Raw genomic sequence first — 72089 nt, 5'->3', positions numbered from 1 at the left:
AGAAGGGACAAGACCAGCAACATCCCGTCCATCGTCCCCGATGATGACTGGAGGCACATGCAGCAGGTGTGCTTAGTGCTGGCTCCCTTTCTGCAGGCCACTAACATGGTGAGCAGGGACCATGCTATGGTCTGCGAGTGGGTGCCCCTGGTTTGTCTGCTGAACAGGGCCCTCGATGCTTTGCTGGAACAGGGAGTGGCAGCCTTGGACCAGCAGGAGTGGCAAGCAGCTGCACAGTCCACCTCTGAGGGGGAGGAGGAGGAGGACTTGGTGGAGGTCCCTGACCTTGCTGCTGATGAGGGGGATCAGCACAGCGCAGCTGAGCTGGTGCGGGGGTGGAGAGAGGATGAGGCTGAGGAGGCAGAGGAGGAGGATGAGGACAGCACTGCCGTCGATGTGCCAGCACACGTGGCCCGCCTCTTCCCAATGGCAGCGCACATGCTGACGTGCCTGCGCAAGGACCCCAGGGTGATCCAGATGAAGCAGAGGGAGGACATCTGGATCAGCATGATGTTGGACCCACGCCTCAAGGGGAAGTTGAGCCAGTTCCTGCCGCCTGCAGGAGGAGACCCAGCGCAACAAATAAGGAGCTTGCAGCAGGCCCTTGTTGAGCGCTTGGAGGAAGCCTTCCCCCAGCCTTCCACCCCCACTGTCCAGCCAGCACAGAGGCAGCAGCAGGTGCCTGCATCCAGCAGCAAGCGCCCCACAGACCTGCTGTCTCTCAGCAACGAGCTCTACAGGACTGTAGAGGCTCCGGCAGCAGTGACTAAAGAGGAGGTGCATGCAGCAGCATCCTCCTCCGGTCACAGCCAGCGCCTGACCCGAATGGTGGCTGACTACATGGGGTCCTACAGCGGGCTTGACAGCGATGCCCCTGTTGATCCCATGGAGTATTGGGTCAAGCGCCTGGAGATCTGGAGCGAGCTGGCGCAGTACGCCCTGGAAGTGCTGTCCTGCCCCCCTTCCAGCGTGCTGTTCGAGCGCTGCTTCAGTGCAGCTGGTGGCGTGGTCACCGAGAAACGCTCACGTCTGTCTCACAAGTCTGTGGACAGACTGACGTTTCTCAAGATGAACCAGGCGTGGGTGGAAGGCGAGTTCCTGGCCCCTGTTGTCGGCGAGAGGGGGACATGAACTGGCTGCCGGAAGAACCATCGTTAATGTGCCTTACCACCCTTTACCACCTCCTGGCTCCTGCTCACTAAGCCAGCCTGGTTCACTTTGACTATTACGTCGCCCGCAGCCACACATTTTACATCTACAGTGGGCTGCTGTGTACTGCCCTTCTGCTGTCTGTCTGTGTGTGTTTCCCACTGCCAAGGGTACACAGATTTACCTTCTGCTGCCGCTCTGCCACCAGCTATTACGTCCAACAATAGCTATATCTGTGTAATTTGCTGTAAAAAAAAAAAGTAAACCATTAAAAAAAAAAAAAAAAAGGTTTAATTTTTCTGAGGTGCCCGGGTTGAAAACTGTGTTGTCCCAGTTGTGTATTGGACACGATGTGGGCTGCACGACCGCTGTCTGGGACCTCCTGTTGTGTTTATTTACAGCCCTGGTATCAACGCTAGGTACCAGGGCTATTATGTCACGCTGCCTACCTACCTGCTGCCACACTCACACTACAGTCTCCTCCATTCCTCCTGCTGCTGCCTGTCTGTGTTTCCCACTGCCAAGGGTACACAGATTTTACCTTCTGCTGCTGCCACTCTGCCACCAGCTATTATTACGTCCAACAATAGCTACTCTCATTACTCCTCCATTCCTCCTGCTGCTGCTGCTGTCTGTCTGTGTTTCCCACTGCCAGGGTTAGTGTTGGGCGAACAGTGTTCGCCACTGTTCGGGTTCTGCAGAACATCACCCTGTTCGGGTGATGTTCGAGTTCGGCCGAACACCTGGGGGTGCTCGGCCAAACCGTTCGGCCACATGGCCGAACTAAGAGCGCATGGCCGAACGTTCCCCGAACGTTCGGCTAGCGCTGTGATTGGCCGAACGGGTCCCGTGGTTCGGGCCCGAACGCGCTCTGATTGGCCGAACGGTCACGTGGTTCGGGTAAATAAATACCCGAACCACGTCATATCTCCGCCATTTCTCTGTGGGTTTAGCTTTGGGTAGGCAGGCAGGGTAGTTCGCTCTCCAGCCACGCTAGCCAGGGTCCCCCCCAGTCATTGTGTGTCGCTGCTGGGAACAGTAGTACATCGCTCGCTCAGCCACACTATATATAGCATTGTTTACTGCCACTGTGTACCTCGCTCAGCCACGCTATATATAGCATTGTGTTTTCTGACACTCTGTGTACACGGCTTAGCCTGACTAATATAGCATTGTGTGTACTGCCACTGTGCACCTCGCTCAGCCACGCTATATATAGCATTGTGTTTTCTGACACTCTGTGTACACGGCTTAGCCTGACTAATATAGCATTGTGTGTACTGCCACTGTGCACCTCGCTCAGCCACGCTATATATAGCATTGTGTTTTCTGACACTCTGTGTACACGGCTTAGCCTGACTAATATAGCATTGTGTGTACTGCCACTGTGCACCTCGCTCAGCCACGCTATATATAGCATTGTGTTTTCTGACACTCTGTGTACACGGCTTAGCCTGACTAATATAGCATTGTGTGTACTGCCACTGTGCACCTCGCTCAGCCACGCTATATATAGCATTGTGTTTTCTGACACTCTGTGTACACGGCTTAGCATGGCTATATAGCATTGTGTGTACTGCCACTGTGCACCTCTCTCAGCCACGCTATATACAGCATTGTGTTTTCTGACACTCTGTGTACACGGCTTAGCCTGACTAGATAGCATTGTGTGTACTGCCACTGTGCACCTCGCTCAGCCACGCTATATATAGCATTGTGTTTTCTGACACTCTGTGTACACGGCTTAGCCTGACTAATATAGCATTGTGTGTACTGCCACTGTGCACCTCGCTCAGCCACGCTATATATAGCATTGTGTTTTCTGACACTCTGTGTACATGGCTTAGCCTGACTATATAGCATTGTGTGTACTGCCACTGTGCACCTCGCTCAGCCACGCTATATATAGCATTGTGTTTTCTGACACTCTGTGTACACGTCTTAGCCTGACTATATAGCATTGTGTGTACTGCCACTGTGCACCTCGCTCAGCCACGCTATATATAGCATTGTGTTTACTGCCACTCTGTGTACACCGCTCAGCCAGACTATATACCGTTGTTTACTGACACTCTGTGTACACCGCTCAGCCAGACTATATACCATTGTTTACTGACACTCTGTGTACACCGCTCAGCCAGACTTTATACCATTGTTTACTGACACTCTGTGTACACCGCTCAGCCAGACTATATACCATTGTTTACTGACACTCTGTGTACACCGCTCAGCCAGACTATATACCATTGTTTACTGACACCCTGTGTACACCGCTCAGCCAGACTATATTGCATTGTTTACTGACACTCTGTGTACACGGCTCAGCCAGACTATATACCGTTGTTTACTGACACTCTGTGTACGCCGCTCAGCCAGACTATATACCATTGTTTACTGACACTCTGTGTACACCGCTCAGCCAGACTATATACCATTGTTTACTGACACCCTGTGTACACCGCTCAGCCAGACTATATACCATTGTTTACTGACACTCTGTGTACACCGCTCAGCCAGACTATATTGCATTGTTTACTGACACTCTGTGTACACGGCTCAGCCAGACTATATAGCATTGTTTACTGACACTCTGTGTACACTGCTCAGCCAGACTATATACCATTGTTTACTGCCACTCTGATTCTGCTGGGAACAGTAGTACACCGCTCGCTCAGCCAGACTATATAGCATTGTGTTTACTGCCACTCTGTGTACACCGCTCAGCCACACTATATAGCATTGCGTACTCTGCCAGTCAGTGTGTATATTGCTGGGATCAGTAATTCTCCACTCACCGTCAACCACTATATGAGCTCAACATGAGTTCCCCAGAGACCTCCGCTGTGAGCAGCACTCCCAACAACAGCAACAGCCAACGCCCCACGCAAGCTATAACATCCACCCCAGCAGCCAGTGGTCAGCAGCAGCCCTCCCCGGAGGAGAACGTTGTGTCCATCGGTCCGTCGCCAGAGCGATTAATGAGGGCTGCCATTGAGGAGATGATGGGGCCTGATGTGGAGGAGGAGGTCTGGCTCAGGCCAGCATCCCAAGTTAATGTTGAGGACGATGAGGGGTCTGTGTCTGGGGATGTTGGGGTGGCAGAGGTGGTGGGTGGGTCAGACTCAGGAGAAGAGTTGTATGATGAGGATGATGATCGGGACCATCTGTATGTGCCTCAGAGTCCGACCCCGGAAAACATGTTGTATCGTGTGTTTAGGTACTAAAATCTGCGTTCCCAGTAGTGTTGGGCGAACAGTGTTTGCCACTGTTCGGGTTCTGCAGAACATCACCCTGTTCGGGGTGACTATATAGCAGACTATATAGCATTGTGTTTAATGCCACTCTGTGTACACGGCTCAGCCACACTATATAGCATTGTGTTTACTTCCACTCTGTGTCTGCTGGGAACAGTAGTACACCGCTCACCCGCCACTGTATAACATTGTGCTCTGTGTCGCTGCTGGCAATAGTGGTACACCGCTCACCCACCACTGTATAGCATTTCTGTACTGCCACTGTACTGCTGCCAGTCAGCGTGTACTTTAAGGATAAGTGAAATGAGGAAGAAATCCGGTGAAAGAGGGAGGGGCAAGGGAAGAGGTGTTTCCCCTGACGGTTCACGTACAGGCCACAGGGGAGCACCCAAGAAAACCCACTCAATACCGCCCATGTTGTCCAGGACAACAACCCTCACAGATCCAAAAGAACAGGACCAGATAATTACTTGGATGACCTCTCAAGCGTCCAGCAGTGGGTTAAGCAGCACCAGCACATCACGCACGAGGTCCGAGTCCTCAGCCAGTTACAAGGAGCCAGTGGGCACAAAGCTGACACAACCGGCAGCGACACCACGCACACAATTGCCAGATAACCAGACGACGTTGGAGTGAGCTGCGCAGAGGTTGTTCTGGGGAGCTCTACTCCACGGCGGCGGCCCCCCGCAATGACATATGACGAGTTTGAGGAGATGGAAGAGGAGGGTATGGACAATGTGGACATAGACCCAGATTTTGTTTGTGAACGAGAACATCGCCGTCGTAGCAGCAGCACAGATGAGTCTGTTGAGGAACCCACTGCTGCACGAGTTCGCCTTGTGCCACAAGGTAGGCGGCGCGCAATTTCAGGCACCGCAAGCATGGAAGTTCAAGTGAGAGGCAAAAGAGGCGCAAACAGAAATCGCCAGCAAGGCAGGTGCTCCAAAGTCTGGGCTTTCTTTGAAGACTGCACTGAGGATGTTACCATGGCGATTTGCAAGGTGTGCAAGACCCGCCTGAGCAGGGGGAAAAGTATTAACAACCTCTCCACCACCAGCATGAGCCGCCACATTCTATCCAAACATCCCACTCTGTGGGCAAACGCGGCAGGACAGGGTACCACCAGCAACACTGCCTCCCTTGGGTTCACCAGACTCACCACCAGACCCGCCTCAGCAGCAGCAGTAGCCCAGCCATTGCGTGGTTCACAACATTCACAAACATCAGACGATGCTGACACTGTCACTTTCCGGACTAGTGCTCTTGAGGTCTCCCAGTGTTCATCAAACACAACAACCAACAGCCCTTCGGTGTGCAGCCCTACGGTTGAGTTGTCTGTCTCTGAGATGTTTGAGCGCAAGAGGAAATTGCCAGCAAATGACCCCCGGGCCGTGGCAGTAACAGCCAGCCAGCATAGCCAAGCTTCTGGCCTGCGAAATGCTGCCATATCGAGTGGTGGAGACAAACAGCTTCAAGGGCATGATGTCAGTGGCCATCCCACGTTACGTGGTTCCCAGCAGTGCCTGAGTTGCATGAGCACGTGGTCAGCAAAATAACCCGAAGCTTGAAGAATGCCGTTGCCTGCAAGGTTCACCTCACCACTGACACCTGGACGAGTGCGTTCGGCCAGGGTCTATACATCTCCCTTACCGCGCACTGGGTGAACCTTGTGGAGCCTGGCAGCGATTCCTCACCTGCTACGGCGCGGGTGTTGCCCACGCCGCAAACAGCTGCACCGCCGTCACTCCCACTGGATAACAACAGCACCTACCTCTCTGACTCCTTCTCCTCCAACGCATCTCAAAGCTGTACCTCATCCGGAAACGCTAACCCAGCACCAGCAGCAGTAGGATCGTGGAAGCAGTGCAGCACAGCTGTTGGCATGCGTCAGCAAGCGTTGCTGAAGCTGATCTGCCTTGGGGATAAGCAGCACACAGGGGAGGAAATTTGGAGGGGAATAAAGGAACAGACGGATTTGTGGCTGGCACCGCTGGACCTGAAACCGGGCATGAAGCTAGACACCTGGCACGAACTGGCAATGTACGCAATAGAGGTGCTGGCTTGCCCGGCAGCCAGCGTTATGTCGGAACGCTGTTTCAGTGCTGCCGGAGGCATCGTCACAGATCGGCGTATCCGCCTCTCCACAGAAAATGCAGACCGTCTGACTCAAATTAAAATGAATCAATCCTGGATTGGAAATGACTACGCAACACTCCAGGACCCCAACCAAGTAACATGACCAATGAACATCTGGGATGGTGTAGCGTTTCCGGTCCCTGTTTATTGAACCTCTCATCTGTATTACATTTATGACTGCATGGCGGCAAAAAGCATTGCTGCTATATCCGCACGCTTTTTGTCCTCATGCAAGGCCTGGGTTGTTGTGTCTCAAAAAGCATGGCTTTCTCCTCCTGCGCCTGCTCCTGTTCCATCACGTCTGCTGCTGCTGGGTTAGCGTTGCCGCGTGGTCCCTGTTTATTGAACCACTTATTTTTATTACATTTATGACTGCATGGCGGTACAAAGCATGCTATCCGCACGCTTTTTGTCCTCATGCAAGGCCTGGGTTGTTGTGTCTCACAAAGCGTGGCCTTCTCCTCCTGCACCTCCTCCTGTTCCATCACGTCTGCTGCTGCTGGGTTAGCGTTGCCGCGTGGTCCCTGTTTATTGAACCACTTATCTTTATTAGATTTATGACTGCATGGCGGTACAAAGCATGCTATCCGCACGCTTTTTGTCCTCATGCAAGGCCTGGGTTGTTGTGTCTCACAAAGCGTGGCCTTCTCCTCCTGCGCCTCCTCCTGTTCCATCACGCCTGCTGCTGCTGGGTTAGCGTTGCCGCGTGGTCCCTGTTTATTGAACCACTTATCTTTATTACATTTATGACTGCATGGCGGTACAAAGCATGCTATCCGCACGCTTTTTGTCCTCATGCAAGGCCTGGGTTGTTGTGTCTCACAAAGCGTGGCCTTCTCCTCCTGCGCCTCCTCCTGTTCCATCACGTCTGCTGCTGCTGGGTTAGCGTTGCCGCGTGGTCCCTGTTTATTGAACCACTTATCTTTATTACATTTATGACTGCATGGCGGTACAAAGCATGCTATCCGCACGCTTCTTGTCCTCATGCAAGGCCTGGGTTGTTGTGTCTCACAAAGCGTGGCCTTCTCCTCCTGCGCCTCCTCCTGTTCCATCACGTCTGCTGCTGCTGGGTTAGCGTTGCCGCGTGGTCCCTGTTTATTGAACCACTTATCTTTATTACATTTATGACTGCATGGCGGTACAAAGCATGCTATCCGCATGCTTCTTGTCCTCATGCAAGGCCTGGGTTGTTGTGTCTCAAAGCGTGGCCTTCTCCTCCTGCGCCTCCTCCTGTTCCATCACGTGTGCTGCTGCTGGTGCTGGGTTAGCGTTACCGGTCCCTTTTCGTGGAACCTCTTCTCTGTATTACATTTATGACTGCATGGCGAAAAAAAGCATGTTACCTGTGCAAAGATGACATTTTCCACATTTAAAAGACAGTTTTTCCTTTGAAACTTTACAATCAATTTTCTCAAAAACTATAAGCTCTTTTTGCAAATTTTTTTTTCCTCTTGTACCCACTCCCAAGGAGCACATGCCTGTAAATTTGGGGTATGTAGCATGTAAGGAGGCTTTACAAAGCACAAAGTTCGGGTCCCCATTGACTTCCATTATGTTCGGAGTTCGGCTCGAACACCCGAACATCGCGGCCATGTTCGGCCTGTTCGGCCCGAACCCGAACATCTAGATGTTCGCCCAACACTAGCCAGGGTACACAGAATTACCTTCTGCTGCCACTCTGCCACCAGCTATTACGTCCAACAATAGCTACTCTCATTACTCCTCCATTCCTCCTGCTGCTGCTGCTGTCTGTCTGTGTTTCCCACTGCCAGGGTACACAGAATTACCTTCTGCTGCCACTCTGCCACCAGCTATTACGTCCAACCATAGCTACTCTCATTACTCCTCCATTCCTCCTGCTGCTGCTGCTGTCTGTCTGTGTTTCCCACTGCCAGGGTACACAGAATTACTTTCTGCTGCCACTCTGCCACCAGCTATTACGTCCAACAATAGCTATATCTGTGTAATTTGCTGTAAAAAAAAAAAGTAAACCATTAAAAAAAAAAAAAAAAAAAGGTTTAATTTTTCTGAGGTGCCCAGGTTGAAAACTGTGTTGTCCCAGTTGTGTATTGGACACGATGTGGGCTGCACGACCGCTGTCTGGGACCTCCTGCCTGCTGTGTTTATTTACAGCCCTGGTATCAACGCTAGGTACCAGGGCTATTATGTCACGCTGCCTACCTACCTGACTGCCTGCTGCCACACACTTATCCTCCTCCTCCTGCTGCTGAATTTACCTCCTGCTGTCTGTGTGTTTCCACTGCCAGGGAGCACATACAATGGCGCTTCCAACATGCGTGCGCCACCAGCTATTTATTACGCTAAAAAATAGCTGCATTTCTTTCTAAAAAAATATATATAAAAGAGAAATAAGTGAAGAAGAAGAAGACGATATAGAAGAAGAAGTAGATATAGAAAAAGAAGAAGACGAAATAGAAAAATAATAATAGGAAGAGGATATAGAAAAAGAAGATATAGAAAAAGAAGATATAGAAGAAGAAGATGAAGAAGATGAAGAAGAAGATGAAGAAGATGAAGATGAAGAAGAAGAAGAAGAAGACGATGAAGAAGAAGATGATGAAGAAGATGAAGATGAAGAAGATGAAAAAGAAGAAGATGAAGAAGATGAAGAAGAAGAAGAAGAAGACGATGAAGAAGAAGATGATGATGAAGATGAAGAAGATGAAGAAGATGAAGATGAAGAAGATGAAGAAGAAGAAGATGAAGAAGAAGATGAAGAAGAAGATGAAGAAGAAGAAGATGAAGAAGAAGAAGATGAAGAAGAAGAAGATGATGAAGAAGAAGAAGAAGAAGAAGAAGAAGAAGAAGAAGAAGAAGAAGAAGAAGAAGATATAGAAGAAGAAGAAGATATAGAAGAAGAAGATATAGAAGAAGAAGAAGAAAATGAAGAAGAAGAAGATATAGAAGAAGAAGAAGAAAATGAAGAAGAAGAAGATATAGAAGAAGAAGAAGAAGATATAGAAGAAGAAGAAGATATAGAAGATAAAGAAGAAGAAGAAGAAGAAGAAGTATATACACTACTGAACAGAATTTTGGACACAACTTCTCTTCTCTTTCCACCTTTTTTTTTAAAGGAACATCCCCACATAATCACTTGCTGTTGTTACTTGGGAAAAAAGATGTTTCTTGCATCATTCACCCTCAAAACAAGTGTTGGAAGCTATTTAAGGCCAATTCGAATAGTCAGCTCGAATAATGAGCTCGAATACCGACTCGAATAGTGAGCTCGAAGTCCGAGGTCGAATCGAATAGTAAAAAATATTCGACTCGAATATTCGACCGAATTCGAATAATTTACTATTCGAATTCGACCAAACTCGAATAATAAAAAGGGGTATCCGAGCATCACTAACACGTAGTAAGATGCAGTGAGCTAGGTTCACTGAAAAGTAAAGGTACTTAGATGCAGCGAGGTGGGTTCACTCAACACAACAGGTAGTTAGATGCAGTGAGCTGGGTTCACTGAACAGTAAAGGCACTTAGATGCAGTGAGGTGGGTTCACTCAACACAACAGGTAGTTGGATGCAGTGAGCTGGGTTCACTGAACAATAAAGGTACTTAGATGCAGTGAGCTGGGTTCACTGAACACAACAGGTAGTAAGATGCAGTGAACTGGGTTCACTGAACAATAAAGGTACTTAGATGCAGTGAGCTGGGTTCACTGAACAATAAAGGTACTTAGATGCAGTGAGCTGGGTTCTCTGAACACAACAGGTAGTAAGATGCAGTGAGCTGGGTTCACTGAACAGTAAAGGTACTTAGATGCAGTGAGGTGGGTTCACTGAACACAACAGGTAGTTAGATGCAGTGAGCCGGGTTCACTGAACAGTAAAGGTATTTAGATGCAGTGAGCTGGGTTCACTCAACACAAAGCTAGGTATATGCAGTGATGAGGTGGGTTAAGTAAACACAACAGGTACTGGGTATATGCAGTACTGGGCAGTACAATGTTCAGCTCCCTGTCACACACACAGGTAGTCACTGAATGTGCTGGGCTGCTGGCAGTGGCACAAACACTATCAATTAGCAAGGCTGTGCATGCAACAAAAGTGTCAGTTTGATACACAGAAAAAAAAAAAGTACAGGATGAGCTCTGAAAAGAGCTATTGAGGGGTGCTATAAAAGCAATAACAATCAGCCAGGAGCAAGCTAAGCAGCCAAGAACCTAACTAATCTGTCCCTAGAAGAACAAGTCTGCAGCAGCTGTCCCTAGTCTGTCTCTACTCTTTAGCAGGCACACGAGTAAGTGTAATGGCCGCCGCAGCCTGCCTTATATAAGGGGGGGTTGGGCTACAGGGCTTAGTGTAGCCTGAATGGCTACAATGTGCCTGATGGTTGTGATGCAGAGGGTCAAAGTTGACCCTCATAGTGCATTATGGGGCGAATCGAACGTCCGCAAAAGTTCGCCTGGTGCAGGCGAACGCGAACCCCCAAAGTTCGCCTGGAACCGTTCGCCGGCGAACCGTTCGGTACATCTCTAGCTAGGTTGTAAATAACCATTTCTTCCTTCTAGGATTAGGTAGTACCCAGTTTCCTGTTTGAAATCGATAACTTTAGTTTCTCGATTGGACATACAATTGAGATCGCATCATATATGGACCCAGTAATCTTTCCTTAACGTCACATTGCTCACAGTCTTTAAGCCTTCGGAAGTGACTATTCCCCGAATGGTGACTGGAGCATGTTGAACGTGATTGGGCTGGCTACCATATTATGATAGCGTTGGGGTCTCTTAGCTCCTGGCAAAACAAAGAGTGGTGGCAGTGTATTTACCCGATTTCTAGCGCGAAATCGATATTTTTCTTTTACCGATTGTACGTACAATCGGGATTGTACATGTATGGGCACCTCCAACCAATCTTAACTGTTTACTAAGCACACAGTGAATTTGTCTCCAGCAGTTTCTAGTGCATGAGACCTGCATGGCAACAGTGGCCTAGTAATATGGGATTGGTGAATGATTGTCCCATTACATATTGTCTGCAGCTGCGCGATCAATCCTTATTGTCAGTCTGCTTACCATACTTCCTGCGTATGCTAACGGGAGAAGATTAGACGGGATTGGCATGCTTTAACCTTCTCCCTCTGACGATCCAGCAACCGGTCTTCGCTGCCCGTCTGCACCCGTACTTCCTGCGTACGCTAACGGGAGTAGATTGGACGGGATCGCGGGGCTGGATTGTCACACAGCTTAACTAAACTTTCCCTAATCTGTGCAGCAACCTCTCTCCCTTCTCTTACTACCTACTCAGCACACAGAGTGAGGAAATGCCCGCAAGGCTTCCTTTTGTACAAGGAGGGGAGAGTGTAGGCTGATTTGCTTCCATGTGTCTGCTGACTGTGATGTAGAGGGTCAAAGTTTAGCCCAATGATGCTGTATAAGGGGCGGGTCGAACTCGTGTAAAGTTTGCGGTTCACCACAAACGTGAACCACCGGTGTTCGCGTGAACAGTTTGGGCCATCTCTAACTGCAGGGTCTTTTTTGAAAAAAATCTTTTTTTTTTCTTGCCTTATTCCTACCCTTCTTCTTAAGGGCTGGTGCACACCAAAAACCACTAGCAGATCCACAAATACTAGAGGTTTTTGAAGCATGTTTAGAGCGATTTTCTAAACAGTTGTCATATTTTGTTACAGTAAAGCTGTTGCTGAACAGCTTCTGTAACAAAAATGCTTGGAAAACCGCTCTGATCTAGCATTTTTCAGAGCAGTTTTCCACTTTCCTATACTTAACATTGAGACAGAAACGCCTAAGAAATCTTAAAAATGCTGCAGGACTTGATTTTGCGTTTGGGGGAAAAACGAGCTGCTCTGGTGTGCACCAGCCCATTGACTAACATTAGCCAACCGGTTTTCTATCCCCAAGCGTTTTAAAAAACGCTCAGAACCGCTCTTGGTGTGCACCAGCCCTAACATATGTTGGTAATGATAGCATATATAGGGGCTTTGCTATTGACCTCTAAAGTCGGCACAACATTACGTGAAATTACAAATGAATTACACAAAATCAGTTGAATGTCCAAATCGTAATTTATTTATTTATTGTATTTACAAAGCGCCAGAGAGCATTTATATCTTATTGGTCCATACAGTAAATTGAGACGCTAGCCAAAAAGGCTCCTGATCAGTATTACAGTAGAAATAAAAGAATAAAAGAAAAGACAACTAATGGAGCAGAAGCAGTAAGGGGAAAACAGAAATTTACAGATAAAATGCCGGAAAGAGAGAGATGATAATGCCATAGTTACCACATTGGTGTAATGGCTGCCTCTGTAGTGGAACTAGTTTATATCAAATCATATACAGTTTGTTTAGAGATACTGCACTCTAAGGGCTCGTCCACATCATGACGTGGAGATGGCCATGTGATCAGAATGCAATGCGTACAATTGCACACCATCTCCGCCGCTATGCGCTGAGCATCCCATTCATTACATTGAATGGGTCAGCGCTGCACAAGCAGACAGAAAGCATGCAGCAGTACGATAGCGTATCATAGGCTGTGCAGTGCATATGATGTGAACGGCAGAAGGGCTGTCTATGCCCTTCTGCCGTTGCGTGTCGCACATCATACGGGCTTCTAAATGTGCACCGAAGCGCGTCATGATGGGAATGAGCACTAAGAGACATTTACCACTTATAACCAAAAAATCTCCTAAGCCATGCCCAAATTCCCAATTTCTCTTCATTCTTTTTCTCCTCCTCCTTTTTCAATCGTTCTTGCTCGCTTTTCTCTTGGCCAGCTTTGTGGATGTAGTTTAACAGAAACTTCTTTCTTTCTCTCTGTTCCTTTTCCGGGTTTCTCGGCTGTTCCAGTCGGAATCTGACATTTTTCAGGGCGCTGTCTATGACCGTTAGAATGTCGGTGGTTTTCCCCAAAGTTTTCAACTCACGTCCCACAGTGTAATTCTCTATGGCAGTAACAATCTCTGCCCCCATCAGTTTGAACTGCTTCTCCAATGCAAAATAATCTCCACTGGTTTTATTGGTCAGGACAATGATGGGGAATACGCCTGCAAAATAAAACTCAAACTTAACAGGTCATTGTCATTCTTATGCCTGTGATACAGGATACAGAAATAACGTTATGTGTTAGTCTTAATTATTGTGCCACATTTGAAAAATATGCATTATAAGAACAGTCTACTGCTTTGACACTTGCTTGAAAATGTCAGACTGTGATATGTGAGATCTTAGGGATTAATCCTTAAAGTGTACCTGAAGGTAAAAGCACTTACCTTCGAGAGGGTTAGGCCTTTTGTCCCTAAAGAGGTGTCCCCCATCCTCCTCACCAGATGGGATCCATAGCTGGGGCCTCGAAAGATCTACTTGTCTCTGCTTGCCGAGAGCCTCGTACAGGCGCCGTATAAGCTTCCCACTCCCTCAGAAATAGCTGAGTCCGATCAGGTCCAATCTTCTGCGCAGGTGCAAGCCATCTGTTCCTGCTCAGTAGGGTGGGACCTGATTGGGCTCAGCTATTTCTAACAGAGCCCAAGTAGGAAGCTGATATGGCACCTGTGCAGGCAGGCAGGTGTAAATATTATGGTGGCTGTTTCTCCAGGGAAGCCAGCGCCGGACCAGGCCTGCAGAGGAGGAGAGGACAGGGAAAGCCTCATTAGGATCCAGAGGCTTCTCCCTCCTGAGGTAAGCATCTGATTTTTTTTTTCAATTAAAGTCACAGGTGTCCTTTAAATGTATTGATTAAGAGATAATGGGCCTGAAAAAAATCACAGTAATAATGTTGTGCACAGGCAATATTACAGCTAAACCTAACGCTACTGTCATATGAAATCCTCCCCCCTATGAATGCCTAACCCTAACCATCCCCCCTGGTGCCTAACCTTAACCACTTCCCGACCGCCGTATGTACAATTGGCGGCCGGGAAGTGGACCCCGCAAGGACCACCGCATGTACAAATGGCGGCGGTCCTTGTACGGGCATGGGCGGAACGATCGCGTCATTCGTGACGCGATCAGCCACCGGCGCCTGGCTCCGCCCCCCTCGCGCCGTAACCCGCCGGCCGTTCGGAAGCGCCGGCGGGTTACTAGCACCCGGATCGCCGCGTACAAAGTGTATAATACACTTTGTAATGTATACAAAGTGTATTATACAGGCTGCCTCCTGCCCTGGTGGTCCCAGTGTCTGAGGGACCACCAGGGCAGGCTGCAGCCACCCTATTCTGCACCCAAGCACACTGATCCCCCCCCCCCCTGCCCCCTGATCGCCCACAGCACCCCCCAGACCCCCCCCCCCCCGCCCACCCCCCAGACCCCTGTTTGCACCCAATCACCCCCCTAATCACCCATCAATCACTCCCTGTCACTATCTGTCAACGCTGTTTTTTTTTTATTCCCTAAACTGCCCCCTGGGGACTCCTGATCACCCCCCACCCCTCAGATTCTCCCCAGACCCCCCCCAGACCCCCCCCCCCCCTGTGTACTGTATGCATCTATCCCCCTGATCACCTGTCAATCACCTGTCAATCACCTGTCAATCACCCTTATCAATTCGCCAGTGCAATATTTACATCTGTTCTTCCCTGTAACAACCCACTGTTCACCTATCAATCACCTGTCAATCACCCATCAATCACCCCCTGTCACTGCCACCCATCAATCACCCCCTGTCACTGCCACCCATCAATCAGACCCTAACCTGCCCCTTGCGGGCAATCTGATCACCCACCCACATCAATAGATCGCCCGCAGATCCGACGTCAGATCACCTCCCAAGTGCAGTGTTTACATCTGTTCTCTACCCTAAACACCCACTAATTACCCATCAATCACCCCCTACCACCACCTGTCACTGTTACCCATCAGATCAGACCCTAATCTGCCCCTTGCGGGCACCCAATCACCCGCCTACACGCTCAGATTGCCCTCAGACCCCCCCTTATCAATTCGCCAGTGCAATATTTACATCTGTTCTTCCCTGTAATAACCCACTGATCACCTGTCAATCACCTGTCAATCACCCCCTGTCACTGCCACCCATCAATCACCCCCTGTCACTGCCACCCATCAATCAGCCCCTAACCTGCCCCTTGCGGGCAATCTGATCACCCACCCACACCAATAGATCTCCCGCAGATCCGACGTCAGATCACCTCCCAAGTGCAGTGTTTGCATCTGTTCTCTACCCTAAACACCCACTAATTACCCATCAATCACCCATCAATCACCCCCTATCACTGTTACCCATCAGATCAGTCCCTAATCTGCCCCTTGCGGGCACCCAATCACCCGCCTACATGCTCAGATTGCCCTCAGACCCCCCCTTTATCAATTCATCAGTGCAATATTTACATCTGTTCTTCCCTGTAATAACCCACTAATCACCTGTCAATCATCCCCTGTCACTGCCACCCATCAATCAACCCCTGTCACCCATCAATCAAGACAAATAACATTTATATTGCGCTTTTCTCCTGGTGGACTCAAAGCGTCAGAGCTGCAGCCACTAGGGCACGCTCTATAGGCAGTAACAGTGTTAGGGAGACTTGCCCAAGGTCTCCTACTGAATAGGTGCTGGCTTACTGAACAGGCAGAGCCGAGATTCGAACCCAGGTCGCCTGTGTCAGAGGCAGAGCCCTTAACCATTACACCATCCAGCCACCACATCCACACCACAATCAGCCCCTAACCTGCCCCTTGCGGGCAATCTGATCACCCACCCACACCAATAGATCGCCCGCAGATCCTACGTCAGATCACCTCCCAAGTGCAGTGTTTACATCTGTTCTCTACCCTAAACACCCACTAATTACCCATCAATCACCCCCTGTCACTGCTACCTATCAGATTAGACCCCTATCTGCCCCTAGGGCACTCAATCCTCCGCCCACACCCTCAGAACGCCCTCAGACCCCAGCCCTGATGACCTCGCCAATGCATTGCTTGCATCTATTCCCCCCTCTAATCACACCTTGAGACACCCATCAATCACCTCCTGTCACCCCCAGCACACCTACCCATCAGATCAGGCCCTAATTTGCCCCGTGTGGGCTCCTGATCACTCGGCCAAACCCTCAGATCCCCCTCAGACCCCCTTCCAATTACCTCCCCAGTGCATTGATTGCATCTATTTTCCCCTCTAACCACCCCCTGAGACACCCATCAATCACCTCCTGTCACCCCCCTAACACTCCTATCCATCAGATCAGGCCCAATACAACCTGTCATCTAAAAGGCCACCCTGCTTATGACCGGTTCCACAAAATTCGCCCCCTCATAGACCACCTGTCATCAAAATTTGCAGATGCTTATACCCCTGAACAGTCATTTTGAGACATTTGGTTTCCAGACTACTCACGGTTTTGGGCCCGTAAAATGCCAGGGCGGTATAGGAACCCCACAAGTGACCCCATTTTAGAAAAAAGACACCCCAAGGTATTCTGTTAGGTGTATGACGAGTTCATAGAAGATTTTATTTTTTGTCAAAAGTTAGTGGAAATTGATTTTTATGTTTTTTTTTTTTTACATAGTGTCATTTTTCACTAACTTGTGACAAAAAATAAAATCTTCTATGAACTCGCCATACACCTAACGGAATACCTTGGGGTGTCTTCTTTCTAAAATGGGGTCACTTGTGGGCTTCCTATACTGCCCTGGCATTTTAGGGGCCCTAAACCGTGAGGAGTAGTCTAGAAAACAAATGCCTCAAAATGACCTGTGAATAAGATGTTGGGCCCCTTAGCGCACCTAGGCTGCAAAAAAGTGTCACACATGTGGTACCGCCATAATCAGGAAAAGTAGTATAATGTGTTTTGTGGTGTATTTTTACACATACCCATGCTGGGTGGGAGAAATCTCTCTGTAAATGGACAATTGTGTGTAAAAAAAATAAAACAATTGTCATTTACAGAGATATTTCTCCCACCCAGCATGGGTATATGTAAAAATACACCCCAAAACACATTATACTACTTCTCCTGAGTACGGCAATACCACATGTGTGGCACTTTTTTGCAGCCTAACTGCGCTAAGGGGCCCAAAGTCCAATGAGCACCTTTAGGATTTCACAGGTCATTTTGCGACATTTGGTTTCAAGACTACTCCTCACGGTTTAGGGCCCCTAAAATGCCAGGGCAGTATAGGAACCCCACAAATGACCCCATTTTAGAAAGAAGACACCCCAAGGTATTCCGTTAGGAGTATGGTGAGTTCGTAGAAGATTTTATTTTTTGTCACAAGCAAGCAGAAATTGATTTTAATTGTTTTTTTTCACAAAGTGTCATTTTCCGCCAACTTGTGACAAAAATTAAATCTTCTATAACTCACCATACCCCTAACGGAATACCTTGGGGTGTCTTCTTGCTAAAATTGGGTCATTTGTGGGGTTCCTATACTGCCCTGGCATTTTAGGGGCCCTAAACCGTGAGGAGTAGTCTTGAAACCAAATGTCGCAAAATGACCTGTGAAATCCTAAAGGTACTCATTGGACTTTGGGCCCCTTAGCGTACTTAGGGTGTAAAAAAGTGCCACACATGTGGTACCGCCGTACTCAGGAGAAGTAGTATAATGTGTTTTGGGGTGTATTTTTACACATACCCATGCTGGGTGGGAGAAATATCTCTGTAAATGACAATTGTTTTATTTTTTTTACACACAATTGTCCATTTACAGAGAGATTTATCCCACCCAGCATGGGTATGTGTAAAAATACACCACAAAACACATTATACTACTTTTCCTGATTATGGCGGTACCACATGTGTGACACTTTTTTGCAGCCTAGGTGCGCTAAGGGGCCCAACATCTTATTCACAGGTCATTTTGAGGCATTTGTTTTCTAGACTACTCCTCACGGTTTAGGGCCCCTAAAATGCCAGGGCAGTATAGGAACCCCACAAATGACCCCATTTTAGAAAGAAGAAGTAGTATAATGTGTTTTGGGGTGTATTTTTACATATACCCATGCTGGGTGGGAGAAATATCTCTGTAAATGACAAATTTTTGATTTTTTTTTACACACAATTGTCCACTTACAGAGAGATTTCTCCCACCCAGCATGGGTATGTGTAAAAATACACCCCAAAACACATTATACTCCTTCTCCTGAGTACGGCTATACCACATGTGTGGCACTTTTTTGCAGCCTAACTGCGCTAAGGGGCCCAAAGTCCAATGAGCACCTTTAGGCTTTACAGGGGTGCTTACAATTAGGCACCCCCAAAATGCCGGGACAGTGAACACACCCCACAAATGACCCCATTTTGGAAAGTAGACACTTCAAGGTATTCAGAGAGGGGCATGGTGAGTCCGTGGCAGATTTCATTTTTTTTTTTTGTCACAAGTTAGCAGAAATGGAAACTTTTTTTATTTTTTTTTCCTGTCACAAACTGTCATTTTCCGCTAACTTGTGACAAAAAAATAATATATTCTATGAACTCACTATGCCTCTCAGTGAATACTTTGGGATGTCTTCTTTCCAAAATGGGGTCATTTGGGGGGTATTTATACTATCCTGGAATTCTAGCCCCTCATGAAACATGACAGGTGGTCAGAAAAGTCAGAGATGCTTGAAAATGGGAAAAAAAAATTTTGCACCATAATTTGTAAACGCTATAACTTTTACCCAAACCAATAAATATAGGCTGAATGTTTTTTTTTTAATCAATAACATGTTTGTCCACATTTTTCGTGCTGCATGTATACATAAATTTTACTTTATTTGAAAAATGTCAGCACAGAAAGTTAAAAAAATCATTTTTTTGACAAAATTCTTGTATTTTTTGATGAATATAATAAAAAGTAAAACTCGCAGCAGCAATCAAATAGCACCAAAAGAAAGCTTTATTAGTGACAAGAAAAGGAGCCAAAATTCATTTAGGTGGTAGGTTGTATGAGCGAGCAATAAACCGTGAAAGCTGCAGTGGTCTGAATGGAAAAAAGGGTCTGGTCCTTAAGGGGGGTAAAGCCCACGGTCCTCAAGTGGTTAAGACCCCCCTTAGTGACACCTAGTAATAACCGTCCTCCTCAGCACAAACCCCTTTCCTGATACCTAGCTGTAAAATAATGAAGGCGCCGTGTCCTAGGTGCAGCAATCTACTGCAGCGCTGTGTCACTCGGCTGTCCCCTGGAGAGCCTCGGAGAGTAAATAGCTCTCATACGCTGATGCCTGAGAGCAGATTGCTGTAACTGGCTGGTGGGGAGATGGAGGGATCGGTGGATAATTCTGGGAGACTTTAACGCATGGGTCGATACACACTCTTCCCAATTAGGAACTGAGCTACTTCTCTCCATGAATGAACTGGGCTTCTCTCAAGCCGTCAACCTCCGTACCCACAAAAAAGGACACACCTTGGACCTCATTTTCCATTCAGAACTCCTAATATCCAATGTGGAAATTGATCCAGTAGTTTGGTCAGACCACCCCACTGTCCACTTCTCCTTTACAGCACCGGCTACAAAACACCAAGTGAAAGAACTAATAAAATATTGTTCCTTGAAAGGTTGGACACCCCAACACCTTCAGTTCAGAACAGCCTCAATCTAGGCGGACTGACAGATCACAACTTAGGCCTTGAATCCATGGTCCTTAAATATAACCACAAGGTCTCAGCCACTTTTGACGCCATAGCTCCCTTAAAGAGTAAACGTTGCGCACCATTACATCAAGCTCGCTGGTTTAACAACTCTATAAAGGAACTAAAGAAACAGGGACGCAGACTGGAACGAAGGTGGCACAAACATCAGTCCCCTGATGACAAACTTTCCCTAATTGCTCACTTGAAAAAATATCAAACGATGATTAACAAAAAGAAGTCCTTATTCCTGTCTCACAAAATTGCAAATGCAGCCAAGAGACCTGCCCAACTCTTCCACACGGTTGACAGTCTCTGCAATCCATCTTGCAGGAAATCCAGCATCAGACCTTCACAGGAACTGTGCGAGAAATTTGCCCACTTCCTCTTAGACAAAGTCTCCTCCATACGATCTGCCATTCAATTCACAGCCCCAGAAACCCATGCAGAGCCATATAACAGGTGCAAAAATAGCCTACCACCATGGTCTGATATTAAGGCAATCACTGAAAAAGACATCTTGGATATCCTCTCAAACCTTCGCCAGACTACCTGCGATCTGGCCCCTGGCCCCACTAAGTTCATGTTGAAATGCCCTGAACTATTTACACCGGCATTCCACAAAATAGTCAACGGTTCCTAACAAGAAGGGTGGTTTCCCTCTACTCTGAAAGAAGCAATCGTCAGGCCACTACTCAAGAAACCATCCTTAGACCCAGATGCTCTAAACAGCTACTGACCTGTCTCAAACCTCCCCTTTCTGGGAAAAGTTATTGAAAAGGCTGTCTACCTCCAACTTGAAGCCAGGCTCTCCAGAAACAACATCCTTGACCCTCTTCAATCTGGCTTCAGGAAATATCACAGCTGTGAAACAGCCCTCACCCAGATTTGCAATGATCTGCTCCAGGGGTCTAGTCCTGGGAAAAGAAGTGAGTGGACTCACTTGGAAAATCCCTGCGCCGCGCCGAGCACGGCACGCCGAAAATTGGTCGTGGTCAAGCATAGCGTGGGCGTGGTCAAGCATAACATGGGCGTGGTCATGGGTGGGGCCAAATATACATAACCTTAGCAGTGATGTAAAAGGGCTGCCGAGGAAGTTTGAGCTCTGCCGTAGTGTATCCCCCAAATATAGATGTAATCTGACAGCATTTCACCAAAAACATACACAATCTGGCAGCAGTTCCCCAAAATACACGTAATCTGGTAGCAGCCGTTCCCCTAACATATACATAATCTGGCAGCTGTTCCCCAAAATAAATAACACATAAAGCACTACAAGCCCCAGACACATCACACAGAGCACTACAAGCCCCAAACACGTCACACACAGCACTACAAGCCCCAGACACACCACACACAGCACTGCAAGGCCCAGACACCCCACACACAGCACTGCAAGCCCCAGACACCCCACACACAGCACTGCAAGGCTCAGACACACCAAACACAGTACTACAAGGCCCAGACACGTCACACACAGTACTACAAGCCCCAGACACCCCACACACAGCACTACAAGCCCCAGACACACCACACACAGTACTACAAGGCCCAAACACACCACACACAGTACTACAAGGCCCAGACACCACACACAGTACTAAAAGGCCCAGACACCACACACAGTACTACAAGGCCCAGACACCACACACAGCACTACAAGGCCCAGACACGTCACACACAGTACTACAAGCCCCAGACACACCACACACAGCACTGCAAGGCCCAGACACACCACACACAGCACTGCAAGGTCCAGACACACCACACACAGCACTGCAAGGCCCAGACACACCACACACAGTACTACAAGGCCCAGACACCACACACAGCACTACAAGGCCCAGACACATCACACACAGCACTGCAAGGCCCAGACACACCACTCACAGCACTGCAAGGCCCAGACACACCACACACAGCACTGCAAGGCCCAGACACACCACACACAGCACTGCAAGGCCCAGACACACCACACACAGTACTGCAAGGCCCAGACACCACACACAGCACTACAAGGCCCAGACACGTCACACACAGCACTACAAGCCCCAGACACACCACACACAGCACTACAAGGCCCAGACACACCACACACAGCACTACAAGGCCCAGACACACCACACACAGCACTACAAGTCCCAGACACACCACACACAGCACTACAAGGCCCAGACACACCACACACAGCACTGCAAGGCCCAGACACACCACACACAGTACTGCAAGGCCCAGACACCACACACAGCACTACAAGGCCCAGACACGTCACACACAGCACTACAAGCCCCAGACACACCACACACAGCACTGCAAGGCCCAGACACACCACACACAGCACTGCAAGGCCCAGACACACCACACACAGCACTACAAGTCCCAGACACACCACACACAGCACTACAAGGCCCAGACACACCACACACAGCACTACAAGGCCCAGACACGTCACACACAGTACTACAAGCCCCAGACACACCACACACAGCACTACAAGGCCCAGACACACCACACACAGTACTACAAGGCCCAGACACCACACACAGCACTACAAGGCCCAGACACGTCACACACAGTACTACAAGCCCCAGACACACCACACACAGCACTACAAGCCCCAGACACACCACACACAGCACTGCAAGGCCCAGACACACCACACACAGCACTGCAAGGCCCAGACACACCACACACAGCACTGCAAGGCCCAGACACACCACACACAGCACTGCAAGGCCCAGACACACCACACACAGCACTGCAAGGCCCAGACACCACACACAGCACTACAAGGCCCAGACACGTCACACACAGCACTACAAGCCCCAGACACACCACACACAGCACTGCAAGGCCCAGACACACCACACACAGCACTGCAAGGCCCAGACAGACCACACACAGCACTGCAAGGCCCAGACAGACCACACACAGCACTACAAGCCCCAGACACACCACACACAGCACTACAAGGCCCAGACACACCACACACAGCACTACAAGGCCCAGACACGTCACACACAGTACTACAAGCCCCAGACAGACCACACACAGCACTACAAGGCCCAGACACACCACACACAGTACTACAAGGCCCAGACACCACACACAGCACTACAAGGCCCAGACACGTCACACACAGTACTACAAGCCCCAGACACCCCACACACAGCACTACAAGCCCCAGACACACCACACACAGCACTGCAAGGCCCAGACACCCCACACACAGCACTACAAGCCCCGGACACACCACACACAGTACTACAAGGCCCAGACACCACACACAGCACTACAAGGCCCAGACACAGCCAGGGCTGGGCTGAGTGACAAACAAGACGGACTGGCAGACAAGATAGAGGAGCCAGGAGCTAGAACGCAGGAGGTGACTGTGATAGGACTTGCAGAGCTTAATAGAGAGTCAAAAGTTTAGGATGAGAGACTGACAGAGACAGAGTAGTGAAAGAGAGAGAATGCCTATAGGTAACAGAACATGTTCATTGTCCCTTGTCCATTGTCCCTGACTCTCTCTCTGATGCTCTCTGACACTTTGCTGGGCTGGCTCTGCCATCTCTGGCCCTGTAATACATGCTGGCTGTGGCTGTCTCTCGCTGTCTATTCGCTTCTCCCCCCCCTCCTTAGGGTGTCTGTGCAGGGCTGAGTGTCACGCTCCAGTGATCACTGTTTGTCCTCTGGATTCCCTGACTTGAATTTTCGTGCTGGAGCTGTGACAGATGGGAGGAATCAACTTAGGAAGATGATTCCCGTATGTCTCCAGCAGCAGGGGGCGGGTCCATGAGGCAAGAAGAGCAGCACAGAAACCGCATTGGCTGAGCCTGGCACCAGGAAGTAGCTGAGGGAAGGCTGCGGGCAGGGGGGAGGAATCTGACAAACCTCTCTCTTGCTGACACTCGAGTGCTGCACTAATATAGGCCACTGGTTCCTACTGAGCCTGATGCGAAATCGGCCCTGACGGCATGCGTCCTGCTAGGGTGGACGATGTTCACCCTGTAGAAAAAGTAAGTGAACGTTGTTCACCTGCTTTCACGCAGGACTCGATCACTGATCTGCTCATTGCAAGAGACAAGGGTCAATGTTGCATCCTGATTTTGCTCGACCTCTCAGCGGCTTTTGACACAGTCGATCATGAAATCTTACTCAACAGGCTACAAGAGTACTGTGGCATAGATGGCATTGTTCTCCGGTGGTTCAACTCCTTCTGGCTGGCAGAACACAAAGGGTAGCCTTAGGGCCCTTCCTCTCCAACCCTGTACCACTAAAATACAGTGTACCTCAGGGCGCAATATTATCCCCTTTACTTTTCACCATATAAATGCTGCCACTTGGAGAAATCATACAAAAACATGGCCTGACATATCTGCTATGCTGATGACACCCAGCTATATTTGTCATTCAATCCTGGCGTCACAGACCCTACTCCACAAATAAACGCTTGCTTAGCTGAGCTTCAGGAGTGGATGAATAATAATTTGCTAAAACTTAATGCTGACAAAACTGAGGTTCTTGTTATCGAGGGTCAGGGCTAAACAGCAAAGCAGCCCCAGTCTCAACCAACACCATATAGGGAGCTCAGACCTGAACAACTCAGACTGTGTGCGCAGCCTGGGAGTACCGATTGATCAGAAATTAAGCTTCAGGAATCAAATCTCAGCTGTTGTGAAACATTCCTTCTTTCATCTAAGGAATATTGCAAGGATTAAACACCTAATTCCTTCAGAGGATCTTCCAACCCTAGTTCATGCCTTTGTCACATCAAGGTTAGACTACTGCAATGTCCTCTACACAGGCCTTCATAAGAAAGACCTACGCTGCCTGCAATTAGTACAGAATGCCGCCGCAAGGCTGTTAACGAGCCAACCCCACCATTGCCACATAACACCAACCCTGAGCTCACTCCACTGGCTACCGATAAAATGGAGAATTCTGTTTAAGATTGGCTTACTGACATTCAAATCCTTGCACAATCTGGGCCCTGGATACCTGAAGGTTGCAACTGCATCACACACCCCACAATCCTAGATCAAAAGGCTGTAACACCTTGGTCACCCCCAGAGTCCACCTCAAAACCTTTGGAGACAGAGCCTAAAGTCTGTGGTCCTTAAGTGCATAAATCCAAACAGCAGCTCTGGGAGGCTTTTCTGACATCTAAGGGTGCGTACACAAGCCGTACTTTAGTAAACAACGGGTCCGTAAGACCCTCCTGCTGGGCGTACTATTCTGCCGACAGTAGCACGTGTGTACAAACTGTCGGCAGACAGATAAGACTGTTTTTGACAGATCCACTGAGTCTTATCAGTCTGACGACAGCTTGTACACATGTGCTACTGTCGGCAAAACTTCAACCCAGCTGAAGGGTTTGACGAACCCGTCGTTTGCTAAAGTACAGCGTGTGTACATGCCTTCACAAAGAAATTCAAGCAGAAACTGTCAAAAAACTCAGAAGTTCAATGAATGCAATAACTGTGAAGCTGCTATTGAATAAGAGGCCCGATGTTAATATGCAACTTGACCTGTTAAGATGTTTTTGATTGAAATACATTTTAATAAATATGACCTCCTAATGCTGCAAATTTAACAAATGTCCATTTTCAGTTTTTTAAAACCTATTACTGTATATTTTGGAGTATAAGACTACTTTTTAACCCTTGAAAATCTTCTGAAAAGTCAGGGGTCGTCTTATACGCCAGGTATCATTGATGCCGGGTGATACGCCCTATCCTGTTACCGACTCTCAGATCTCGCTGCTGAGGACTGTAATGAAGCGGCGCAGGCGCACATGTGCGAGATCTGAGAGGCAGAGAAGGAGGTAAATAGGATACAAGGGTGGGCCAGAAGGGTGAAAGAGGCGTGTTGTATGGGCACAGCACAATCTATTCTTCCATACCGCTCTGATAAACAGGTAGACAAGGAAAGCTGACCAATCCACTTAGGGAAAGTTGACCAAGCCAACCAGTCAATCGCCTACTGTATATACTGTTATATACTGGGTACCACATACAGTACAGCACCAGTATCTGTTCATGCATAGCACCAGTATATGATGTTTTTTTTTATTTTTATTTGATGTGTGATAGAAGAGGGGTAGTCTTATAAGACGAGTATATCCCAAACTATATATTTTAATTGGAAAAGTTGGGGGGTGGTCTTATATGCCCAGTCGTCTTATAAGCCGGAATATATGGTAAATGTATTGAAACTCTGCTGTGCATAATTTGGAACAGTGTATATTAAGTGTTTTTTTTTTGTTTTTGTGTGTGTTTTTTTTTTTTTTTTTTTTTTTAAACATAACGTTATCATTGCGTTGACTAGTTAGGAAAAACAGAAAAATATAATATGCATTACAATTTGGAACGCAGTGTATATGCAGAGCATAGACCTTATTTCTGTCTTGCAATTATGATCAGACATACCCTGCCCCACTCCCCATTAAAACATCTGTCCCCCGTTCTTTGTACTTATTGGCTTGAGTCCCTCCTTATGTCTTTGAGTATAATGCCACTGCCTATCATCCACCCACTACAACATTTAATGCCAATTGTTTTGTGGGAGTTTGCTGTGACATAAATTGAGCTGGTACAGCTCCGTGGATTACATACAAGCCCACCACCCTGGCACAGTTAATAGAGTGATCAATAGTGTTTGTAGCACAGAGTATGGGCATCCAATAAGGGAATTTGCCTTCCAGAGTGTTTTCCACCAAGAACGCAGAAATAGTGTGGACCATAGCGGAATGACACACATTGGCAGATGGTGATGCAGCTGGAGGAGAGGGCTATGGAAGGTGTGGGGAGAGAGCACACAGGCATTTCAGCTCAGTCTGACTTTGCAGATGATTAACTCGGCATTGGATTATTCATGCAACATACCCTAATGCATCTATGTTTTGCACGCATGCACTTATTTGCTAGTTCCCTTAAAGAAAGCCCCTTCACCAGAGTGAAACATGTTGGCATAGAGGGTTGTAAGCCACAGTCGGGCTCCTCCATTGGCTCATGACACACAAATACTATCACCAGTGCAGTCAGTGTTAGTTTCTTATGTGGAGGATTCTCTGAGGGTGGAGCTACTGGGGGACACCCTTCTGTACACTTGCCAGTTTATGTTAAGAAGAGATAGAGGATATCAGGACAGAGAGATGTGTATGATAGATGGGTGAGTAAATGGATACATCAATCAATATGCTGACCAACAGAAAACTCCAGGAACACATTTTAAGAGACACTGAAGCGGAAAAAAAATATGATATAATGATTTGTATGTGTAGTACAGCTAAGAAATAAAACATTAGGAGCAGAGACATAAGTCTAATATTGTTTTCAGTACAGGAAGAGTTAAACTCCAGTTGTTATCTATGCAAAAAAGCCATTGAGCTCCACGACTTTCAAGGTCGCAGAGAGCTCTGTCTTCTGAAGCTTGTTACCTCAACTGTCTGTCACAGTATTTTCTTCTTCTCTCCAGAGGACAGGTCAATGATTCACAAGCCTGCTTTGTAAAAATCATTTAGAATGCTGACTAGTGTGTAAACTGCAAATATTAGAGAATGATACAATGTTATAAATACACTATATAACTGAAAATAAAAATATGATAATATTTTCTTTGCTACTAATCTTCTAGTAATTATACGTACTACACAACTAATTCATTATATCATAATTATTTTTTTTTGCTTCAGTGTCTCTTTAAAGGAAGTCAGATGTGAAATAACCATAGTAAACTGTGTACATACCTGGATCAGCACATTTGACATGGAAGCAGTACTGTCAGCGCATGTACAGTTGTAACCCACAGGACATGGTGGCCATGATTCACAAGTACTGTATGTACAGTTTACTTCATTTATTTCACCTTGGATTTCCTTTAAAATACAAATGTGGTGGGAAGAATATGGAGGCTGCCATATTTCATATATCAGTTGTTCTTTAGGGAAACTTTTGCCTTGGTGTTTATTAGTATGCAATAGTACAGTGTAGGAAGCCCCAGCAAGAAGCCATTTTAAATTTGCTGCCACAGCCTCTTGTTGGTCCTTTAATTGATCAGTGGGAATGATTCTCAGGGATGATTTTAATTGGTCCAATCTGACGGGATATTTAAAGATACTTTCGCTGGGGTTTCCTTCTTAGTATTGTGGCTTACTATTGAGACAGTGCAGCAGAGATGTGGACACTTGTGGTGGGTTGCGATGGTATCAGAGGTGCCCAACAGTGAAGCAGTGTAGTTGGTGGTTCCTCAGAGGTGTGGCGATGGTTTGATAGGAAGTTGCAGGTGGTCCTGTAATCAAATTTACAGAAAAAAAAAGGGCAGAAGAAAGACGAAATGAAGATAGAAAAAAAAGAAGAAAGAACCTAATGCCATAAGAAGATAAAAAAAAGAGGATTTTCCCCTCAAATAAAGATTACATTTTACTGCTTTCTTCTAAATAGGTAGGAGTTAAAAAATTAACCACTTTACCTTTTTTTACCTGTGGCTCAGAGATGGACATTTGGGGATCCCCTTATTACTACACAAGCTCCCAGAGTCTTTCTACAACCTATCTTCAGCTACATGGGAATAGTTACCCTTACCCTGAGTATGAGGTAAGAATACGCCCTTCTCCTTGACATGATTGGGGGCCTTGCAGGAGAGTAAAAAAAATCAGTTTCTCTCCTGCAGATTTTTATTTCCTCCAACTGCACAGGATAGAAAGATAGATAGATAGATAGATAGATAGATAGATAGATAGATAGATAGATAGATAGATGAGATTACCTGTCATGTCGCTGCAGTTGTTCATGAAATGTTTAAAATCTTCCACTAACTTTTCTGCGAGGATGTTTTCGGCACTAAAATAGAATACATTCTTTCAGTGTTATGTACTCAATTTTCTATGTTTCATGCATAAATAACATTAGACCAAAGAAATTATATGTAGTACTTTTATATTTTTTCCTTCATCTGGGTATTGGTCAGTGTAAACATTTTACAAACCATCTTACAAACCTAGGTGTGACTGGAGGTGTGATGAAAGGTGGAGAGGATCTGTCACTGGTGCAAGCAAAACAGGCTAGTGCTCAATACTGCAAAAACTGTTGAGTTGATCACTTCAGAAATAAAAACAAGGAACACCAAGAGCCCCAATAGTGTAATATGTACTGGTAAATGGTTACTAGATATTAGTAAATATTAATACTCACAAACCAGGGTTACCATTAGGCAACCACTGTAAAAGCAGGTGGGGAGATTTTCCTGACCCCTGTAATGATCCGCTCAGCTGTCTGCACAGGCAGACAGCTGTTTGACCATTCCTTAACCACTTGCCGACCGCCCACAGCCGATGGGCGGCGGCAAAGTGGATGCCTAAAGGACCGCAATACGCCCAAGGGCGTTGCGTCCTTTTGGCATGCCGGGGGAGCGATCGCGTCATTGATGACGCGCGCTTCCCTCGGCAACTGGCTCCGCCCACCCGCCGCTACATCCCGCCGGCCATACGTAAGCGCCGGCGGGATGTTAACCCCGCGATCGCCGCTACAAAGTGTATAATATACTTTGTAATGTATACAAAGTGTATTATACAAGCTGCCTCCTGCCCTGGTGGTCCCAGTGTCCGAGGGACCACCAGGGCAGGCTGCAGCCACCCTAGTCTGCACCCAAACACACTGATCTGCCCCCCCCCCCCGCCCCCTGATCGCCCACAGCACCCCTCAGACCCCCCCTGCCCAGCCCCCAGACCACTGTTTGCACCCAATCACCCCCCTAATAACCCATCAATCACTCCCTGTCACTATCTGTCAACTTTTTTTTTTTAAAGTCCCTAAACTGCCCCTGGGGACTCCTGATCACCCCCCCCCCCCCTCAGATTCTCCCCAGACACCCCCCCCCAGACACCCCCCCCCCCCCCCCTGTGTACTGTATGCATCTATCCCCCCTGATCACCTGTCAATCACCCATCAATCACCCATCAATTACCCCCTGTCACTGCCACCCAACAATCAGCTCCTAACCTGCCCCTTGCGGGCAATCTGATCACCCACCCACACCATTAGATCGCCCGCAAACCCGCCGTCAGATTACCTCCCAAATGTATTGTTTACATCTGTTATCTTCTCTAAACACCCACTAATTACCCATCAATCACCCATCAATCACCCCCTATCACCACCTGTCACTGTTACCTATCAGGTCAGACCCTAATCCTTGCGGGCACCCAATCACCCGCCCACACGCTCAGATTGCCCTCAGACCCCCCCTTATCAATTCGCCAGTGCATCTGTTCTTCCCAGTAATAACCCACTGATCACCTGCCAATCACCTATCACCCATCAATCACCCCCTGTCACTGCCACCCAACAATCAGCTCCTAACCTGCCCCTTGCGGGCAATCTGATCACCCACCCACACCATTAGATCGCCCGCAAACCCGCCGTCAGATTACCTCCCAAATGTATTGTTTACATCTGTTATCTTCTCTAAACACCCACTAATTACCCATCAATCACCCATCAATCACCCCCTATCACCACCTGTCACTGTTATCTATCAGGTCAGACCCTAATCTGCCCCTTGCGGGCACCCAATCACCCGCCCACACGCTCAGATTGCCCTCAGACCCCCCCTTATCAATTCACCAGTGCATCTGTTCTTCCTTGTAATAACCCACTGATCACCTGTCAATCACCTGCCAATCACCTATCACCCATCAATCACCCCCTGTCACCCCCTGTCACTGCCACCCATCAATCACCCCCTGTCACTGCCACCTATCAATCACCCCCTGTCACTGCCACCCATCAATCAGCCCCTAACCTGCCCCTTGCGGGCAATCTGATCACCCACCCACACCATCCGATCGCCTGCAGACCCGCAGTCAGATCACCTCCCAAGTGCATTGCATCTGTTCTCTCCTCTAAACACCCACTAATTACCCATCAATCACCCCCTGTCACCACCTGTCACTGCTACCCATCAGATTAGACCCCTATCTGCCCCTAGGGCACCCAATCACCCGCCCACACCCTCAGACCCCAGCCCTGATCACTTCGCCAGTGCATTACTTGCATCTATTCCCCCCACTAATCACACCTTGAGACACCCATCAATCACCTCCTGTTACCACCTGTCAGTCACCCCCTACCACACCTACCCATCATATCAGGCCCTAATTTGCCCCGTGTGGGCTCCTGATCACTCGGCCAAACCCTCAGACCCCCTTCCGATCACCTCCCCAGTGCATTGAGTGCATCTATTTTCCCCTCTAATCACCCCCTGAGACACCCATCAATCACCTCCTGTCACCTCCCTAGCACTCCTATCCATCAGATCAGGCCCAATACAACCTGCCTTCTAAAAGGCCACCCTGCTTATGACCGGTTCCACAAAATTCGCCCCCTCATAGACCGCCTGTCATCAAAATTTGCAGATGCTTATACCCCTTAACAGTCATTTTGAGACATTTGGTTTCCAGACTACTCACGGTTTTGGGCCCAGAAAATGCCAGGGTGGTATAGGAACCCCACAAGTGACCCCATTTTAGAAAAAAGACACCCCAAGGTATTCTGTTAGGTGTATGACGAGTTCATAGAAGATTTATTGTTTTTTTTTCACAAAGTGTCATTTTTCACTAACTTGTGACAAAAAATAAAATCTTCTATGAACTTGCCACACACCTAACGGAATACCTTGGGGTGTCTTCTTTCTGAAATGGGGTCACTTGTGGGGTTCCTTTACTGCCCTGGCATTTTAGGGGCCCTAAACCGAGAAATATCTCTGTAAATGGACAATTGTGTGTAAAAAAAATAAAAAAATTGTCATTTACAGAGATATTTCTCCCACCCAGCATGGGTATGTGTAAAAATACACCCCAAAACACATTATACTACTTCTCCTGAGTACGGCAATACCACATGTGTGGCACTTTTTTGCAGCCTAACTGCGCTAAGGGGCCCAAAGTCCAATGAGCACCTTTAGGCTTTACAGAGGTGCTTACAATTTAGCACCCCCAAAATGCCAGGACAGTAAACACACCCCACAAATGACCCCATTTTGGAAAGTAGACCCTTCAAGGTATTCAGAGAGGAGCATAGTGAGTCCGTGGCAGATTTCATTTTTTTTTTTGTCGCAAGTTAGAAGAAATGGAAACTTTTTTTTTTTTTTTTTTTTTGTCACAAAGTGTCATTTTCCGCTAACTGGTGACAAAAAATAAAATCTTCTATGAACTCACCATGCCTCTCAGTGAATACTTTGGGATGTCTTCTTTCCAAAATGGGGTCATTTGGGGGGTATTTATACTATCCTAGAATTTTAGCACCTCGTGAAACATGACAGGTGGGCAGAAAAGTCAGAGATGCTTGAAAATGGGAAAATTCACTTTTGGCACCATAGTTTGTAAACGCTATAACTTTTACCCAATCCAATAAATATACACTAAATGTTTTTTTTTTTTATCAAAGACATGTAGCAGAATAACTTTCGCGCTCAAATGTATAGTAAATTTTACTTTATTTGAAAAATGTCAGCACAGAAAGTTAAAAAAGTCATTTTTTTTACAAAATTCATGTCTTTTTTGATGAATATAATAAAAAGTAAAACTCACAGCAGCAATCAAATAGCACCAAAAGAAAGCTGTATTAGTGAGAAGAAAAGGAGGTAAAATTCATTTAGGTGGTAGGTTGTATGACCGAGCAATAAACTGTGAAAGCTGCAGTGGTCTGAATGGAGAAAAAGGCTCTGGTCCTTAAGGGGTAGAAAGACTGTGGTCCTCAAGTGGTTAAGTCTGAGGGCTGCAGGTCTCTGGAAAAGAGACCTGTCTTCGCTTTGCAAGTTTCAGACTTGCTCTGCTGAAGAATTTGCATACACTTGTCATGCAAATTGCCTAGCTGCCTCCTTTGATGGCTGGCAGTATAAAAGCCTTCTGATCCCAGAATACTTTGCTGGTCATGATGGTTTGTTACTGCTAAACACTCCTAGAGTGTCAGCCTTGCCTGTTTGTTAAAGATTATCTTAGAGTAATACCCGGGGACTGCACTAGGCATTCCTTCTAGTGCAGTCAGGTTGTATTATCTGTATTGCCTGTTCTATCTTGTCCTGTCCTTGCGATTGCACTGTCATCAGCGGTTGGCGATGGTGAATCGTTTGGTTCAGAACCTGGATCGCACTTGCCCTAGCGTTAGTGGCAGTGGATCTCTCTAGTCTATGTCTTGGAGTATTACCGTAGCTGCGGTTGCTACTGGTTACTCCTTCCATCTGTCTTGCCGTGTGGGATCGCACTCTCTCTGGCGGAAGAGCAGTGGATCTTGCTAGGCCTATTCCTGTACTCGGATCACACTTGCTCTGGTGTAAAAGAGCAGTGTATCCTGCTAGCTCTATTTCTGTACTCGGATCACACTTGCTCTGGTGGAAAAGAGCAGTAGGTCCGGCTAGCTTTGTTTCTGTACTTGGTTCACACTTGCTCTGGTGGAAAAGAGCAGTGGAACCTGCTTGCTCTGTTTCGGTACTTGGTTCGCACTCACTCTAGCGGTAGCAGCGGTGGTTCCTTCTGTACTCTGATTGGGAGTGTAGGCCAGAGCTACGGTTGCTGCTGGCCGCTCCTCCTCTCTGTCTTGTCTTGTACAAACGCTTGCTGTAGGCTCGGTGAGGTAACCGTTAGCAAGCGTTCGCGTCCTCTATTTTGTGTTTGTGTGTCATTGGTTAGTTAGGGTGGCACGCTTATCACTGGGCGCCTAACGCGCAGTGATCGTGCTTAAACGCGTTCGCTGTTGCGAATGAGTGCGGTGTTCGCGTTTAGTTAGCGTTTGTTATTTTCCTTATCTCCTGATTGTTGTTTGCTGTGCCTTTTGCTACTCTCGTGCTCTATACTGCTCGGCCTTGTGTCGCTGTTGGCAATCGCCAGTCTGGCGATTGCATTCATACTTTTGTTTCCGCTGATGTGTGTTCACCGTCGCTGGGTGGCGACTAGATTGGTGGACACACATTCACTCTGTCCCTGTGCTCCTTCTCTTTTAGGGCTGTCCAGCCCTGCCTTGCTTCAACTCGTACAATTCCCATCTGCCGTCTGTGGCAGTGCAGAGGCTGGGTTCGTCTGCACTCCATAGCTCCACCTGCCGGTGGGAATCACTCTCTACAGGTGCATAGCACCATAGCTGGGTTCCCTCCATTTACATGCTTGTGGAGGATTTCCATAGTGTCGGCGCTCGTCCTGTGCGCTGACCACGGAAATAAAATCCACAATCGTTACAGTATGACCAGCCAAACCGAAATTCCCAGTGTAGAGGGAATTTGCGATTTGTGCGATTTTGCCGAATTTGGTTATGGTTCCTTTAAGAGGTTTAAAAAACTAGCCTCTGAAAATAAGAAGGACTTCCTCTCTGAATGTGTAAGACTTTTTCTGGACCCTGTTTTTCAAAGTACTGATCCGTCCATATGGGCTCTTCTTCAGTTAGCCTATGTTCTCTTGCAGGGAGATCTGTTTTCATGGGCTTATGAGATTTTGAAAAGCAATTCCTGGAATGATAGTCCTTATCAGTTCCTTACACTAATATTTTCTCATTGGTTTAAATTGCCTTCCTTACCACCTATTCTGGATGAGTGTGTGCCTCTAACAACAAAGGAGCTCTAATAACAAAGGAGCAATAGCATATGTGGTCAGTAGAAGAGCCAGGCACCTCTGACAGAGGCACCTCTGACAGAGGTGACTGGCTCTTTTACTGACCACATATGCTATTGCTCCGTTGTTATTGCCTGATGAAGTGGGATCAAACCTGTGAAACGCGTTGCATATTTGGAGTTCATAAATAAAATATATTGACTGTCTTTACTACAGTTGTTGTGTGTCTACTTGGAGGAGGTAAGTCCACCACTACCTCCTCTATTTACCAAGAATTTGTTTTTTTAAGCTCATTTAGCTTCCTTTTATCCTTTTGGCGCCTTTGTTCTCCTGCATAATTGACTTCAGAAGTCTGCCTACACCCCACTTCCAATCAATATCGACAGCACTGAGGTGGCTAAAGTACCCTGCACCCTCCTCCTGGGCACTACCTTCTCCAGCGATCTCAGCTGGTGGCCACCCAGCGGAAAGCCCAGCAGAGGTTTTTTTCCACAGGCAACTGAGGAAGTTTGGCATGAGTCAAGAGATACTGACAAGTTTTTACTCCACCACCATTGAATCGATCCTCTGCACTTCCATCTTGGTCTGGAAAGCTGGTGTCAGTGCTGATTAGAGATGTCGCAAACCTCCGATTTTCGGTTTGCGAACCCCATTTGCGAACTTTCGTGGAAGGTTTGGTTCGCGCAAACTTTCGCGAACTGCAATAGACTTCAATGGGGAGGCGAACTTAAAAATTTTGAAAAATTTCTGCTGACTGGAAAAATGATAGAAAACTTGTTTTAAGGGGTCTAATACCTGGACAAAGACATGGTTGAGTGAAATACACATCAAAAGTCCCAGAAAAACAAGCAGTATTTTAAGGTCAGAAATCTCATTGAATGCTCAATTGCAGGCCTACACTACTTTACAATATCAGGCAGTGTACTCCCTCTCTCCCTCCCTCGGAGGGAGGAGGGTCTTGTCTTCCAGAGAATTGTAGTATGTCAAAAGCCAGCCTAGCATGTACCATTATGATATATCCAAGAGAAAAATTAGCTTGCTTAAAGTGGAATATAACCCTGCATTTCAACTTTGCTCTAAAACATTATTTACAGCATATTATATGCAACCAGCATTTTTTTTTTTACTAGACCAGCATTCGAAGGGTTACACACAGAGTTTTAAAGTTCTGTGGAGAGATATGCAGACGCATCCGAAGTTCAGATAGATACATTTAACTAAACAGAATGTAACAAGTGGTGAATGTTACACACTCTTTGGCTGTCCTCCAGCTCCTGCACAGTCAGAGAGAGTGAGTCACATTCCACACTTAGATACATTTAAGTAAACAAAATGTATCTATCTGAACTTCGGATGCATCTGCATTTCTCTCCAGGAACTTTAAAGCTCTGTGTGTAACCCTTCCAATGCTGGTGTAGTAAAAAAAAATGCTGGTTGCATATAATATACTGTAAATAATGTTTTAGAGCAAAGTTGAAATGCAGGGTTATATTCCCCTTTAAAGATTTGTAGTATGTCAAAAGCCAGCTTACATACCTTGGCCGGGAATTGAACCCAGGTCTGAGTGCATGGTAGGTAGCTACTTCTCCACTATACCACCACCAACACTAGATGCTGAAGCCAGCCTAGCATGTACCATTATGATATATCCAACAGAAAAATGAGCTTGCTTAAAGATTTGTAGTATGTCAAAAGCCAGCTTACATACCTTGGCCGGGAATTGAACCCAGGTCTGAGTGCGTAGAAGGTAGCTCACTTCCCCACTATACCACCACCAACACTACATGCTGAAGCCAGCCTAGCATGTACCATTATGATATATCCAAGAGAAAAATGAGCTTGCTTAATGATTTGTAGTATGTCAAAAGCCAACTCACATTGGCCAGGAATAGAACCCAGGCCTACCGCTCTGTAGGCTGCTATCCTAACCATTATACCACCAACACTACATGCTGAAACTTCTTGGAGCAGACTTACTTCCTTCCTCCAAAAGACACACATACATCCCCATAAAATCATTCAACAGCAACTGCGTGCACAGTCTTTGTGGTACACAATCTCTGTGGCACAATTGGTTAGCTTGTTTGGCTGTTAACTAAAAGGTTGGTGGTTCAAGCCCAGGCATGGCCTTTCCTTTTGTGTTCAATAGTTGTCCGAAGAGAACCCCAGATAGCCATGTAGATTCATCTCTCTCTCTCATAGGGATGGTCACCGCTTTCTGCGGAATTGTATTTTTCGCAATTTTGGGTAGAAATTGGTCATTCCATTCCGTTTGGTAGGAACGGAATTGCTTTTTCAATCCGGCAGAATTCCGAAATTGCCTGTGAAATTCTGCTGGTATCAGTTGATGGTTTTAAGCTGAAAATTCACTTCAATGGCATCAAGTCCTAGAGAGAGAGAGAGAGAGAGAGCTCATTTTTCTCTTGGGTATATAACAATGGTACATGCTAGGTTGGCTTCAGCATGTAGTGTTGGTGGTGGTATACTGGGGAAGTGAGCTACCTACCACGCATTCAGACCTGGGTTCAATTCCCAGCCAAGGTATGTAAGCTGGCTTTTGACATACTACAAATCTTTAAGCAAGCTCATTTTTCTCTTGGATATATCATAATGGTACATGCTAGGCTGCCTTCAGCATGTAGTGTTGGTGGTGGTATAGTGGGGTTGTGAGCTACCTACCACGCACTCAGACCTGGGTTCAATTCCCGGCTAAGGTATGTAAGCTGGCTTTTGATATACTACAATTCCCTGGAAGACAAGACCCTCCTCCCTCCGGGAGAGAGGGAGTAATATAAGGAACAACAATTAGCTAGAAACAAGCCTACAACAGCCTAACTAAACTCTCCCTAGCAGAGTCTGTCAGCAGCTGTCCCTTAACTAATTACTGTAGGCAGACGAGTGAGGAAAACCTTGCCTTTTATAAGGGGGGGGGGGGGGCTCCAGGAGTGAGTGCAGTCTGATTGGAGACAATGTGCCTGCTGACTGATGTAGAGGGTCAAAGTTCTGCTCAATGGAGCATCATGGGGGCGAATCGAACTTCCGGAAGGCGAACCACCCGAAGTTCGCCTGGAACCGTTCGCTGGCGAACCATTCGGGACATCTCTAGTGCTGATGACAGGCACAAACTGCAGAGGGTCATCAGGTCGGTGGAGTGGATCAACCCCTTGTGAGGAAACGCGGAAGAGCCGCCGCTAGTACTCAGAGTGAGGCGGCTGATTCCGCGTCCTCTATGGAGGCTGGCGTGTCAGAACGTGGAGAAACCGCCGCATGCTCTATGGACAAGGCGGTGGAGTCCGCGTCCGATGCGACGGTTTGTACGCATGGACCCGCCACTGACAAGGTGGCTAGACGCGGGGGGGCCGCCGCATGCTCGGATAGCGGTGCGGCTGACCCCGCGTGCAAGCCAGCAGAAACATTGCAACATTGTACTTATGTGGCTGGGACTGATAGTCCACACAGGTTCAGAAGGACGCGCGCGTGCTGAGAGGCAGAGCTTATATGACAGCCAGAAGAGAGTCAGCTGACCAAGCCGGTCAGCTGACATTTTCACCAGTTCTCATTGGTCCAGCACTTAGGGGAGGCGCTGGAGAGCGCTATAGTATATATACTGGGTGCTGGTCATTTCTCTGGTGTCTGGCGTTGCGATCACTACGTGGTAGCATTCAGACCCGTTGTCAGTTATCTGTGCGATTATCTGTCTTTGTCTCTAGATTAGTCCCGAGGTGTTGATGACCAAGGACCTCACACCTTAGTCTAGGAATCTGTTACCACCTGTGTTATTCTCTAGATTAGTTCCAGGGTGTTGATGATCAAGGAACTCACACCCCAGACTAGGAATCTGTTATCATCTGTGTTATTCTCTAGGCTAGTTCCAGGGTGTTGATGATCAAGGAGCTCGCACCCAAGACTAGGCATTGTTGATTATTTGTTATGACCTTCTGTTTTCCTGACTACTCCTCTGATCTCTGATTTTGTACTACGCTATTTTGATACCATGTTGCCGAACTCGGCTTGCCTTAGGATTCCGCATCTGTCTCCTGTCTTTGTACTTGATCTGTCTGTGTGTTGACGACCTGGCCTGCCCGACCTTGAGAGCTATCTCCACTGTTAGGAGATAGTTCACAGATCTGTTAGTGACACTCCCCCTTGGGTGTCACTCACGTTCTGTCCTTCCTACGCTCTGCCTGACTCCTCCCCCGGGAGGGTTTAGGCTAACGGAAGGAAAGTGCTTTTGTGCAGTACTCCTTACTGCGATGCACCTGCTCCTCAGGTGCAGTCCTCAAAGTAATACTGTTGCACCAAACACTCATCACTCAGGTGTCCAGAGGTTAGAGATATATCTGATTATCGGTGATACTGCAGGTCATCAATAATCGGGTATATATCTGTATTCTCGGTGATACTGCAGATCACCGGTAATAAGACCCTCTCTGTGTTACACCGATCGTTACAGAACGCCAGACCCAAAAAATGCTAATGGACGCACACACTGACCGTCTGGGGGCACTTACCACTTCGGTGGATAAAATCAATCAAGTGCTGGGTAGTCACCAGACATTAATTGATGCTTTGTCCGGGTCCTTACGAACCCTCCAGACGGTCGTGGATGAAGTGCGATCCCCTCCTAGCACAGACATACGTATGTCTGTACCTGAAAAATTTTCTGGTCACAGATCTGACTTCCGAAATTTTAGGAGCAGAGTGTTGTCTTACTTTGAGTTGAGACCTGGATCTTCTGTAACTATGGCCAAAGGGTCACATTTATTAAGACCTTGTTATCAGGCGATTCTCAGACCTGGGCGTACAGTCTACCTGCCGGTGATTTAGCCCTGACCTCGGTAGAGGAATTTTTTAAAGCCATGGCAATAATTTACGACGATCCGGACATTGCCTCGACCTCTGAGCGGAAGCTCAAGTTGTTGCGTCAAGGCAAGAGTCCGGTCGAGGAGTAAGCTGCTGAATTTAGGAGGTGGTCAGTGTCAGTGTCAGCCAGGTGGGGCACCTATGCCCTTTTGGATTGCTTTTTATCAGGGTTATCAGATGAAGTCTCTGATCTTATGTTAAGTCAGCCTAAACCTAAGACCATCGATGAGGCCATTACATCGGCCATTAGAATTGATCGTAGGCTACGCTATCAGAGGCAGACCCGGGGTAGAAACCAGGTAAAATTAGTGTCCTACGCAGCCCCTCCTGTGTCTCCACTTCCTCCCGTTTCACCTCCACCCGAGCCAATGCAGATTGGTCGGTCCAAGTTGTCTCAAGTGGAGCGGAGACGCAGGATTTCTGAGCAGCTGTGCCTTTATTGTGCAGAGGGGGGTCATAGAGTACGGAATTGCCCTAAGAAGTCGTGAAACGCTACTGCCTAGGAGTAGTTGGGGGTAATACCCTAGGCGCACAGCTCTCACCCCTTGAGGATAAACGGTTGCTTCTCCCTTGTACAATTACATGGGAGAATAAAGCTGAAGCCACTGAGGCCTTTGTTGATTCAGGCTCAGCGGCTAATTTTATGGATTACGAATTTGCTAAGAAATTAGGTATTCCGCTCACCCCGGTAAAACCACCCGTCCAGGTTACGGCAGTGGATGATTCCCCCCTGCAACGTAACCGTCCTCTGTCTGAGACACCAGAGGTGGAAGTCACTATAGGGGTGCTGCATGGAGAAAAGTTACAGTGTTTTGTATTACGCATGACTACCTCCACAATTATCCTGGGCATGCCGTGGTTACACCTTCACTCCCCTCAGATTAATTGGGCCACTGGTCAGCTAACGAGCTGGTCAGCCCATTGTTTCCATCATTGTTTAGTGAAGGTGACCTTGGGCCAGACCAGGATTCATTTGGAGGGGGTACCGGAACAGTATTCCGAGTTTTCAGATGTGTTTTGTCCGAAAGCCACTGATAAATTGCCTCCACATCGCCCTTTCGATTGCCCTATTGATCTCCAATCTGGTTGTATGCCCCCTAGAGGTCATCTCTACAATTTATCTGGGTCGGAAAAAGTGGCCATGCAGGAGTATATCCGTGAAAACTTAGCTAAGGGATTCATTCGCCCTTCCCGGTCACCTGCCGGAGCGGGTTTCTTTTTTGTTAAAAAAAAAGGACGGAGGCCTTCGGCCTTGCATTGATTACCGGGGTCTGAATAAGATCACAGTAAAAAATCGCTATCCATTACCTTTGATAGACGATTTATTCACTCAGGTCACTAATGCTAAGATTTTCTCGAAATTGGATTTGAGGGGTGCATACAACCTGGTGCGGATCAGAGAGGGCGATGAATGGAAAACGGCCTTTAACACACCCGATGGGCATTACGAGTACCTGGTGATGCCCTTCGGGTTGTGTAACGCCCCAGCCATTTTTCAGGAATTAATTAATGAGGTATTTAGGGAGGTGTTGGGAAGATTTGTCCTAGTATATCTCGATGATATACTGATTTTCTCTGACAATCTCTCTGAGCACAGGACTCACGTCAAGTTTGTGCTGAACAAGTTAAGACAAAACATGCTGTATGCCAAATTGGAGAAATGCATTTTTGAGGTGACTTCGGTCGCTTTTTTGGGGTACATAATTTCCACCTCGGGCCTGTCTATGGATCCTGCCAAAGTCTCTGCTGTTCTGGAATGGCCACAGCCAGTGGGACTGAAATCCCTCCAGAGATTTTTAGGCTTTGCTAATTACTATAGAAGGTTCATAAAGGGGTATTCCACAGTCATTGCACCCCTCACCAGTCTCACTAAGAAAGGGGCAGATACTAACCATTGGTCCCCCGAAGCTCTGGCTGCTTTCTCCAGTTTGAAAGAATTGTTTTGCTCGGCACCCATTTTGAGACACGTTGACACCTCCTATCCCTTTATTGTAGAGGTAGACGCCACAGAGGTCGGGGTAGGGGCTGTGCTGTCTCAGTGCTCTGGGTTGCAGGGTAGATTGCACCCCTGTGCCTATTTCTCTCGTAGGTTTTCACCAGCAGAGAAAAACTACGATATAGGCAACAGGGAGCTCCTAGCCATCAAATTGGCCTTTGAAGAGTGGCGTCATTGGCTAGAGGGAGCAGAACATACGATTACAGTTTATACTGATCACAAAAATTTGGAATACATTGAGGGGGCTAAAAGACTAAGCCCCCGTCAGGCTCGATGGTCTTTGTTTTTCTCGAGATTCAGGTTTATAATTACGTACACTCCGGGTAGTAGAAACATTAAAGCGGATGCCCTGTCCAGATGCTTTGAACCGGAGACAGCACAGCCCTCAGACCCAGTGACCATTGTTCCTCAGAGAGTAGTGTTGGCAGCCACAGAGACTTGGAGAGACTGGACGGAGACTTTAAGTCCGTTCCAGCAGGATGTCCCTGAAGGAAAGCCTCAGGGAGTTATGTTTGTACCATTGCCATTCCGCCTCCAGATATTGCAGATGTTCCACTCCCACAAAAATGCTGGACACCCTGGTGCCACCAGAACACAGGTTCTTGTTGCTAGGTGTGCATGGTGGCCTTCATTGGCAACTGACTGCAAGGAGTATGTGAGAGAATGTGCAGTGTGTGCAAGAAGTAAACCCTCCCGGCTGGCACCTGTGGGAACGTTGCAGCCTTTGCCCACCCCGAGTGAACCATGGACCTATTTGTCCATGGATTTTGTGGGCGAGCTTCCAAGATCTGAGGGCATGTCGGTCATTTGGGTGGTAGTCGACCGTTTCAGTAAAATGGCCCATTTTGTGCCCTTGAAAGGACTCCCCTCTCGGCCCAGGAGCTGGCCGATCTTTTCATCATCCACGTTTTCCGACTACATGGCATTCCGGAAAACATAGTGTCAGATCGGGGGGTCCAGTTTGTTTCTAGATTTTGGAGGGCATTTTGTCATCAAATGGGCATGGAACTGTCATTTTCATCGGGCTACCACCCACAGACCAATGGTCAGACTGAGAGAGTCAATCAGTCACTAGAACAGTTTTTGAGATGTTATGTTGCGGATGCGCAGAATGATTGGGTCAAATTCTTGCCGTTTGCAGAATTTGCACACAATAATTTGAAAAGCTCTTCCTCTGGATTTTCTCCGTTCCAGGTGGTAACTGGAAGGTTGCCTAAGTTTTCCCCTTTGCCGATAGCTTCCACTCCGTTTCCAGCTCTGGAGGCTTGGCAAAAATCATTTGAAGATATTTGGGGGATCGTGAAAAATAATTTAGAGAAGGCTTTTCAAAGTCAGAAAGGTCAAGCTAACAAAAGACGATCCTTAGAGTGGAAGTTTCAGCCAGGAGACTTGGTCTGGGTGTCCACACGTCATTTAACCCTGAAACAGCCCTCGCCCAAGTTAGGGCCCAGGTTTGTGGGTCCTTTCCCGGTAACCAGGAAGATCAACAATATTACTTATGCCATTGATCTTCCGGCCAGCATGCGGGGTGTAAGATCCTTTCATGTGTCCCTGCTTAAACCAGCAGTCCATATGGGTTCCACTCCTCCTCCTCCTGTGATGGTGGATGACCAACCTGAGTACGAAGTAGAAAAGATTTTAGACTCACGTGTGGTACAGAACTTAGTTCAGTATTTAGTTCACTGGAAAGGGTATGGTATCGAGGAGAGATCATGGGTACCTGAGTGTCGCATGCATGCGGACAAGTTAAGAAGGGAGTTCCACGCTTTATATCCTGAGAAACAGGAAAGAAGCTGTCCGGAGTCCACTCCTCAGGGAGGGGGGGGGGGGTACTGTGGACACGTGGAAGAGCCGCCGCTAGTACTCAGAGTGAGGCGGCTGATTCCGCGTCCTCTATGGAGGCTGGCGTGTCAGAATGCGGATAAACCGCCGCATGCTCTGTGGACAAGGCGGTGGAGTCCGCGTCCGATGCGGCGGTTTGTACGCATGGACCTGCCACTGACAAGGTGGCTAGACGCGGGGGGGCCGCTGCATACTCGGATAGCGGTGCGGCTGACCCCGCGTGCAAGCCAGCAGAAACATTGCAACATTGTACTGGTGTGGCTGGGACTGATAGTCCACACAGGTTCAGAAGGACGCGTGCGTGCGCTGAGAGGCAGAGCTTATATGACAGCCAGAAGAGAGCCAGCTGACCAAGCCGGTCAGCTGACATTTTCACCAGTTCTCATTGGTCCAGCACTTAGGGGAGGCGCTGGAGAGCGCTATAGTATATATACTGGGTGCTGGTCATTTCTCTGGTGTCTGGCGTTGCGATCACTACGTGGTAGCACTCAGACCCGTTGTCAGTTATCTGCGCGATTATCTGTCTTTGTCTCTAGATTAGTCCCGAGGTGTTGATGACCAAGGACCTCACCCCTTAGTCTAGGAATCTGTTACCACCTGTGTTATTCTCTAGGCTAGTTCCAGGGTGTTGATGATCAAGGAACTCACACCCCAGACTAGGAATCTGTTATCATCTGTGTTATTCTCTAGGCTAGTTCCAGGGTGTTGATGATCAAGGAGCTCACACCCAAGACTAGACATTGTTGATTATTTGTTATGACCTTCTGCTTTCCTGACTACTCTTCTGATCTCTGATTTTGTACTACGCTATTCTGATACCCTGTTGCCGAACTCGGCTTGCCTTAGGATTCCGCATCTGTCTCCTGTCTTTGTACTTGATCTGTCTGTGTGTTGACGACCTGGCCTGCCCGACCTCGAGAGCTATCTCCACTGTTAGGAGATAGTTCACAGATCTGTTAGTGACACTCCCCCTTGGATGTCACTCACGTTCTGTCCTTCCTACGCTCTGCCTGACTCCTCCCCTGGGAGGGTTTAGGCTAACGGAAGGAAAGTGCTTTTGTGCAGTACTCCTTACTGCTTTGCATCTGCATCTCAGGTGCAGTCCTCAAAGTAATACTGTTGCACCAAACACTCTCATCACTCAGGTGTCCAGAGGTTAGAGATATATCTGATTATCGGTGATACTGCAGATCATCAATAATCGGGTATATATCTGTATTCTCGGTGATACTGCAGATCACCGGTAATAAGACCCTCTCTGTGTTACACCGATCGTTACACCCCTCCTCTCACTGGCCCTCCTATACAGCTCCAGACGGCGCTTTAGGGCACTGAGGATTGCCAGTGACCCCTCTCACCCAAGACATTGCTTTTTCAGCCTACTTCCATTGGGCCGAAGGAAGGCTACGGACCATTCTCGCCCGTACCTCTAGACACAGGCTGGAGGTGGGATTAAAGTGAAACTTGAGGTGTAAGGAAGGTGTGACGGGAGGTGTGAGAAAGGTGTGATGAAAGTAGAACTGGAGGTGTGAGGAAAGTGTGACTGTAGGTGGGATAAAAGTGGAACTGGAGGTGTGAGGAAGGTGTAACTGGAGGTGGGATGAAAGTGCAACTGGAGGTGTGAGGAAGGTGTGACTGTAGATGGGATGAAAGTGGAACTGGAGGTGTGAGAAAGGTGTGACGGGAAGTGTGAGGAAAGTGTGACTGGAGGTGGGATGAAAGTGGAACTGGAGGTGTGAGGAAGGTGTAACTGGAGGTGGGATAGAAGTGGAACATGAGGTGTAAGGAAGATGTGACGGGAGGTGGGATGAAAGTGGAACTAGTGGTATAAGGAAGGTGTGACTGGAGGTGGGATGAAAGAGGAACTGGAGGTGTGGGGGGGTGTGACTGGAGGTGGGATGAAAGTGGAACAGGAGGTGTGAGTAAGGTGTGACTGAAGGTGGGATGAAAGTGGAACTGGAGGTGTGAGGAAGGTGTGACTGGAGGTGGGATAAAAGTGGAACAGGGTGTGTGAGTAAGGTGTGACTGAAGGTGGGATGAAAGTGGAACTGGAGGTGTGAGTAAGGTGTGACTGAAGGTGGGATGAAAGTGGAACTGGAGGTGTGAGGAAGGAGTGAGTGGAGGTGGGATGAAAGTGGAACAGGAGGTGTGAGTAAGGTGTGACAGAAGGTGGGATGAAAGTGGAGCTGGAGGTGTGAGGAAGGTGTGACTGAAGGTGGGATGAAAGTGGAACTGGAGGTGTGAGGAAGGTGTGACTGGAGGTGGTATGAAAGTGGAACTGGAGGTGTGAGTAAGGTGTGACTGAAGGTGGGATGAAAGTGGAACTAAAATTGTGAGGAAGGTGTGACTGGAGGTGGGATGAAAGTGGAACAGGAGGTGTGAGTAAGGTGTGACAGAAGGTGGGATGAAAGTGGAACTGGAGGTGTGAGTAAGGTGTGACTGAAGGTGGGATGAAAGTGGAACTGGAGGTGTGAGGAAGGTGTGACTGGAGGTGGGATGAAAGTGGAACTGGAGGTGTGAGTAAGGTGTGACTGAAGGTGGGATGAAAGTGGAACTGGAGGTGTGAGGAAGGTTTGACTGGAGGTTAAATGAAAATGGAACTGGAGGTGTGAGGAAGGCATGACTAGAGGTGTGAGGAAGGTGTGACTGGACGTAGGATGAAAGTGGAACTGGAGGTGTGAGAAAGGTGTGATGGGAGATGTGAGGAAGGTGTGACTGGAGGTGGGATGAAGGTGGAACCGGAGGTGTGAGAAAGGTGTGATGGGAGGTGTGAGGAAGGTGTGACTAGAGGTGGGATGAAAGTGGAACTGGAGATGTGAGGAAGGTGTGACTGGAGGTAGGATGAAAGTGGAACTGGAGGTGTGAGAAAGGTGTGAATGGAAGTGGGATGAAAGTAGAACTGGAGGTCTGAGAAAGGTGTGAGGGCCTTTTTCCACTAGCCTGCGATTTGCTTCTGACTGCAAATCGCAAGGTACATTAAACTAATGGAAACTGCAGCAGCAATTTCCATTAGTGCGATCCGATTGCGATGCGATTTTGGTCAAAGCGCAATCGTCGTCCTGCTGCGTTTTGTATGCGATTGAGCTGGACTATAATGAGTATAGTAGCTCAATCACAATCGCAATCGCATGGTGGAAATTGAAATGTGATTGCGATCGCGATCGTAATTGCGATCGCAATGGCGATCGCATTTCATAGTGGAAAAGAGCCCTGAATGGAAGTGGGATGAAAGTGGAACTGGAGGTGTGAGAAAGGTGTGATTGGAGGTGGGATGAAAGTGGAACTGGAGGTGTGAGAAAGGTGTGAATGGAAGTGGGATGAAAGTGGAACTAGAGGTGTGAGGAAGGTGTGACTGGAGGTAGGATGAAAGTGGAACTGGAGGTGTGAGAAAGGTGTGATTGGAGGTGGGATGAAAGTAGAACTAGAGGTGTGGGAAAGGTGTGATTGGAGGTAGGATGAAAGTAGAACTGGAGGTGTGAGAAAGGTGTGAATGGAAGTGGGAGAAAAGTAGAACTGGAGGTGTGAGGATGGTGTGACGAAGGCGGGATGAAAGTAAAACTGGAGGTGAGAGGAAAGTGTGACTGAAGGTGGGATGAAAGTGGAACTGGAGGTGTGAGAAAGGTGTGACTGGAGGTGGGATGAGAGTGGAACTGGAGGTGTGAGGAAGATGTAACTGGAGGTGGGATGAGAGTGGAACTGGAGGTGTGAGGAAAGTGGAACTGGAGGTGGGATGAAAATAGACCTTGAGATCTATTGAAGATGGGACTGGAGTACTAGCAGAGTGGTGGTGTAATTGGAACTGTGATGAATGTGATGAAGGCATGACTGGAGATCTGATAAAAGCATGACTGTAAGTGTGATGAAAGCATGATGAGTTTATGACTGGAGTTGAGATGACTCAAGAGTTGTGATGGTGGTGTAATTGGAGTTGTTAAGAAGGTGAGACTAAAGATTACTGTTGATTATAATGGACAATTGCATTAATGAAATTTTGCTTCATTTTCGGAATTACAATCTTGATCGTAATTACCGTTTTGTTTTTCCAAGTTACATGTGATTCTGCAAAGTTACACAGAATTACCTTAAAGGAGTACTATCAAACTTTACCAATTTCTGTCTGTAGCATAAATCAAAATTGCAACAACAGTCTGTGCGAAAACAGCATATCTTTCTGCTGTGCAGTGTAGCTTTTTTTAAAAAATATACCTTATAGACGGCATCTGACACACTGACGGCGACGGGTTATGGGGCAGCTCATTACGTGAGAGGGGATTCCTTTTTTACAGTGCGGCAGTGCATTATCCTAGTTTCATGTTCCCCCACATCAGAGCGCACTATACAGCAGTGACCCGCCGAAGCCTGCTATGAGGAGCGAGAGACAACCGCTCTCGCTCCTATTCTGCCCAGCCAATCCGCCCCAGAGGGAGACTTCCGTGTGTCGGGCTGCCTATGCTACGCAACGGCAAGCATAAGCTGGAGGAGGGCGTGTCATGATCCTTCCCTTCGGCTCCTGCTTCCGAAGCATTCAGGAGCAGTGACGCGCCCTCCTCCAGCTTATGTTTGCCACTGCATAGCAATGGCAGCCCGACACACGGAAGTCTCCCTCTGGGGCAGATTGGCTGGGCAGAATAGGAGCGAGAGCATTTCCTGAACAACAGTTGCAAAATTTAACTGACATAATAGTGTGCAAGTGATTAGGGAGGCCGGCTGGTATCTTGCTATTTTGGCAGTTAAACTGTTGTTCAGGAAATGCTGTTGAAAACAAAGAAAGCCCTGCGAATCCCCCTTAAAAAGATGGACTGGCCCAAAACCTGTCATCTGTCACATTTTTTAACTGCCTACTTTTTTCGCGAAATAACCCATTTAATAGCAAAGCCCCCTTATATGCTAGAAAAACCAAATTTGGAGGTTATGTTGGGGTGGGACATTTCCGAGGCTATTGGCATGGGAACTTTTTTTTAAAAAGATACATGTAAGTATTTCTGGTTAATTAAGATTAATAAAGGACTTTATTCATTGTTGTGTTTGTATTTCATTTAACCTTTTGTGGAAATGGGTAAGGGGTACTTTGTACCCTGGTAAGGGGGGTGGGCATCTAGGGGTCCCCTTCTTAAAGGGGACTCTCAGAAGCCACCATGACACCCCCAGGGAGTCATCGCCCCCAATTCCTCCTATGGCACCAGTGGATTGGACAAGGGCTCCGGGGGGGGGGGGGGGGGGGGGGGGGGCGAGTTGGGGGGGGGGAGGCTTGGCCCACCCCTCTCCCCTGGAGCACCCCCATACCATGGACCATGCGGGCTGGTATAGCTCAGGGTGCAAAGCCCCACTCGGCCGGGGCAAAGCATTCTGGCTATTCCAGCCTTCATGAGAGACAAGGGGTTAAAAGTGCTCGGGGGGAGGACTCCATGTCATTTTTTTTTTATTTCCCGCACTCTGAACATAAAAAAAGTTTTAAAAATAAAAAGTTATCTTTATACAGCCATTTTGCAGCTGTATAGCGATTCCTGGCCAAACCGTTGCGGCTCCGGTGGGGTTTCCAGGGGGTCCGTACGCACTGCGTACGGACCCCCTGGAAACCTCGTCATGAAATTCATTCTTCTTTCCTTTGATACATGTAAATTTATACTACCGTCAGGTTTGCTACATCATCTGTCATAGGGCTTGATTCACTAACCAGTCAGCACGTGTTAAAGGATACCCGACATGTGACATGATAAGTAGAGTGGGGCCGAACCTCCGATTTTAGGTTCGCGAACCGGGTTCGCGCAAAAGTTCGCGAACCGCAATAGACTTCAATGGGGATGCGAACTTTGAAAAAAAAAATTATGCTGGCCACAAAAGTGATGGAAAAGATGTTTCAAGGGGTCTAACACCTGGACCCCCAGGTGGAGGAGTGGGATGCATGCCAAAAGTCCCCAGGAAAAATCTGGATTTGACGCAAAGCAGCGTTTTAAGGGCAAAAATCACATTGAATGCTAAATGACAGGCCTAAAGTGCTTTCAAACATCTTGCATGTGTATACATCAATCAGGTAGTGTAATTAAGGTACTGCTTCACACTGACACACCAAACTCACCGTGTAACGCATCGCAAATAGCTGTTTGTGTAGTGACGGCCGTGCTGGACTGGTGCGTACCATGGCGAGAGTGCAGGTTTTGGTGGCTTTACAGCCCATATGGTCGCCTGGCTGATGTAGCTGAATGACAGAACAGTGACTGTCCAGCTGATCAAATTTGGTCTGACCACAATGAGGCAACAACCTTATTATCGTGGGTGTGCCCCCCGAGACACTCATCTAGGCGCCGGTCATTGCTTCATTGTGATACGCAAGCCCCTTCACCACGGCAAGGTAATGATCACGAAGGGGAATGGGTGCATGTACATGCCTTTTCTTTTGTTGTTGCAGCTGCCCGCAGTGCAGCCAGAAAAATTAGGCAGTCATGTACACGCACCAGAAAAATTATTACAGCGGCCGCTGCTAGCAGCGGCCTAAAAAATTCAGCAATCCGCCTGGAGTCCCGGACCCTGTTGGCGGTGGCGGAGAAGGTAGTGAAGCGGTCTGCAGGCAGACATGCTGTGTGGAGGGACTGGGAGCAACTTAGTCTTCTTGGGGCAGGCCAGGCAGACAGTCACACGGCGTGCAGGCAGAGATGCTGTGTGTGCGGGGACTGACTTAGTCTTGGGGCGGGCAGCAGCCCTCCGGGATCCATGCCTCATTTTGATAAAGGTGAGGTACTTAACAGTTTTGTGACTTAGGCGACTTCTCTTCTCAGTGACAATGCCTCCAGCTGCGCTGAAGGTCCTTTCTGACAGGACGCTTGCGGCAGGGCAGGAGAGAAGTTGGATGGGAAATTGGGACAGCTCTGGCCACAGGTCAAGCCTGCGCACCCAGTAGTTCAAGGGATCCTCATCGCTGTTCACAGCAGTGTCTACATCCACACTTAAGGCCAGGTAGTCGGCTAGCTGCCGTTTCAGGCGTTGGTGGAGGGTGGATCCGGAAGGGCTACGGCGAGTCGTTGGACTAAAGAACGTCCGCATGTCCGACATCACCATGAGATCGCTGGAGCGTCCTGTCTTGTTCTGCATGTGCTGCATCCTTTCCACCTTCAGGTGAGTTGGTAACAGGTCCGCCACTTTGTGCCTGTACCGAGGGTGTAGTAGTGTGGCCACCCAGTACGCGTACGTTAAAAAAGGGCCTCGGGGAACAAAGGGCGCAGGGTTTTAAACGATAAGCATGAATAACGTTTAAAAAAAATTGTGCTATATTTCGTTTAAAAATAATGTTTTATAAAGTTATAAATCATTAAATAATGTGTATGAAATCGGCAATTGTAAAAACGTTAATCTTCTCTGTTTAAAAAGTGAAATGTATAATAACGTTTTATAAAGGATTAATAAGAATTTTACTAAAACGATACCTAACCCTACTCTCATACAGAACCCTCCCTGTACCTACCCCTAACCCCTAGACCCCCCTGGTGGTGCCTAAACCTAAGACCCCCCTGGTGGTGCCTAAACCTAAGACCCCCCTGGTGGTGCCTAAACCTAAGACCCCCCTGGTGGTGCCTAAACCTAAGACCCCCTGTGATAAGCATGAATTAATAAAGTTTTAAAAAATATTGTGCCGTTTTTCTTTTAAAAATAATGTTTTAAAAATATTGTACTGTTTTTAGTTTAAAAATAATGTTTTAAAAAAATATTGTACTGTTTTTCGTTTAAAAATAATGATTAAAAAATTAGAAATCATTAAATAATGTGTAATCATGAGAAGCAGTTATAAAACATTAAAAGTCTCCGGGCGCCGCTTATAAAACGTTATTTTTCTCCGGCGCCCTTTTTTCCTGTTGGGCGCCCATTAAACGATATTTATTATGCGAGTGAATGGCGGCGCCCTTTTTGTCCACCTGCCTCATGCGCCCAAATTTCCTGTACCGCCCTCTTTTGTCCTCCTTTAACCGCAAGTACAGGTAGTTTTGAGGATACCGCCACTGCAGCCACCACTGGGATCACTCCTCTTCTGTCCCGCCAATGCAAGTGCAGGGAGTTTGGAGGATACAGCAATGGCAGCCACCGCTAGGATCACCCTTATTCTGTCCCGCCACCGCAAGACCAGAAAATTCAGAGGAAAGCTGCCGGTATGCTGAGATGCTTGGATCCCACTACTGTTGCCCCGCTGTGGAGTGACCGGTACCAAGGAGCCCCAGTGAGCACACAGATAGGTAAGAGAATTTCCGCTGTGCTATCTGCATCATCTGTTAGGGGGCACATTCGGACTACAAGACACAGGGACTTTTTCCTCCCACTTTAGGGGGAGAAAAAGTATGTCTTATAGTCCCAAAAATATAGTACTCTTCTGTGTGAAAATTTGTTTTCTCATTATCATAGACTTTTATACATTTGGTGACGTGTTTTCACATGTTCACATATTTTCATCTGTATGAAAATGTGACATTTTACAAAAATAATAGTGAAAATATGCACACATTGTTATTGCTGTGATTGTATCTTACCTGTATACAAAGATGGGAACTAGGAAATCTGTGAAATTTGGTTCCATTTTTGCCTCCTCCACCTTTTCCATCATAGGAGAGTAATTATCTTCCCAGTGAACTTCTTCATCCATAGGAAGGAAATTGCCTGTAAGTAAAATAGACAACTAAATGGCTAAAAATGTCACTCCACCAACCAGCTTATTAAATAATCCAAAGCAATTTATTAAAATTAATTTCTACGACTGAAGAAAAAAGTGAGGTGTGTGCTCTGTCCAGGTTCACCGGACTATATACTGGCTGCCTGATTATCTATTCACTAATTAAGGCCCCTTTTCCATTAGCAGTTGATAGCCAGTGAAAAGCCTCTCACACTTTCACAACTGCTTGCTGCTGCCTGGCAGCCGCTTGCTGCTGCTTGGTTACTGCTTGCTACTGCTTGGTTACTGCGCACTGCTGCCTGGCAACTGTGTGCTGAGCACACAGTTCACCTGTCCGTGGAAATGGGCCCTTAATGGCATAGAATTTGCTGAAAGCATCTGCCTGACACAATATGTAGGGTCAACACTACCTCACTGCTATATCCTGCAGGAGTTGGCCCACACAAAACACTTTGAATCTCAACAGGATGTTGCATGTAGGCCTTCTATGCCCCGAAAAGCAGCACAGACACCCCCCAAGCACTCTCATGGCCAGGAGGTGGGGAGCAGAGAAACACAGACAGCCAACCCGCCTGGCCAGAGCCCTGGGGGGACCATCAACGTTGCCCCCATCTGGGAAAGGTACAGTACCTTACCTATTGTGACTTTGCCTGCAATTATGCATGACCTGTAAACGATGACCACCAAAATGTAAGGTGGGGAGGGGGGGAAGAGGCACAGGCAGACCTGTAAAAATCTGTGAGGAAAGGGGTGAGTGCACTAACTGATTAATGAGTGGGATGCAAACTGGTCCCCCAGGGAAATCAGAAAATATTAGTGAAGTATAAACATAAGTAAAACACATAGATGGGTTAATAGAAGGGTACATAACCAGGTTCATAGGCATTTTGTAAATGCAATTTATTTTCAAAGTACAAAAAAACTTTCAACCAGCACCATTCTGGTGCACTGTGTTTTTTTTTTTGCACTCCTTTCAGTTTACCTCGTTCCCAGGCCACTCCTGACTAGTGTTGGGCGAACATCTAGATGTTCGGGTTCGGGCCGAACAGGCCGAACATGGCCGCGATGTTCGGGTGTTCGAGCCGAACGCCGAACCTAATGGAAGTCAATGGGGACCCGAACTTTTGTGCTTTGTAAAGCCTCCTTACATGCTACATACCCCAAATTTACAGGGTATGTGCACCTTGGGAGTGGGTACAAGAGGAAAAAAAATTAGCAAAAAGAGCTTATAGTTTTTGAGAAAATCGATGTTAAAGTTTCAAAGGGAAAACTGTCTTTTAAATGCGGGAAATGTCTGTTTTCTTTGCACAGGTAACATGCTTTTTGTCGGCATGCAGTCATAAATGTAATACAGATAAGAGGTTCCAGGAAAAGGGACCGGTAACGCTAACCCAGCAGCAGCACACGTGATGGAACAGGAGGAGGCGCAGGAGGAGAAGGCCACGCTTTGAGACACAACAACCCAGGCCTTGCATGAGGACAAGAAGCGTGCGGATAGCATGCATTTTGCCGCCATGCAGTCATAAATGTAATACAGATAAGAGGTTCCAGGAAAAGGGACCGGCAACGCTAACCCAGCAGCAGCACACGTGATGGAACAGGAGGTGGCGCAGGAGGAGAAGGCCACGCTTTGAGACACAACAACCCAGGCCTTGCATGAGGACAAGAAGCGTGCGGATAGCATGCATTTTGCCGCCATGCAGTCATAAATGTAATACTAGGGATGGGACGAATCCACAATTTTTTCGAATCCGAATCCGAATCCGAATCTGAAAAGGTTCTCGAATATCTCGAACCTTTCGAATCCCGAATCTAACGAATCCTGCACATAAGAATTGTGCGATCTGTGGTATAGTTGCCCGCAGTATAGGTAGCGAGGTAAAGGTGCCTTCAGTATAGCTAGCTAGGTATGGGTGCCTTCAATATTGGTAGCTTTCAGTATAGGTATAGGGGCCTGCAGTATAGGTAGAAAGGTATATGGGCCTTCAGTATAGGTAGCAGGGTATATGGGCCTTCAGTATAGGTAGCAGGGTATATGGGCCTTCAGTATAGGTAACAGGGTATATAGAGGCCTTAATTATAGGTAGGTATGTAGGTAGGTATAGGGGCCTTTAGGTAGGTAAAGGGACCTTCAGTATAGGTAGCAGGGTATAGGGCCTTAAGTATAGGTAGGTATGTAGGTAGGTAGGTATAGGGGCCTTTAGGTAGGTAGGTATAGGGGCCTTTAGGTAGGTAGGTAGGTAGGTACGTATAGGGGGCCTTTAGGTAGGTATAGTGGCCTGTAGGTAGGTAGGTATAATGGCCAGTAGGTAGGTAGGTATAGTGTCCTGTAGGTAGGTAGGTAGTTAAAGGGACCTTCAGTATAGGTAGCAGGGTATAGGGCCTTAAGTATAGGTAGGTATGTAGGTAGGTAGGTATAGGGGCCTTTAGGTAGGTAGGTATAGGGGCCTTTAGGTAGGTAGGCACGTATAGGGGGCCTTTAAGTAGGTAGGTAGGTATAGAGGCCTGTAGGTAGGTATAGGGGCCTTTAGGTAGGTAGGTAGGTAGGTACGTATAGGGGCCTTTAGGTAGGTAGGTAGGTATAGGGGCCTTTAGGTAGGTAGGTAGGTAGGTACGTATAGGGGGCCTTTAGGTAGGTATAGTGGCCTGTAGGTAGGTAGGTATAGTGGCCGGTAGGTAGGTATAGTGTCCTGTAGGTAGGTAGGTAGTTAAAGGGACCTTCAGTATAGGTAGCAGGGTATAGGGCCTTAAGTATAGGTAGGTATGTAGGTAGGTAGGTATAGGGGCCTTTAGGTAGGTAGGTAGGTATAGGGGCCTTTAGGTAGGTAGGTAGGTAGGTAGGTATAGGGGCCTTTAGGTAGGTAGGCACGTATAGGGGGCCTTTAGGTAGGTATAGGGGCCTTTAGGTAGGTAGGTAGGTAGGTATAGGGGCCTTTAGGCAGGTAGGCACGTATAGGGGCCTTTAGGTAGGTACAGGGGCCTTTAGGTAGGTAGGTAGGTACATATAGGGAGCCTTTAGGTAGGTATTGGGGCCTGTAGGTAGGTAGGTATAGTGGTAGGTAGGTAGGTAGGTACGTATCCTTTAGGTAGGTATAGGGGCCGGTAGGTAGGTATAGTGGCCGGTAGGTACGTATAGGGGGCCTTTAGGTAGGTATAGGGGTAGGTAGGTAGGTAGGTAGGTGTCGCTCCCCCCCCGTGCCTCCTCCCCCCCCCGTGCCTCCTCCGCTCACCCCCACGGCCTCCTCCGTCCCCCGTGCCTCCTCGCTCACCCCTGCATAAGTATCAACTCACCTGTCCAGTGGAGCGCAGAGCGGCAGACCTCGTCATTACTTCTCGGTTCCCTCTAGTGGCCGGACCGGCTTTTACTGATGACGTCATTGTAAAAGCCGTCACTAGAGGGAACCAGGAAGTGAGCGAGAGGTCTGCCGCTCTGCGCTCCACTGGACAGGTGAGTTGATACAATGTATGCGGGCGGGCGGAGGAGGCGCGGGGCGGGCGGAGGAGATGCGGGGGGGGGGGGGGTCGGAGGAGGACGAGTGCGAGCGGCGGATGCGCGGCGATGCAGCGTCGGGATTCGGCGGATTCGCAAAGTGGAAAATGGTGTCGGGATTCGAATCCACGAATCTCGAATATTTCCCAATATTCGAGGGATTCGTGGATTCGCCGGATTCGTCGTCCCATCCCTATGTAATACAGATAAGAGGTTCCAGGAAAAGGGACTGGTAACGCTAACCCAGCAGCAGCACACGTGATGGAACAGGAGGAGGGCGGCGCAGGAGGAGAAGGCCACGCTTTGAGACACAACAACCCAGGCCTTGCATGAGGACAAGAAGCGTGCGGATAGCAATTTGAATTTTGTCGGCATGCAGTCATAAATGTAATACAGATGAGAGGTTCAATAAACAGGGACCGGAAACGCTAACCCATCACAGATGTTCATTGTTCATGTTACTTGGTTGGGGTCCGGGAGTGTTGCGTAGTCGTTTCCAATCCAGGATTGATTCATTTTAATTTGAGTCAGACGGTCTGCATTTTCTGTGGAGAGGCGGATACGCCGATCTGTGACGATGCCTCCGGCAGCACTGAAACAGCGTTCCGACATAACGCTGGCTGCCGGGCAAGCCAGCACCTCTATTGCGTACATTGCCAGTTCGTGCCAGGTGTCTAGCTTCGATACCCAATAGTTGAAGGGTGCAGATGGATTGTTCAACACAGCTACGCCATCTGACATGTAGTCCTTGACCATCTTCTCCAGGCGATCGGTGTTGGAGGTGGATCTGCACGCTTGCTGTTCTGTGGGCTGCTGCATGGGTGTCAGAAAATTTTCCCACTCCAAGGACACTGCCGATACCATTCCCTTTTGGGCACTAGCTGCGGCTTGTGTTGTTTGCTGCCCTCCTGGTCGTCCTGGGTTTGCGGGAGTCAGTCTGTCGGCGTACAACTGGCTAGAGGAGGGGGAGGATGTCAATCTCCTCTCTAAAGTCTCCACAAGGGCCTGCTGGTATTCTTCCATTTTGACCTGTCTGACTCTTTCTTCAAGCAGTTTAGGAACATTGTGTTTGTACCGTGGATCCAGAAGGGTATAAACCCAGTAATTGGTGTTGTCCAGAATGCGCACAATGCGTGGGTCGCGTTCAATGCAGTCTAGCATGAATTGAGCCATGTGTGCCAGAGTCCTGCCAGAATCTTCATCATCCTCTTGTGAGCGTTGTGATAGTTGTTGTGATGCATCATAGTCGTCACCTTCTTCCTGGTCTGCTTCTGCTGACCATTCGCGCTGAATTGTGGAAGTCCAACGTGCACCGCTCTGGCCCTCGTCAGTGGTGGCATGAAATTCCTGCTCCAACTCCAGCTGTTCCTCCTCCTCTTCTTCGTCATAGCTGCTGGGGCCAGCGTTTCCTGAGGCAGATGGCCTGATGTTGGTATCATCACGCTGATCGTTTTCTCCTTCAGATTCCCCCAGTTGCATCATGACAGCTGTTTCCTTGATTTTCAACATTGACTTCTTCAGTAAACACAGCAGTGGTATGGTAATGCTGACTGAAGAGTTGTCACTGCTCACAAGCAACGTGGATTGCTCAAAATTTTGGAGGACTTGGCAGAGGTCCAACATGTTGGCCCAATCGGATCCACAGAAGCTTGGCAGCTGTCCGGATGCGCCTCGGTACTGCGCCGTCATGTACTGGACCACTGCACTCTTCTGCTCGCAAAAGCGGGCTAGCATGTGCAGCGTAGAATTCCAGTGCGTAGGGACATCACACAGCAAGCGATGGTGGGGGAGATTGAAGCGCTCCTGCATCTTGGCGAGTGCCCCCGAAGCAGTACTTGAATTTCTACAATGTTTGGCCACTCGTCGCACCTTCAACAGAAGATCGGCCACGCCTGGGTATGTCCTCAGGAACCGCTGAACTACTAGGTTCATCACGTGCGCCAGGCAAGGGATGTGTGTCAGCTTAGCCAACCTTAAAGCGCGAATGAGATTACTCCCATTATCACACACAACCATGCCCGGTTTCAGGTCCAGCGGTGCCAGCCACAAATCCGTCTGTTCTTTTATTCCCCTCCAAATTTCCTCCCCTGTGTGCTGCTTATCCCCAAGGCAGATCAGCTTCAGCAACGCTTGCTGACGCATGCCAACAGCTGTGCTGCACTGCTTCCACGATCCTACTGCTGCTGGGTTAGCGTTTCCGGATGAGGTACAGCTTTGAGATGCGTTGGAGGAGAAGGAGTCAGAGAGGTAGGTGCTGCTGTTGTTATCCAGTGGGAGGGACGGCGGTGCAGCTGTTTGCGGCGTGGGCAACACCCGCGCCGTAGCAGGTGAGGAATCGCTGCCAGGCTCCACAAGGTTCACCCAGTGTGCGGTAAGGGAGATGTATCGACCCTGGCCGAACGCACTCGTCCAGGTGTCAGTGGTGAGGTGAACCTTGCAGGCAACGGCATTCTTCAAGCTTCGGGTTATTTTGCTGACCACGTGCTCATGCAACTCAGGCACTGCAGAGCGCGCAAAGTGGTAGCGGCTGGGAACCACGTAACGTGGGATGGCCACTGACATCATGCCCTTGAAGCTGTTTGTCTCCACCACTCGATATGGCAGCATTTCGCAGGCCAGAAGCTTGGCTATGCTGGCTGTTAGTGCCACGGCCCGGGGGTCATTTGCTGGCAATTTCCTCTTGCGCTCAAGCATCTCCGAGACAGACAACTGAACCGTAGGGCTGCACACTGAACGGCTGTTGGTTGTTGTGTTTGATGAAGACTGGGAGACCTCAAGAGCACTATTCCGGAAAGTGACAGTGTCAGCGTCGTCTGATGTTTGTGAATGTTGTTGTGAACCATGCAATGGCTGGGCTACTGCTGCTGCTGAGGAGGGTCTGGTGGTGAGTCTGGTGACCCCAAGGGAGGCAGTGTTGCTGGTACCCTGTCCTGGCGCCCACAGAGTGGGATGTTTGGATACCATGTGGCGGGTCATGCTGGTGGTGGAGAGGTTGTTAATATGTTTCCCCCTGCTCAGGCGGGTCTTGCACACCTTGCAAATCACCATGGTACCATCCTCACTGCAGTCTTCAAAGAAAGGCCAGACTTTGGAGCACCTGCCTTGCTGGCGATTTCTGTTTGCGCCTCTTTTGCGTCTCACTTGAACTTCCACGCTTGTGGTGCCTGAAATTTCGTGCCGCCTACCTTGTGGCACAAGGCGAACTCGTGCAGCAGTGGGTTCTTCAACAGACTCATCTGTGCTGCTATGACAGTGATGTTCTCCTTCACATACAAAATCTGGGTCTCTGTCAACATTGTCCATACCCTCCTCCTCTTCCATCTCCTCAAACTCGTCATATGGGATTGTGGGCCGCCGCTGTGGAGTAGAGCTCCCCAGAACAACCTCTGCGCAGCTCACTCCAACGTCGTCTTCCAGATTTTCTCGGCCGACCTCCTGCCCAACTTGCTCTGGGATTTGGGTTTCACAGTCCTCGGACTCGCCTTGCATTTCAGTGCGCGGTGCATTTACCACAGTAAATGGTTGTGAATCCGGGCACAACATTTCTGGCTGTTCCATTGACCTTTGAAAGGTGGAAGTTTGTTGGGCTGGGAATAGCTCCTGCGAATACCCCATTGTGTCCTGAGGAAATTCTTCGGACTGGTTATTTGGCAGTTGTGTGCAAGGTGTCGCTGCCGGTTGTGTCAGCTTTGTGCCCACTGGCTCCTTGTAACTGGCTGAGGACTCGGACCTCGTGCGTGATGTGCTGGTGCTGCTTAACCCACTGCTGGACGCTTGAGAGCTCATCCAATTAATTATCTGGTCCTGTTCTTTTGGATTTGTGAGGGTTGATTTCCTGGACAACATGGGTGGTATTGAGTGGGTTTTCTTCGGTGCTCCACTGTGGCCTGTACGTGAACCGTCAGGGGAAACACCTCTTCCCTTGCCCCTCCCTCTTTCACAGGATTTCTTCTTTATTTCACTTATCCTTAAAGTACACGCTGACTGGCAGCAGTACAGTGGCAGTACAGAAATGCTATACAGTGGTGGGTGAGCGGTGTACTACTGTTCCCAGCAGCGACACAGAGCACAATGCTATACAGTGGTGGGTGAGCGGTGTACTACTGTTCCCAGCAGAGACACAGAGCACAATGCTATACAGTGGTGGTTGAGCGGTGTACTACTGTTCCCAGCAGCGACACAGAGCACAATGCTATACAGTGGTTGGTGAGCGGTGTACTACTGTTCCCAGCAGCGACACAGAGCACAATGCTATTGTAACGATTGTGGAATCGTCTCCGTGGTCAGCGCACCAGACGTGCGCTGACGCGGCGGATTTCCTCCACAAGCGTATTATTGCAGACACCCAGGCTAGGTGCTATGCACCCGCAGAGGGCAATTCCCACCGGCAGATGGCGCTGTGGAGTGCAGGCGAACACAGCCGCTGCACAGCCACAGATGCCAAATGGGAATTGTACAGATCCGGGACAAAGTACAATCAGGCAGGGCTGGATAGCCCACAGGGAACAGAGAAAAGGGACAGAACCAATGTGTGCCCACCAAATTAATCGCCACCCAGCGACGGCGAACACACAACGGCGGAAACGAAGGAGGAAACGCAATCGCAAGAATGGCGATTGCCAACAGCGACACAAGACTGAGCAGGACAGAGCACAAGGGTAGCAAAGGCACAGAAAATCATACAATGAGAAAGATAAAGAAAACAACAAAGCTAGCTGAACGCGAACACCGCACTCATTCGCAACAGTGCACGCGTTCGTGCGCGGTCTCCGCGTGTTACGCACAACAGAGACAAGCACACCTAACTAACCAAAGACAGACAAACACGAAACAAGAGACCGCGAGCGCTTGCTTAACGGTTACCTCACCGAGCCTACAGCAAGCGTTTGAATCAGACAAGACAGACACACGTGAAACAGGAACTGGGCAGAAAGGATCCACCGCTCTTCCGTCAGAGCAAGTGTGATCCAAGCAGAAACACAGATCAGAAAGATCCACAGCCGCTACCGCTAGCGGTTAGTGCGATACAGGAAGACAGAGTAGCAGAACAGAAGGATCCACAGCGCTAGCGAAAAGTGGCTAGCGCGATCCCAGGAGACAGAACAGAAGGATCCACAGCGCTAGCGAAAAGTGGCTAGCGCGATCCCAGGAGACAGAACAGAAGGATCCACAGCGCTAGCGAAAAGTGGCTAGCGCGATCCCAGGAGACAGAACAGAAGGATCCACAGCGCTAGCGAAAAGTGGCTAGCGCGATCCCAGGAGACAGAACAGAAGGATCCACAGCGCTAGCGAAAAGTGGCTAGCGCGATCCCAGGAGACAGAACAGAAGGATCCACAGCGCTAGCGAAAAGTGGCTAGCGCGATCCCAGGAGACAGAACAGAAGGGCCTACCAGTAGCAACCGCTGCTCTGGTTAGCACCCCACAGACAGACAGAACAGGCAATCAGTGATGCTCAAATACCCCTTTTCAAAATTCGAGTTAGGTCGAATTCGAATAGTAAATTATTCGAGATCAGTCGAATATTCGAGTCGAATAATTTTTACTATTCGATTCGACCTCGGAATTCGAGCTCATTATTCGAGTCGGTATTCGAGCTCATTATTCGAGCTAACTATTCGAAATGGCCTTAAATAGCTTCCAACACTTGTTTTGAGGGTGAATGATGCAAGAAACCTCTTTTTTTCCAAGTAACAACAGCAAGTGATTATGTGGGGATGTTCCTTTAAAAAAAAAAAGTTGAAAAGAGAAGTTGTGTCCAGAAATTTGTTCAGTACTGTATATACTTCTTCTTCTTCTTCTTTATCTTCTATATCTTCTTCTTCTTCTTCTTCTATATCTTCTTCTTCTATATCTTCTTCTTCTATATCTTCTTCTATATCTTCTTCTTCTTTTATATTGTCTTCTTCTTCTTCTTCATCTTCTTCATCTTCTTCATCATCATCTTCTTCTTCTTCATCTTCTTTTTCTTCATCTTCTTCTTCATCTTCTTCATCTTCTTCTTCATCTTCTTCATCTTCTTCTTCTTCATCTTCTTCTTCATCATCTTCTTCTTCTTCATCTTCGTCTTCTTCATCTTCTTCATCTTCTTCTTCATCTTCTTCATCTTCTTCATCTTCTTCTTCATCTTCTTCATCTTCTTCATCTTCTTCTTCTTCTTCATCATCTTCATCTTCTTCTTCTTCTTCATCTTCTTCTTCTTCATCATCTTCTTCTTCTTCATCATCTTCTTCTTCTTCATCTTCTTCTTCTTCTTCATCTTCATCTTCTTCATCTTCTTCATCTTCTTCTTCTTCATCATCTTCATCTTCTTCTTCTTCATCTTCTTCATCTTCTTCTTCTTCTTCTTCTTCATCTTCTTCATCTTCTTCTTCTTCATCTTCTTCTATATCGTCTTCTTCTTCACTTATTTCTCTTTTCAATTTTTTTTTTTAAAGAAATGCAGCTATTTTTGAGCGTAACAAATAGCTGGTGGCGCACGCATGTTGGAAGCGCCATTGTATGTGCTCCCTGGCAGTGGAAACACACAGACAGCAGGAGGTACATTCAGCAGCAGGAGGAGGAGGATGAGTGTGTGGCAGCAGGCAGTCAATGAGGCAGGCAGCGTGACATAGTAGCCCTGGTACCTAGCGGTGATACCAGGGCTGTAAATAAACACAGCAGGCAGGAGGTCCCAGACAGCGGTCGTGCAGCCCACATTGTGTCCAATACACAACTGGGACAACACATTTTTCAACCCGGGCACCTCAGAAAAATAAAACCTTTTTTTTTTTTGGTTTTTTTTGTTTTGTTTTTACAACAAATTACACAGATATAGCTATTTTTTGACGTAATAGCTGGTGGCAGAGTGGCAGCAGAAGGTAAATCTGTGTACCCTGGCAGTGGGAAACACAGACAGACAGACAGCAGCAGCAGCAGGAGGAATGGAGGAGTAATTATGTGTGCAGCTATTGTTTGACATAATAGCTGGTGGCAGAGTGGCAGCAGAAGGGAAATCTGTGTACCCTGGCAGTGGGAAACACAGACAGACAGCAGCATCAGCAGGAGGAATGGAGGAGTAGTGTGAGTGTGGCAGCAGGCAGGCAGCGTGACATAATAGCCCTGGTACCTAGCGGTAATACCAGGCCGTAAATGAACACAACAGGAGGTCCCAGACAGCGGTCGTGCAGCCCACATCGTGTCCAATACACAACTGGGACAACACAGTTTTCAACCCGGGCACCTCAGAAAAATTAAACCTTTTTTTTTTTTTAATGGTTTTTTGGTTTTGTTTGTAAAACAAATTACACAGATATAGCTATTTTTTGACGTAATAGCTGGTGGCAGAGTGGCAGCAGAAGGTAAATCTGTGTACCCTGGCAGTGGGAAACACAGAGACAGACAGCAGCAGCAGCAGGAGGAATGGAGAAGTAATTATGTGTGCAGCTATTGTTTGACGTAATAGCTGGTGGCAGAGTGGCAGCAGAAGGGAAATCTGTGTACCCTGGCAGTGGGAAACACAGACAGACAGCAGCATCAGCAGGAGGAATGGAGGAGTAGTGTGAGTGTGGCAGCAGGCAGGCAGCGTGACATAATAGCCCTGGTACCTAGCGGTGATACCAGGCCATAAATGAACACAACAGGAGGTCCCAGACAGCGGTCGTGCAGCCCACATCGTGTCCAATACACAACTGGGACAACACAGTTTTCAACCCGGGCACCTCAGAAAAATTAAACCTTTTTTTTTTTTTTAATGGTTTTTTGGTTTTGTTTGTAAAACAAATTACACAGATATAGCTATTTTTTGACGTAATAGCTGGTGGCAGAGTGGCAGCAGAAGGTAAATCTGTGTACCCTGGCAGTGGGAAACACAGACAGACAGACAGACAGCAGCAGCAGCAGGAGGAATGGAGGAGTAATTATGTGTGCAGCTATTGTTTGACGTAATAGCTGGTGGCAGAGTGGCAGCAGAAGGGAAATCTGTGTACCCTGGCAGTGGGAAACACAGACAGACAGCAGCATCAGCAGGAGGAATGGAGGAGTAGTGTGAGTGTGGCAGCAGGCAGGCAGCGTGACATAATAGCCCTGGTACCTAGCGGTGATACCAGGCCATAAATGAACACAACAGGAGGTCCCAGACAGCGGTCGTGCAGCCCACATCGTGTCCAATACACAACTGGGACAACACAGTTTTCAACCCGGGCACCTCAGAAAAATTAAACCTTTTTTTTTTTTTTAATGGTTTTTTGGTTTTGTTTGTAAAACAAATTACACAGATATAGCTATTTTTTGACGTAATAGCTGGTGGCAGAGTGGCAGCAGAAGGTAAATCTGTGTACCCTGGCAGTGGGAAACACAGACAGACAGCAGAAGGGCAGTACACAGCAGCCCACTGTAGGTGTAAAATGTGTGGCTGCAGGCGACGTAATAGTCAAAGTGAACCAGGCTGGCTTAGTGAGCAGGAGCCAGGAGGTGGTAAAGGGTGGTAAGGCACATTAACGATGGTTCTTAGCCAGTTCATGTCCCCCTCTCGCCGACAACAGGGGCCAGGAACTCGCCTTCCACCCACGCCTGGTTCATCTTGAGAAACGTCAGTCTGTCCACAGACTTGTGAGACAGACGTGAGAGTTTCTCGGTGACCACGCCACCAGCTGCACTGAAGCAGCGCTCGGACAGCACGCTGGAAGGGGGGCAGGACAGCACTTCCAGGGCGTACTGCGCCAGCTCGCTCCAGATCTCCAGGCGCTTGACCCAATACTCCATGGGATCAACAGGGGCATCGCTGTCAAGCCCGCTGTAGGACCCCATGTAGTCAGCCACCATGCGGGTCAGGCGCTGGCTGTGACCGGTGGAGGATGCTGCTGCATGCACCTCCTCTCTAGTCACTGCTGCCGGAGCCTCTACAGTCCGGTAGAGCTCGTGGCTGAGAGACAGCAGGTCTGTGGGGCGCTTGCTGCTGGATGCAGGCACCTGCTGCTGCCTCTGTGCTGGCTGCTGGACAGTGGGGGTGGAAGGCTGGGGGAAGGCTTCCTCCAAGCGCTCAACAAGGGCCTGCTGCAAGCTCCTTATTTGTTGCGCTGGGTCTCCTCCTGCAGGCGGCAGGAACTGGCTCAACTTCCCCTTGAGGCGTGGGTCCAACATCATGCTGATCCAGATGTCCTCCCTCTGCTTCATCTGGATCACCCTGGGGTCTCTGCGCAGGCACGTCAGCATGTGCGCTGCCATTGGGAAGAGGCGGGCCACGTCTGCTGGCACATCGACGGCAGTGCTGCTGTCCTCATCCTCCTCCTCTGCCTCGTCAGCCTCATCCTCTCTCCACCCCCGCACCAACTCAGCTGCACTGTGCTGCTCCCCCTCATCAGCAGCAAGGTCAGGGACCTCCACCAAGTCCTCCTCCTCCTCCCCCTCAGAGGTGGACTGTGCAGCTGCTTGCCGCTCCTGCTGGTCCAAGGCTGCCGCTCCCTGTTCCAGCAAAGCATCGAGGGCCCTGTTCAGCAGACAAACCAGGGGCACCCACTCGCAGACCATAGCATGGTCCCTGCTCACCATGTTAGTGGCCTGCAGAAAGGGAGCCAGCACTAAGCACACCTGCTGCATGTGCCTCCCGTCATCATCGGGGACGATGGACGGGATGTTGCTGGTCTTGTCCCTTCTCTGAGCGGCGGAAACAGTGGCCAGGGCAAGGTACTGGTTGACAGCGTGCTTCTGTTCAACCAGACGCTCCAACATCGCCAGGGTGGAGTTCCAGCGAGTCGGAACGTCAAGGATCAGCCGATGGCGTGGCAGCTCCAGCTCCTTTTGCACGTCTTCCAGGCTCGCACAGGCTGCAGCCGAGCGCCGGAAGTGACGCACAACGTTCCTTGCCGTTTCCAGCAGTTCGCCCATCCCCTGGTAGGTGCGCAGGAACTTCTGCACCACCAGGTTCAGCACGTGGGCAAGACAGGGGATGTGGGTCAGGTTTCCCCTGTCTATTGCGGCAACCAGATTGGCCCCATTGTCGGCCACCACCTCTCCGACTCTGAGGCCTCTGGGGGTCAGCCAAATCCTCTCCTGCTCCTGGAGTTTGGCCAACACATGGGTTGCCGTCAGCTTGGTCTTCCCAAGGCTGACCAAGTGCAGCAGCGCTTGGCAGTGGCGGGCCTTCACGCTGCTGCTGAGGCGGGGGGTTTGGCCAGGTGTGCCGGAGGATGGCAGAGGATCGGAGGAACCTGCTGCAGTTCCCCTGACCCTGCGGGGTGGCACCACCCACTGTGTTGCTGCTGCTGCTGTGCCCGCTGCTGTTCTCCCATCCTCACCCCCTTCCACCAAGCTGACCCAGTGGACAGTGAAGGACAGGTAGCGGCCTGTCCCGAAGCGGCTGCTCCAGGAGTCCATGGTGACGTGGACCCTTTCACCAACCGCGTGCTCCAGCCCTCGCTCCACATTGGCCATCACAAAGCGGTGCAGTGCAGGAATGGCCTTGCGGGAGAAAAAGTGTCTGCTGGGGAGCTGCCAGTCTGGGGCTGCGCAAGCAAGCAGCGCACGAATGTCGCTCCCCTCCTGCACGAGCGTGTACGGCAGGAGTTGGGAGCACATGGCCCGTGCCAGCAAGCCGTTCAGCTGACGCACGCGACGGCTGCTGGGAGGCAGAGCCCTAACCACCCCCTGGAAGGACTCGCTCAAAAGGCTCTGGCGTGGCCTTTTGCTGGCACGGGAATCAGCAGACACAGCGGAGGAGGCCACTGAGGACTGGCTGCCAGAACAGGCCTCAGTGTCGGCGGGAGGAGTTGCAGAGGGGGGAGGAGCAGTGCGTTTCCGCACTCCTGCTGGTGCTGCTGGAGGAGCAGGAGGGCGGGTGGCTGCTGTTGCTGCTGCTGCTGCTGCTGAAGGCTGTGCAGTAATGGGTGTGGTGCCACTGCCAGCACCAGATGCCTTCAGCCTCTGGAACTCCTCATGCTGGTGGAAATGTTTCGCAGCAAGGTGGTTGATGAGCGAGCTGGTGCTGAACTTTAAGGGGTCTGCACCTCTGCTCAACTTCCGCTGACAGTGGTTGCAAGTGGCGTACTTGCTGTACACAGTGGGCATGGTGAAATATCGCCAGATTGGTGACAGAAACATCCCCCTACGGCATGGAAGCGCTGCTGCCTGTCTCCCTGTGGTGGTTGGGGGGGGGGGGGCTTGGGTGCGGCTGGTGGTGGTACTGGCAGATGCTGCTGCTGCTGCTGCTGAGCCTGAGACACCAGCAGGCTGTGGGACCTGCCTACTGCTGCCAATGCTTGCAATGATGCGCCTCCTTGCAAGGCCCACAAGAGCATCCTCCTCCTCCTCCTCAGAGCTGCTGAGGACGACATCCCCTGGAGGTGGTGGCACCCAGTCTCTGTCTGTCACCGAGTCATCATCATCCTCCCCCTCCTGAAACATGTCCTGCTGGGATGATGACCCCCCAAACTCCTCTCCTGATGCATGGATGGGCTGCTTGACTGTCGCCACAGTCTTGCTGTCCAATCCCTCATCCCCCAAAGTGCCCATCAGCATCTCCTCCTCAAGATCGCCAACAACAGCAGACAATTTACTCATGATGCCTGGGGTCAAAAGACTGCTGAATGACAGGTCGGCGAGTGACGGTGAACTGGCCTCCTCCCCAGACCCTGCTGGGCGGCTGCTGCGAACAGGGGTGGTGGTGGTGGTGGTGAGGGTGGAGGCCTCGGATGCAGAGCTGATGGCGGGCTGCTCATCCTCCGTCATGAGTTGCACCACAGTGTCTGCATGCTTTTCCTCAATGGGACGTTTCCGACCCGGCTGGAGGAAAATCGGAGCAGGTGCTACACGCTGCTGCTGCTGTGTCTCTGCAGCGTGAGTTGCAGATGCTCCTGCTGGGCGGCGCCCAAGGCGTCCACGGCCAGTGGCTATGGGAGGAATGTTAGCCACTGACGCTGCTGCTGCGGAACTGTGCATGGTGGCGCGGCCGCGGCCTGCCACAATGCTGCTCCCTCTCCTCCTGATTCCCTTGCTGCCCTTCCCCTTGCCCAAACCGCGCTGGCTGCCACTTCCAGACATCTTCGATGTTTTGGGCGTATAGACAAAAGTTTTTTAAAAGGGCGGGTGAAAAGTGGGGTACTTTAATGGAGTGGGTTGGTGGGTGAGGTGACTGAGTGAGTGTCCCTAGTACAGTAAGTAAGTAGTAACAGTCAGGAAGTACAACTAGCAGTTACAATAATCAGTAGTAATGACAAGTAAATTTAGTGTGTGTACACTACAGACAGTGAGTGCACGCACGCGCAAACACGCGCAGGAGCTAGCCTATGAACAGTGACTGAGTGAGTGTCCCTAGTACAGTAAGTAAGTAAGTAAGTAGTAACAGTAAGTACAAACAACTAACTAATTACAATAATCAATCAGTTATCAGAAGGAAATAGAGTGTGTGTAGTGTGTGTACACAGACAGTGAGTGCACACACGCAGGAGCTAGTAGCCTATGAACAGTGACTGAGTGTCCTAGACTCCTAGTACAGTAAGAGTAAGTAGTAACAGTAAGTACAACTAACTAATTACAATAAGCAATCAGTTATCAGAAGGAAATAGAGTGTGTGTAGTGTGTGTACACAGACAGTGAGTGCACACACGCAGGAGCTAGTAGCCTATGAACAGTGACTGAGTGTCCTAGACTCCTAGTACAGTAAGAGTAAGTAGTAACAGTAAGTACAACTAACTAATTACAATAAGCAATCAGTTATCAGAAGGAAATAGAGTGTGTGTAGTGTGTGTACACAGACAGTGAGTGCACACACGCAGGAGCTAGTAGCCTATGAACAGTGACTGAGTGTCCTAGACTCCTAGTACAGTAAGTAGTAACAGTAAGTACAACTAACTAATTACAATAATCAATCAGTTATCAGAAGGAAATAGAGTGTGTGTAGTGTGTACACAGACAGTGAGTGCACACACGCAGGAGCTAGTAGCCTATGAACAGTGACTGAGTGTCCTAGACTCCTAGTACAGTAAGTAGTAACAGTAAGTAGTAGTACAACTAACTAATTACAATAATCAATTACAATAATCAATCAGTTATCAGGAGGAAATAGAGTGTGTGTAGTGTGTACACAGAAAGTGAGTGCACACACGCAGGAGCAGCTAGTAGCCTATGAACAGTGACAGTGAGTGTCCTAGTACAGTTACAGTATATAACTACAATACTAATACAATCAGTAGTAAAGGACAGCAGAAATACTGGTATAGAATAGAGAGAAATAAACAGAGGACAGGAGGACAGCTGCCCACACAGGCAGGCCCTGAGGCCTAAAGCTGTAAGCTTGCAGCAGCTGTCTCTGTCTATGTAACACAAAAGCTAATAACTAAAATACAAGGTCTATCTAACTAACAACAATATAGGTGTGTATAGGAGGTGTATGTGAGCAAAAACGCTAGGTAAATGACCACAATAGAGCTCTTGCTAAGCCAAAGCACAAAGGAGCAACTCTCTCTCTGTACAAGTCTCAGGCAAGCACGGAGAAACCTAACATGGCGGCCGCTATTTATAGGGTAGGGGCTGGCCAGGGTCCCCCTCTGTGATTGGCTGCCATCAGAGGGCCTGGGAGCCCTCTGATTGGCTCTAAGGACATCAATCTGGGCTATGACGCTATTCGAGCTCGGTACCGAGCTCGAATAGCGCCGTTTGCTCGAATAGCTCGAATAGTGAATGGGCTATTCGAGTGTACTCGAATAGCCCATTCGAATAGCTCCAGCTATTCGGAGCTCGAATACCGAGCTCGAATAGCTGGAAAAGAGCTCGAATATTCGAGCTACTCGAATATTCGAGCTCTGCTGAGCACCACTGCAGGCAATACAAATAATACAATCCTAACTAAACTAGGGAATCTGCCTAGCGCAGTCCCACGAATTACTCTAAACTAATCTTCAACGAGAAGTAGCATGGCTGACACTCACAAGGAGTGTAAACTACAAACCCTGAAGGAATGACCAGCAAAGGACTATGGGTAATCCCAACCTTTATATTGTCAGTCATCACAGGAGGCAGGTAGGGGATTTGCATAACGAATGTATGCAAATTCCTCAGGAGCAAGCTGCAGAACTGACAAAATGTCTCTCTTAAAGAGACCTGCAGAATGCAGACGTGAACAGTGATCAAAACGCTGCCTGTCTGCACAGGCAGCTGAGCAGATTCTCACAGCTATACAGTGGTTGGTGAGCGGTGTACTACTGTTCCCAGCAGCGACACAGAGCACAATGCTATACAGTGGTGGGTGAGCGGTGTACTACTGTTCCCAGCAGAGACACAGAGCACAATGCTATACAGTGGTGGTTGAGCGGTGTACTACTGTTCCCAGCAGCGACACAGAGCACAATGCTATACAGTGGTTGGTGAGCGGTGTACTACTGTTCCCAGCAGCGACACAGAGCACAATGCTATACAGTGGTTGGTGAGCGGTGTACTACTGTTCCCAGCAGCGACACAGAGCACAATGCTATACAGTGGTTGGTGAGCGGTGTACTACTGTTCCCAGCAGCGACACAGAGCACAATGCTATACAGTGGTGGGTGAGCGGTGTACTACTGTTCCCAGCAGCGACACAGAGCACAATGCTATACAGTGGTGGGTGAGCGGTGTACTACTGTTCCCAGCAGAGACACAGAGCACAATGCTATACAGTGGTGGTTGAGCGGTGTACTACTGTTCCCAGCAGCGACACAGAGCACAATGCTATACAGTGGTTGGTGAGCGGTGTGCTACTGTTCCCAGCAGAGACACAGAGCACAATGCTATACAGTGGTGGTTGAGCGGTGTACTACTGTTCCCAGCAGCGACACAGAGCACAATGCTATACAGGGTGAGCGGTGTACTACTGTTCCCAGCAGAGATACAGAGTGGCAGTAAACACAATGCTATATAGTGTGGGTGAGCGGTGTACTACTGTTCCCAGCAGCGACACAATGACTGGGGGGGACCCTGGCTAGCCTGGCTGGAGAGAGAACTACCCTGCCTGCCTACCCAAAGCTAAACCCACAGACAAATGGCGGAGAAATGACGTGGATCGGGTATTTATTTACCCGAACCACGTGACCCGTTCGGCCAATCAGAGCGCGTTCGGGTCCGAACCACGTGACCCGTTCGGCCAATCACAGCGCTAGCCGAATGTTCGGGGAACGTTTGGCCATGCGCTCTTAGTTCGGCCATATGGCCGAACGGTTTGGCCGAACACCATCGGGTGTTCGGCCGAACTCGAACATCACCCGAACAGGGTGATGTTCTGCAGAACCCGAACAGTGGCGAACACTGTTCGCCCAACACTACTCCTGACTAGGGTGAGTTGAACTGTTACCATGTATAGCATTTCAGCATATAACATTATACTTACACTGCTTGCTTTGAAGAGCCCTTTGTTTTACTTTGTATTTGCGAACTATCAGCATAGTAAAAGCAGTACAGTGTTGTACCGTGTTAGCCATCAGTAAAAGCAAGAAGTTTTGAATCAGGATGATGCCATTTATTGGCTAACTTAGTGTTACAGACCACCCAGCAAGCTCCTGGTGAACCAGAACTCCTTTGAGGGATGTTTTGCATATACAGGAGTGATGCATTGTGGGAGACATCATATGCTCACACCAACCTGGATTATTGCAAATACATTCTGTTTCAAGAAAGCAAACTTGTTTTTTGGGTAACATAGAGATAAAATAGGTAAGCTTTCGGCTAATACCCCTTAATGCAGGAAGAAAGTCTGAAGAAGGCGTATTAGCCGAAAGCGTACTGTTTATTTATCTCTAAGTTTGCCAATAAATGGTATCATCCTGATTCAAAACTTCTTGCTTTGTATTTGCTGAAATTGATCCTTCCAAGGCCAGAATCTGAGTTCTGACTATTGTGATTATTTTACTTACCAAGCTGAGCAAAAACTTCTGCTTTCTGAAAATCGTTCATGTTGCTGCATCCACGGTTGTCCACCAAGGTGATGAGCTCGGTGAGTTCGTAGGCTTTTCTGACCTGAGTCATACTGCTCCCATCCAACTTCTCTCCAGCTTCAGCAATTACTTCAAATTGATTCTTGTCATCCAGGACATATTGGCAAGAGTTGATGAATGAGGATTTACCATGACCAGTGAGACCAAACAGCTGCAGCAGGACTTTTTTGTAGCCCTGGCTCCCCAGAGCCCCGTCATTGAGACTGAAGTTAAGAATATTTGCTTGTAGCTGTTTATGATCCATTTCTGGTTTACTGCGTTTAGAACTCTGGCTGCTTCAGTCAGACTTTTTAAAATGATTTCACTTTCAGTTTAACTACACCACACCCTCGTATGAAACTGTGTAGATACTGACAGCATTAGATAACAAGAAGAAAAAACAACAACAATATTCCTACTGTGCACCACATAAAATGTTCTCAAAGGTCACAATCAAGAATTTTACGTTTTCTACTCGAGGAAAAATATATTTAAGACTTGGGTCTCAATTTATAAAGCATTACTGCATGAGGAAATGCAGAAAACAGCTGACTTTACAGAGCAATTATGAAAATTTTAATTCATAAAGGCTGTTAACGCGTGAAAAGCTGAAATTACCGACTTGTGCAGTAAATACCTCAACACATGTC

At 48.4% G+C, this 72089-nt stretch overlaps 1 protein-coding gene across 2 annotated transcripts; it reads right to left on the bottom strand.

Annotated features, from left to right (window-relative positions):
• Nucleotides 1–12583: 12583 nt before the first annotated feature.
• Nucleotides 12584–71754, bottom strand: LOC137524319 (uncharacterized). Of its 2 annotated transcripts, XR_011022655.1 has the most exons (5): nt 71380–71754; nt 51898–52024; nt 28857–28930; nt 28245–28379; nt 13486–13571 (listed from the first exon to the last, which is right to left on the bottom strand). XR_011022655.1 is itself a non-coding variant. In XM_068244043.1 (4 exons), the coding sequence occupies exons 1-4, from the start codon at nt 71702–71704 to the stop codon at nt 13189–13191; spliced, it is 909 nt and encodes a 302-aa protein (XP_068100144.1). In that variant the 5' UTR covers nt 71705–71754; the 3' UTR covers nt 12584–13188. The 2 variants fall into 2 exon arrangements, 1 of the variants encoding a protein (XP_068100144.1); XM_068244043.1 differs by lacking the exon at nt 28245–28379 and having other exon boundaries at nt 12584–13571.
• Nucleotides 71755–72089: the final 335 nt, after the last annotated feature.

The sequence above is a fragment of the Hyperolius riggenbachi genome, chromosome 7 (genome assembly GCF_040937935.1).
Source record: "Hyperolius riggenbachi isolate aHypRig1 chromosome 7, aHypRig1.pri, whole genome shotgun sequence".
NCBI classification, from domain to species: Eukaryota; Metazoa; Chordata; class Amphibia; order Anura; family Hyperoliidae; genus Hyperolius; species Hyperolius riggenbachi.
The sequence above is the reverse complement of the archived record's forward strand: the minus strand, read 5'-3'. Positions and strand labels throughout refer to the sequence as shown.

Bases quoted from the DNA above. Each gene is read 5' to 3' on its own strand.
- LOC137524319 (XM_068244043.1), bottom strand. From the start codon at position 71,704: ATGGATCATAAACAGCTACAAGCAAATATTCTTAACTTCAGTCTCAAT. The intron at 28,931-51,897 runs GTAAGATACAAT...ATTCTATTTTAG, and splicing joins GTTCCCATCTTTGTATACAG to TGCCGAAAACATCCTCGCAG. The intron at 13,572-28,856 runs GTAATCTCATCT...TTTATTTTGCAG, and splicing joins CAACTGCAGCGACATGACAG to GCGTATTCCCCATCATTGTC.